Raw genomic sequence first — 72089 nt, forward strand, 5'->3', positions numbered from 1 at the left:
ACCATATTGACATATTCTGAAAAGAGGTAGCTCTTGTTCAGAAGTGATAGTTAAAATGGGAATATGGAAATGTTTTCCATATTGGGAGTTGGATATTAAGAATTTATGAGAAAGATAGAAACTTTTATGCAAGAAGGATGTTCAAAGGAATGTACTTTGAATTTGAGACTTCATTTCCTTGGAATTGTCTTGTAAAAATTTCCAGTGGAATGTATTGTAATATCATTGGTCAAGTCTTTGTGACTCTTGGAGCCTAGACATTACAAAACAATATTGCATAATAGTGTAGAATCTAACACATTTGAGAAGTGACAAAGAGTTTGGAATTCTTTCACTTGCAATAAAGATTTGGGACTGTGAAATGAGCATCATTGGAATCATGTTCAATTGATCTATTTCACAAAGTAAGGATCATAGACAAACATAACTATTGTTTAGAAAACATAGTGTACATGCTTGGAGCATGGGACAACTATTGTTTTAATTCAAGTATGAAGTTGATAAATAGAAACATTATGCAATGAATAATGTGTAATCAAAATGGTGATTAATAAAAGGTTTTTTATTTATATTCACAAGTTCTGAGATCATATTGGATTCGATTATTCTTGTGTTTCGCTTTGCATGTTTTGACTTCCAGAATAACTAGGTTATTCTTTCCGAATGACTAAGTTATTTAAACTCTCCACAGTCAGTCAAATGTTGGAAGTAGGTATGAATCAAGAATGTCATGAATTGGGCTTGTAGATGTCTAAGGTGTTGGACATAGCAAGAGTTGCTACAACATTCATGAGTGCTCATAAGTTATGAGTATTGGATTAAACCCACGCTCACTTGTATCACTTCATGGAATTTATCTCGAGTGATCATGAGACGGTAATATCATATAAGTCTTCAAACCTAGAGATATGAGTTGTTGCCAATGAGTTGGTTGTTCATTGATTGCACGAAAACGCATCAGTAACTTGAAGTTATAAAACGTGCCTTTGTGTATGATTCAACAAGTAGTGCATATGAGTCGAAGTTTATCTGTTCCTTTTAGTCCTTGGAGGATTAGAAGTGATATTTGGGCCCCTCGATGATTTTGTTTTGACCTATGTATCGGGCCCGGTCAGAACCAAATTGATGTGTTCAGTTTAGTTCTATGTCAAACAAATCGGGAAATCGGGAAACAAACTGCTGAACAATAAGTACGACGTTGTTTCATGTATTTGTCCGGCTGATATCTTGAGAACAGAGGATTATATGATCACTTATATAAAATGGAGCTTCATAGTTCAACAGAGTTTATAGAGCTACGATTGTTGGTCGGTTCGTGAAGTCATGCTTGCAACTATAGTTATTAGACTTATCCAAGTGGGAGACTGTTGGATAAGGTGTCTAAGTCCATAACTATATTTGGATGTACTTGACCCGACCCGGCATGGTCCATTTGGGTTGCACTTCACCTTAACAATTTGGATAGTCTTTTGAGAATAGTATAGTTATGATTTGTTAATATATTATAAGTTATAATATATTAATATGAAATCATATTATTAATTAGTATTGATATAGAATTAATTTGGAATTAATTTAGTGATCAAAACTAACTAATTAAATATGGAATCTTATATATATAGAGTGGGCCAATACTTATTTAGAATGGGCTAGGCTTGTATGGAAGTCCATGGAGTTTTAACCCATGGATCTTATGGAAATGGAAGGTCATGGGTATTAGGGTTTACATGAATGTAACCATAATCCATCGCACTATATAAAGAGGTCCTAGGCACATGAAATGACACTAGTATGTGAGAAAACAAGGGTGGGCCGATTTCTAGTGTGCTATACTATTCTCTCAAGTCTTCCAAGGTGTTTTGGTGATTTGTGATTCCACTTGAGGCATCCACATTATTAGTGCTAGGCTCTCAAGACTCCAAGCAATCATCCACAAGAAAAGGTATGTTATCCTACTAAAGTTTTTTATATTACAAGTACCCCATAACATGCTAGTTAGGTTGAGAACCTTGGAAATCAAATTTTCATGTATAATAGAGAAAATATAGATCCAAGGTTTCTAGGGTTGCATGTACACCATAGGAGTGTTAGAATGCTCAAAACCTATCAATTACAGGTGGTTCATTCAGAAATTCTCCAAGATCGCCAAGCCACTCACCGCTCTAACCCAGAAAGGTGTACCTTTCACCTGGAGTGCAAAACAAGAAGCTGCCTTCCAATCCGTGAAACAAGCCCTCTGCAGTGCTCCGGTGTTGTCTCTTCCAGAAGGAATGGAAGATTTCGTGGTATATTGCGACACATCAAATCAGGGGTTAGGCTATGTGCTTATGAAACACGGGAAGGTTATAGCCTATACATCTAGGTAACTGAAAACCCATGAAGTGAACTATACCACTCACGATCTCGAGCTGGGAGCCGTGGTATTCGCTCTAAAGATTTGGAGGCACTACCTCTACAGGACGAAGTGCACCATTTTCACAGACCACAAAAGCCTCCAGCACATCCTGAACCAAAGAGAACTAAACATGAGACAGCAACGATAGGTTGAGTTGCTGAATGACTATGAATGTGAGATCAAGTACCATCCAAGCAAGGCTAATGTGGTGGCCGACGCCTTAAGCAGAAAAGAATACTCAGGTCGCCGAGTGAGAACATTATCGATGACCATCCATTCCCCTTTGTCTTCACAAATCAGGGAGGCTCAGCTAGAAGCCTTGAAACCAGAAAACGTCGCAAGAGAAGTTCGGTGGGTTCAGAGACGTGGTTACGAATGAAGCACAAAAAACGAGGTACTCTGTCCATCCCGACTCTGATAAAATGTACCTGGATCTTAAACAACATTATTGGTGGTCGAATATGAAAGCAGAGATTGCTACCTACGTGAGCAAGTGCCTGACTTACGCAACGGTTAAGGTAGAATATCAGAAGCCCTCGGGTTTATTACAACAGCCAGTGATACCTGAGTGGAAATGGGAATGAATAACAATGGATTTTATAACCAAATTGCCTAAGTCGGCAGACGGCCTGGATGCCATTTGGGTGATTGTCGATCGGTTGACTAAATCCGCCCATTTCCTACCAATAAACGAAACGTATAAAATGGAGAGACTAACACGGATCTACATAAAGGAGGTTGTGAGATTACATTGCATGCCAATATCTATTATCTCGGACAGAGATAGTAGGTTTACCTCTCGGTTTTGGCAATCGCTACAGAAGTCATTGGGAACTCAACTCGATACGAGCACCGCGTACCATCCCTAAACCGATGGACGGAGTGAGAGGACCATCCAAACCTTGGAAGATATGCTCTGATCCTGTGTGATAGACTTCGGTAAAGCATGGGATACCCATTTTCCCCTAATCGAATTCTCGTACAACAACAGTTATCAAACAAGCATCAAGGTAGCTCCCTTTGAGGCCCTTTATGGACGAAAATATCGGTCATCCCTCTGTTGGGCAGAGGTAGGAGACACACAATTGGCAAAGGGGCAGGTACCAAAAGACACTCTCACTGGGCCCGAGATTATCCGGGAAACAACTAAGAAGATCGTTCAGATCAGGGGATGACTCCTGGCATCTCGAGACCGGCAGAAGAGCTACGCTGACCGGCGACGGAAGCCCCTAGAATTCCAAGTCGGTGATCGCATACTGCTTAAGGTCTCTCCATGGAAAGGGATGATATGCCTTGGAAGGCGGGGAAAGTTGAATCCAAGATATAACGGACCCTTCGAGATCCTCGCCAGGATCGGCCCGGTGGCTTACAAACTGCAGTTATCACCAGAACTCAGCAATGTACACCTCGTCTTTCATGTGTCGAACCTAAAGAAATGCTTATCTGATGAAACTCTTGTTGTTCCGCTTGATAAGATCGAAATAAATGAGAACCTTCATTTTGTCGAGGAACCCGTAGAAGTTATGGATAGAGAAGTGAAACGAACGAAACAAAGCCGCATTCCCATTGTGAAAGTTCGGTGGAGCGCCAAAAGGGGACCGGAGTTCACCTGGGAGTGCGAGGACCAACTGATGCAAAAGTATCCACATCTCTTCTCTACTTCATAAATGTTGTTGTATAACAAATTTCGGGACGAAAATCCTTCCAACGGGGGGATGATGTGACAACTGGTAAATTTAGGTCAAACAAAGGCAACAAGTCAACTCAACTTGTACTAATACATTAAGGTTTAAAATTGAGTTTCCTAATGTACATCTTACAATTATAATGCAAAGTATATATCTTTCTCCCATATCTCTTTCTACCTCAAATCTCTCTCAAATATCTCTCTATCTCAAATCTCTCCCAAATCTCTCTATGTATCTCAAATCTCTCCCAAACCTCTCTCAAACTTTTTCATAAGCACCAACATCATACTATCCCTTTCTAAGTTGAAAGTAACCCAAAAAGGGGATTGAAAACCCAAAAGGACCAGCCCAATTCGGAATTAGAAGATTCAATCCGGAACTTTAAAACTGACTTCGGACCTCCTAAGGAACCGGACTAGATCGCACTTCGGACCCCCTTGGGTATCGAAACTCCCTCACTCCGGAACTTTCGCTCTGGAAAGTTTCGCCCCGAAACCTTCAGATTTGCTTCGGATAATCCCGCCTCCGAAGATCTCGAAACGCAAAAGGGCAGCCGATCCGGACCCGCTGACCCCGCACACCGACTCCGGAATTGAGTAAACAACTTCGGAACCTCTTGACCACTTCGGACCCTCGCAAGTTCAAGACTCCACTCCGGATTTTTGCCCATTTCGGACCTTCTCTTCATTTTAAGATATTTTGATGACGGGAATCCCACCAAACTCGTGTTTTTCATAACTTAGACCCCTTAAACCCCTGTTTTAGGCCAAAATTGAATATTAAAACATATTTACATAAAGATAATATCTAGGATTTGTAAATATATTATCTTAAATTATAAAGTGACAAGAGGGTTTGACTTTATGATGTGATGTAATTCCCCATTCTCCATACAATTCGCAGTAACCCATGAATTACCCACCGAATAACAATGTTTTAACCTCCAGATTACCAAGCACATATCCCATCTTCCTTTACTCCTTAACAACAGCAGTAGGCAAAATCACAACCCCCCACCATTTCTCTTGTTCCCCAATTTCTCTCATACTCTCTCTCAAATTTTCCTCTCAAGAACAAGAGTAAGGATTTGCTAAAAGTTTAACTCTTCAAGCTTTCCTTAGAGTTTGTGGTAAGTTATCCCATTAATCTAATATTTTATATCACTTTCATTATAGATTCGTATTATTATACACATAATAATATGTGATAAAAACTCTTAGGACAACATCATTTCCAAGGAAGTTCATTAATTCATCCAAGAATTTAGGCTTGAGATTTTCACTCCATCACTCCAAACAACCCATAAAGCAACTCAAGGTGAGCTTCATACCCCACTCTTTTCAAGTTTTCATTCTTTTTTTTTATGTGTGTGGGGGGGGGATACAAGTCAAGTCTTGTTTGAAATCCTTGGATAGTTGCATGCACTTGTATGTTTATATGTTTATGTGTGTTGAAATGTTGTTATTTCATGCTAATACTCCTTAACTCGAGATTTCACAAAGTCTCAAGTTGTTGGAACAAAGTTATATTGGTGTAAGTTCCACATATTTTGGTATCAAGTTGAAAATGAAACAAGTTGCTAAGTGAAATGGTAAATATGAGAGTTTACACTCAAAAATGGTAAAATTTTGGTTATATAAACTTTTACCACTACCACTTGTAAAATTGTGGAAATATGATTAATTTCAAGGTTTTATGTAATTTTGTGTAAATTGTAACAAGTTCTAGTCACAACAAAAATGGAGTATTTTTGGTGCTACAAAATACTTCAAACAATAACTCTTGAATATTTTACTAAAATATAGTTTTTATTAGTAAAATAATTGTGAAAGGTTGTACTATTTCAAAGGTTAAAACCTAGAGTATTTTGTTACTTTTACGACACAAATTGTAGGTTAACAAGCCATTAGTAATTATTTATAAATATCGTTATAAATAAATTAATATAACCGGTAAGCAAAACAGAGTTTTACGACAGAAATATGCGCGTGTCATAAAACCGCAGTCATGAATTTACCCTATGAACGTCGTATGCATTATTCGATAAATTCGCGTAAATTTTTGTGAGGCTCTTGTGAGATACTCCTTCACCGTACGTACCTAGCGTACACCGTAAGCCCTATAGTTATAACAGAGTCTCCTGGAGGGAAAGCGAGGTAATTGTGTATAGATCTATACGGGGTTGACACCCCCACACCTGAGTTGTTCACTACAGCTAGACGGGCCAGTCTACGGTGACAAATATCTTTTAGAAACCAACGCCTGAAGAACGTCAACACAGGTGCGTTAGTCGTATTAGTATGGTTGTAACGACTCACATAGAGAATAACAGTATTATTTAAATTTACGAATGATATACACTCTACTAGTATTATAAAATACACAACTATGTTTCATCTATTTTGTAAACTAATTTCACCACTCTGGACTTAGGGTTTTAAGACCACAACTCTTTTATATACAAAAAATATATGATATTCTGGGATCACACAATTTTCAAATACAAACAAAGGAAAACAAAGAACATGCATGCAATTATACACTATTTTGGAACAAGACTCACAAACTACTTTTATAGAAAATATTGGATTTTCTTGAGTTTTAAAACTTATTATAAACAAAGATGTTACAAAGTTTTCTTACAAATACGCTTATGAACTCACCAGCATTCTATGTTGACGCTTTTCAAAACGACTTGTATTCTCAGGGATTCAGTGAACAAGTACTCGAGCCTTGTATCTGGATATTCTGCTATCTTTTTGAGACATCATACTTAATGTTATTTTTGTGTAATGAAAGAACAAGTACAATTTGTAAACATTGAATGTTGGTATATTGTAATGTATGATGTTTGGTTGCTATGTATCATTAATATCCAATTGTTATGATATTACAAGATGAAGTCACCCGCCCCCGGAAGTTTCCGCTGTCCCGGTTCGGGTGTGTGACATATTCAGATTGTAACACAAAAGGTTTTGAGCTATTTTCCTTTTAATCGAATAGTTTGTTTGATTAATTGTGTTTCAATTCATATAATTTGATCTTGACGTGGTAGTCAACAAATATTCTCCCCAAAACTCGATTGGTAGATTGGCTTCAAATCTTAAGGCTCTCACAACTTCAAGTAAGTGTCTGTGTTTTTGTTCAACAACCCCATTTTGTTGTGAGGTGTGAACACAAGATGTCTTGAGAATCATACCATTTTCTTCACAAAACTTCATCATGGAGTTAGAGGCGAATTCCATGCCATTATCACTTCTTATTCTCTTAGTTCTTCTTTCGAATTGTGTTTAAACCATGTTGTAGAAGGCAATCAAAATTTCACGAACATCAAACTTGTTATTGATTAAATAACCTCAACTGGATCTACTAAAATCGTCCACAATTGTAAGAAAATAATGTGCACTCAAAAGTGAAGGAACCTTATAACCACCCAATATGTCACAATGTATTAAATCAAAACAAGAAGAAGTTTTAATATTACTATTGGAAAATGGAAGGCGAGTTTATTTTTTCGGTACACAAAAATCACAATTTTCTATGTTAACTAAACTACCAATAGAATCGATTTGATGTACTTTAGAAGAATGACCAAGACGTTCGTGTTATATTTCGGAATCAACTTTGACCGTCATGATTGCAACCCTCTTATCCATCTCTTCCATGTTGTATAGATGATTCTCACATCTACCCATGCCAATCAACTTCCTCATAGGTAAGTCTTGAATGAAACAAAAATCGGGAAATAATATCATAAAGCAATTAAGACTCTTAGTAATCTTACTAACTGACAAGCAGTGACATATCTAGGTTTTTTTAGGGTAGGTCAAACAATTTACAAAATATAAACGAGTAGTAAAATACTCCGAACGATAACAAAATGTAACAATATATGCATTTTAAAAGTAAATTATTAATTTAAGTTGCACACAACACTCTCTTACATTATTAAAATCATCTAAAATGAAGTGTAAACTAAAAATCTTAACGAAAATTAACAACTTAATTTACAAAATGCATACAAATATACGATAAAAGTGTAAAATCAATGCAAACTTCAATGCTAAATTTATATTAATTAAGTCATTTAAAAATTATATAAGATATAAATAAAACAAATAATTGTAATTATAACAATAAAAAAAGAACATTATGAATATAGAATTGTAATTAATATAATAATACAAAACGTCTCATATGAATATAGAATTCACTATAGCAGCCGTAAATTTCCTTTTATTAAATAGACATATATTTAAAATATATATTTAGGTATATAAAGATCATCATCTATCTTGATGTTATAAGCTAAGTTTATATAGGGTGGGCCAAGGCACACTCTTGTATCTCTGTACCTACGCCCCTACGCCGCTGACAAGAGGTTGCATCTGAATTTAGGTATATAAAGAACATCATATATTTTGATGTTATTTGGGAGATTTGCATTACCAACTCCTTGATATGGGACATTATCGTCATTTGGTATTCTAACTAGCACATCATCATTTGAATTTCTTAAATTAAAAAGTGCATCATTATTGCAAGCAACATGTTTAGTAGCTCCTTAATCAATTACCCAAGGAGTATTGAAAATGTACTTACCAACCATGTTTATCTCTTATTTTTGTGTGTCAGTTAGCTGCTTTATCAACTTAGTGTTTTGCTCCAAACTTAGCTCCGATATTGGACTAGCATTGAGTTCAACATTTGTCGCCTTTGGTTTTGGTTATCTTGTTTTCGTTGATCTCCTATTGTCTTCCATTGACGTGTGTCCCACTACTTCGGATAACCGATTTTCTCGAAACACCCATCAGCGGTGTGACCAGTTTTTCGATAGTGTTTGCCAAATTTGTCAGTTTTGGGTGGTTTTATGCATGAGACTATGACTAATAAAGTATGAAAAAAAACAAACACTTGTCAATATTAGTTACAACTAACAACCAACATGATAGTTGCATGTTAATCTGTAACAAACTTCTGTTAGTTTGTTACAACTAACACCCTAACATGCTTAACTTAACTACGGAGTTCTTATGGAATCTGGTTTTTACCTGGGTGGTGTCCTGGACGCCAAAGTTGGTGATTCTGAAGGAGTGCACCGCCCAGTCTAAGTAGAAAGCGTGTTCCGCTTTCCTGAGCGGCAAACCTTCTCTCAAGGCTGCCTCGTCGATCTGGATAACGGTGATTCCGGCTTTCTCAAGATCCTCAACTTCGTCCTTGATGGCCAAAGCAATCTAGTAGCAAGTTTCAAATCTGAAACAAATAAACGAATCATGTTTAGTGGTTTTTTCAAAGGGCAATTACATAATTTTACATCAATTGATTATTATTATTGTTATACCTAGGTTGGTCGTTACGGACGAAGGACCAGTTGAGAATGGTGACTAGACCGGTGAGCATACCCTTCATGGGGCGTTTGGTCATTTCCTGAGCCATGGTTGACCAAAAGACGGTCATGGCCTCGGGGCGGCTGACATCACCGTAGATGATTGGGGGCTTCACGCACCGAGAACCATAGGATTGCACCCATCTGTTTGCAGTGAAGGCAAAACCAGACAATTGCTCCCCAAAGTACTCAACCATATCGTTCCTCTACATCAAACAAAATTGCTTTTTAAGTTTTTGACTCTTTTTCAACATTAAAATAATAATTGATGTTATCATGTATTTTGTATATAATATAATATACCTCGGTTCTCTACGCCAAATTTAAAAGAGATTCCCCAGAAACAATAACAAATGCATGTATGGCCTCTCAAGGGTTCTCTACGCCAAAATCTTATGTCCATATGGTATAAGTTTCCATGGATATAGATGAAGAGGAAAGGTGTTGCACGCTAACAGCCAACGTCATTCGAAAATCTTTCAGAACCTACCATACACACTCTATAAAAAGAACGAGATGTTTCGTTGTTTTTTGCTCATCGTTTTATGAACGTTATACTGAAGATTGAGTTTTGGATGTGCTTATATGGGTATACTCATGCAGACTGGTTGGAATGTGATGTAAGTTATAAAATTATGTGATCATTACGTACTATGCTTCTAATAACAACATTTACTTTGCCGTTAAATTTTTTATTGGCATCACATCATGATGTGGATCTCATTGTTGATAGATATGTAGACGAGATGATGCTTGGTGGACGGTTGTGCCTTCAACTTTTAGCATTTATACATTTGACTGGAGTGACATGGTTGAAGGATCCGTTTACCCGGTTGGTCTGAGTATGATATGGTATAATTATGTTTCAATTACATTACCTAATTAATAGTAATTTATAACATAATGTTATTTGATGGTTGATTAATTTCAGCCTTTTATGTGGCTTTACATCCCTATCAATATACCGCTTGGTTACTAGTTTTTGGGTGTTTTGGATTTGAAAACATTCAAAATTACTATATATGATAGTCACTGAATGAGTGTCTATTGTTCATAAAATTAGTCTTGGTTTATGGCTATGCGAGCCCGAATCCATAAACTTCTAGTGGGTATCAACTACTGAGGTACCAAACCAACCGACGTAATGTCAATTTAGAGTTTCAAAATGACCCTTGAAAAGGCCCAGACGTATCACAACAAGCTGGCGGTAGAAGGGATTGTGGGGTATTTTGTGTTGGTACATAAAGATATTGATCGCGGGGAAATCGTATTCGATATAGGGTGAAAGCGATATATGGGCCATGTCATATCTCAAGCGATTGGCAGAATTTTTTTCAGGGTACGAGGATAAAGTCTATTTGAATATTGTACTATTATTCAAAACAAATTTAAGTTTACATATTTATTACTTTTTTGTAGTTTTTAAAATTGAAAGTTTGTGTATGTATTTATTAAAAATGAAAATGTATTGTTATTTTTGCAATATAGATTTTATAAAATCAAATATTATACAAAAACCAAAAAAATTAACACAAAACACATATTATACAAAAAAAAATGACATTTCCGGAACATTATTCTAGTATCCCGGAGTTCTCTCCGGAATGACCTGTTACGGACAAAATAGTTAAGTTATTTTACAAAAGAAAAGTTGGGTTACTTTTTTAAAAGACTTTATTTATACGGGTTAGATTACTCAATTTTCCTAAAGACAAAATTACAAAAATGGTCCCTGTTGTATGCAAAATTTTGGGGTTTTAGTCCAAACCCCGAGTTTTTTGAATTCATGGTCCTTTTGGAGTGGTTTGTATGTGGAATTGGTCCCTGGACTTAACTTCCGTTAAGTTATTGATGTTAACCCCCTCATGTGCCTCCCACATGAGGGTATATTTGTCTTTTCACTTATAAGAGACCTTTTTTGCAGCTGAAAAAATATATCCCTCTTTTTTTTTAAAAAAAAAGTTTATACCTATTTATTTATTTTAATAATTAAAAAATAAAAGAGGCCTCTCTCTCTCTCTCTCTCTCGTATTTGAGTATGTTTACTGTGTTAACACAAATACACAAATCCATGACAATCCTCCTGCCCCAAATCCACCACAAAGACTTGAACTTGAAACCCACCTTCAATCTCTACCCACCGGAGCATTCTTTGGAGTCGGAGAAGACGACATCAACTCCATCACAAATCTCTTGTAACCTCTGCAAAACCCATCTTCCCACATCAACATCATGCAAGAAACCATGGCTAACCGATAACGAAAAAGAAGAGATGAAATCAAAAGCTATCTAACCACAACTAGAAATCAGAAGCCTAAAGTGATTATTAACCACATATATAAACCATAAATCAGAAGTTTAAATTGATTATTACTATAGGTGGAGATGAAATCAGCTCGACAGCGGGAGGATGATGAGAGGCGAAGGCTTATTCATCTTCTGTCGACGGGATGAAGAGGTGGGAGGTTGTCTTCGGTGCCGTCGGAAACCATTCCTATGTTTCCTCTCTAACTGGATCGATCCGTCATGGGTTATATTTGATTAGGAACTGAAGAATCAATGGAGGAATGTAAAAGGAACAATAACACCTCACGGTATAGCTACTCCTCCTCAGCCACCGCCGTCGTCGTCTGTATTTCTTCATTCTCTTCATTTTCATAACATCTTTCGACTTTAACTGTATAAGGAGTACATTTTTCCTCTTGTTATGTAATCAACCCGTGAAGCTTTTTACTCAAATCTGATTTAGGGTTGCTGACGGAAGGGATTGTAGTGGATCTGTGGGAGCAAAATACATCTTCTGATTCTAATAGAGAGGGGTTCGATGCTTCGAATGGATTTCTATATTCATATGTATATATATAGTACTTGAATTGATACCTCATGTTGTGTTTTATTTTCAATTCGTCTCATATCAAAGGAAAAGAATATGAAAGTGTAATGATGTTTGGTGGTAGCTTCAATGGTGGTCAAGGAGAGGGAGAGAGAGAGAGAGAGAGAGAGAGCTCTCTTTTATTTTTTAATTATAAAAATAAATAAATAGGTATTAATTTTTTTTAAAAAAAGAGGGATATATTTTTTTCAGGTGCACAAATGGTCCCTTAGAAATGAAAAGACAAATATATCCTCATGTGGGAGGCACATGAGGAGGTTAACAACAACAACTTAACGGAAGTTAAGTTCGGGGACCAATTCCACATACAAACCACTCCAAAAGGACCATGAACCCAAAAATTTGCATACCACAGGGACCATTTTTGCAATTTTGTCTTTCCCAAATTATATATAGTACGCGGGATAAACACGAAAGTTAGAAAATAGAGGAGAGAAAATAATATCTTACAAAATTCAAATGAATGAGTTAAAGTGTTTTAAAAGTAAAAGGGTAAAAGTCACAAACTCATAAACATAAAATATATATAAAATTACATAAATGGCCACAAACTCAGTCCATGCTATTTGAAAAGACCGAGTTATCATCACACTAACAGACAAAAACTAACGGTGTTAGCAAAAAGAAACATTCATGTAATTTTTCGAAACTACAAAGACCATATTCATCAAAAAAAAATCAAGAAGAACCGGCTGTGTAACATTTGCTAAATCATATGGACCATTTATATAATTTTGTCTAATATGCTAAATCATATGGACCATTTATATAATTTTGTCTAATAAATAATATACCATAATTATTTTATTTTATTTTAATTACCTGCTTTCAATTCACCCGCCAAAATCAAGTTCGTCCGATATTCATTTCACCGGCTCTCTATCTCCACTGCCACTGGTATAGTATATAAACATATCGACGCCTCTTCTAGGGTTCACCCATATTCACGCCCCTATCTGATCTCCAAGAATCAAATTCACCCTCGTCCATGCCTCCGCCAACGCCTCCCTACTCCCGTCCACCCCTCCACCAGCAGTAAATGCGTGATTTGAGTCAGAAGGAATTAGGCGATCAACAATCAAGTGAGAGCTTATTGAGTTCAACAATCGGGTGAGAGCTTGTTGAGGTATTTCCCCGGAATCGACGAATAATATTAAACATTTACAGTGTGTAGGTGTATAATTCCATTTAAAGTTGTTTAAACAGTTCAAATTTAATGTGTCTCTTCAATGATTCCATATGATCTTGAAATTTTTGAAGAACCAAGCATCTTGATTCCTGATTTGAGAGCACATGCATACCTGTTGTGATTTATAATTTAAAATTAAAAGTTGACTAAAACTGTGATTTTTTTGGTATGACTATTATTGTAACGTACTCTTGTATATAATAGGCCCTAAAACGTAACAGATTGCTTACTTTTTGGATCCTTTTCGACTTGTGTCCTGAATATGAAACCATATCCCCTTCGGCGATTGGCTCTGTCCAAATCAACACCAGAGGTAGTCTCTCTTGTCTTCTCCTTGAGTGATTTATTTTTTAATCTACACAAGCTTATAAAATAAATACTAACCTAGTTTTTACTTTTATATTTTAATCTTATAAACCATAACATGTCTAATGTTATTGCAAATACTATATTCTTTTGGAACAGAAGTCGATGGAGATGGCAGTGAAAAAATCTGAAGATGAAGAGAGAAAGATGAAGGTTGACTGGTTTAAGTTTCTTCCAGATGACATCCTTTTAGAAATCCTTAAAAGGGTTCCTAGATTTTTCCTTCGTTATAAGGTTAAGTATGTGTGTACACAGTGGTTTGATATAATCACCAACAGGATCTTGAAAGACCATGCTTCTCTTATGCTCCTGGATATCTATAAAGTCCGTCCCCTTCAACTTGTGGATATAAGTGAAAAATTAAAGGACATGGACATGATGGGATACAACTGAAAACACACCGTTTGAAGAAGACACCTGACATAGGCTCCATACGCCATTGGTGTAACGAGTTTGTTCTGATGTTAACTGATCCCCAGTTCACATCATTATTGTATGTTTTAAATCTAACTACCAACATAGGATCATATCTTCCACTATGTAAAACACCTTGTTTTGGTCACTTGAATAAGACATGCGGAATGGCACTTTCTTTTGGGGTATATCAAAAACAAAAAAAACATGGTTGTTGTTCACGTGTTTATGGGCCCACCAGTCTATTGTGAAATCTGTGTCGTCGTGGGAAGAGGTATACGTAAAGGTATTGACTTAAAGTGGGAAAAGATCCAATTGCCTTATATGGATATAGGGGAGGATATCAATTATCATGGGTGATGTAGTTTCAGTTGAAGGCAGGTATATGCACTGGAGAATCCAAGATACCAATGACTTGGTTTCTGTGGATATGGTAAAAGTGGAAGTTTACAGAATAAGCCTACCTGGATCCAGTGATCGTTGGAGATATGTCAATTCTATTTTTGAGATGGATAGTTTCCTCACTTTCTTCGATACTAGGAATAAAGTTGAGATATGAGTTCTTAAAGATTTTCATAGGGTGAAGTGGGAAAAGGTGCACTCGATAACTGTCAATAACTCTTACTTTGTAATGCATCCTCCTTGTATGCGTTTTAGATATCGCTTCTGTTGCATGATAAGTAAGAGATATATCATTATGGAATATGGATTGAAACCCACAGCTAGAATCTTTAGTTATGATCTGAAACATGGGGTCGTGAAACATCTAAAAAACATCCCCTTTGACGTTTCCGGGAATCGTTGCGTGGTTCAGTACTCGCATTGGTTTTTTATAATTCATAAGTGGGAGAAGAAGGGTTTATATATATATATATATATATATATATATATATATATTCAGACGATTACACCGTTTCTTCTTATCAAGTTGTTATTGTGTAATTTCTCATGTTATTGATGCTTCTTAATTTCTTATCAAGTTGTTGATTTCTTGATATGTATATGTCTTAATACTTTTTTTTCTCCGTGTCTTTGGTTTGGTTTGTTCCTTTTCTTGCCCATTCAGAAATATCATCTGTCAGTTTTGCTTTATATTATAGCATTTTAGAATGTGAAATTGGCTTATGCTGTTGATCCAAAATAAAAACACATGTGTTGGCTTCAAGTTTGTTATTCATTATTCGTTTTCAATGAAAATATGTTGAGGTATATAGCTTGTGAGCCGAAAAGTGTGTGTATAGTTATGATGTGTAACATGGGGTCATGAAAAACTAGACATCCACCTTGGCTTCTGTGAGAGACTTTGTGTGGTTCATTAATTGACACCATGTTTTTTTTTTTTTTTTAAATTCATGCTGCCAATGGAAGTGGGAGAAGTTTGCATGGGTCGAAGAATGGTTCATATGTTGAGATGATTAAACTGTTTCTTCCGATTCATCATATGAGACTAACAAAATTCTATGAAGGTAGTTTGGGATATGCTTGTTTAAAGTAGCTTTTTTTTTTAATGTAAAAGTATTTATTAACTTATGTCGTTTCAAAATTTATTTTGGAAATAGTGTTTAAACACAATTTATTGCTTAAAACATAAAAAACCTTACCATGCATCGTAGGATCCATAGATTTCAACTGTCAATGGAGTATCTCAACATCTTCCTTGTAACGAAACCACATCAAATCTTCCAAAGAATTCGCATTGGCCGAAGATTGTGGAGCAGAAGGAGGTAAGATCGCTTTTGGAAACAAATCAACGTTTAAACTGAATAATTTAATTATTGAAAGAGAAATTAAATATCCTCATGTATTTTCTTTCTATTATCCTCCTACTCACATTAAATGGTGACAAGTGAATTAAAATATTATCAATTTCATTAAATGGTTCATTAAATGTGACACATGTCAACATTTGATATGATAGGAGGATAAGTAAAAATAAAATACAGGAAGATATTTAATTTCTCTTATTCAAAATACATCTTCTCTTCTCATCTTCTCTTATCCCTATATCCCTATCCCTATACTAATAAAAGAATAGTTTTAATATTCTTTTGACATGTGTCACTCTAATACAACTTCTCATTAATACTATGCCACATGTCAGGAAGATATATTACGCAAATCATTATCACAATTAATGACGATAAGGTTTTAAATAGGGAGATGATTTGTACACAACAAAAATTCTTCATACACAACAATTTGTGCTTTAAAATGTTATATCGTACAACTCTATTAAGCATAAAATGTTGTGTATGGATAAAAATTGTTATGTACGAATCACTTCCCTTTTAAATAATACTCCCTCCGTCCCAAAATTATTGTCCACAGACAAAAAAAAAACACACAGATTAAGGAAACATTAATTACCAATAACTTTATACAATAAAATGATAGTTTTGTCCTTACTTTGCATTTAATGTTCCGTTAAATATGTAGTTGGTTAAGTAATAATGAGGGGGTATTTTGGTAAAAATGTTATTTATTTTTAGAAGTTGACTATTATTTTGAGACAAACCAAAATAGAAAGATAGACTATAATTTTGAGACGGAAGGAGTATAATTTAAACTTTTTATAGAAACATTTACTTTTTTTAATTATATGTTAAATTTGAAGTTAAAAATAACTTTAAAATTTTAGTATATCTCTTAATTAATAATTTTTTATAATTATTTATTTAAAATAATTGATTAATAAGTATGAATTTTTACTATGAAAGTTTAATTAATTTAATAACTGTGGTTTCCACTTATTATAAACTAGTCTTCTAATAAAAGACTTATATATATATATATATATATATATATATATATATATATATATATATATATATATATATATATATATATATATATATATATATGCCACATGTTTTTTTAATCCCTTTCGTTAACACATGTCATCCTCTCCTAACCCGTCTGCTTTTTATTCTCGCCTATTCATTTACCTTTATCTATTCAGTTGAGTTTAAAATCGTTTTCTAATGTCAAAAAATTAGGAACCAGATCTATTTCAAAATTGAATCTTTTAACCGAGATAAAAAAGGATGTTTTGTTTATCAATTAAGAAGAACTAGTGAAGAAGCCCGTGCGTTGCACGGTTAAAAGTTTTTTTTGTTGATGTTTGATGGGTCAGGAAATGCCCATGCTTCACAATAGGGTTGATGCTTTTGTAGTTTCTTTCATTTAATTATAATAGCAACATATTTTTTTTTTCCTATGAAAGCATTCTAGGTTAAAAGTAAAGCGAATTAAAGAAGTATCATCCCATTTACAAAGAATTTTCACTGCTCTAAGTGTGTACATTTAGAAAGTATATTCCTACAATACACTAACATGAAAGAATGTTGATATCAATTACCCTTTAGAATTGAGACTTAATCTGTTGCAAGACCTTCGCGAGTCTAGAAGCAACATCAACACCTTCCCAACCTTTTGGACGGTCCTCGCATCCAGTTAACTTTCTTGTTGTCTGCCATTACACTCAAGGTTGTTGTAAAGCATACATCAATTTACCCATATAAAATTTAACAGAAATTTAATATGCTCGAGGAGCGCTCTCTTTGCCAAATCTGTCTTCAAGATCGTCCCAAATCTCCTTTTTAGTATTAGCATACTTTATGCTATTTTTGATGTCTTTCTCCATGGTTGTCATGAGCCATCCCTTTGTGATGACATCACTTTGTTGACATGGCCTCAATTCCGGTGAGTCGGGAGTCGGTTGAGCAATGGATCCATCGATGAATCAGGCACAGTTTTTGGCAAACAAGAAGTATTTCATCTCTCTAGACCAATCAGAATAGTTGCTTTCGGTGATGTTTTTCGTTAACATGCATTTGTTTTGGATAGTCATTGGGGTGGATGTAATATGGCGAGTTTGGATCGGAGGAAGGATTAGCCGAACTGCCGTTGTTGCCGGGATCGATGACAACACTTTTTGACCATAATGATTTATTTGCAGATCAATAGACTGGCTCTGATACCATAAAGAATTGATATTTGAATTCAAGCTGGAAAATTGTATTCCTGATTCACGTTTTATTAAAGCACAATGGTCAAGGTTTCTAAAGGAAAACTAGCTTGGTAAACAAACAATAAAAAAAAAATAAAAAGACTAGAAATAAGGAAACAATAATCCTAATATATATATATATATATATATATATATATATATATATATATATATATATATATATATATATATATATATATATATATATATATATGACTGACTATCGGATAAGTAAATCCAACAATAAGAGAGCACAGAGCACATGGACCAAAAGAGCACGAAAGCTTCAATTTTGGACCGGCCATGTTAATGAAAAAAAATGGACTCGAAGAGCACTTTTATGATGCCAGGGACCAATTTACAATTTACTCTAAAAAAAATCAAAAAGTGTAGTTACAATTTACTCTAAACAAAAATTTGATGATCCAAAAAAGTGTAGTTTAAGTCTTTCTGTAATTAATGTGAGGGACCAAATATGCACTTGTCGGGATAGCATAGGTACCAAAAGATGCATGAAAGCCATTTTTGCAAATAAAAAATGGGATAATGACTTGAAAGGGTAACATACTTTCGACTTTTTTCACATTTAGTCACTAAACTTTTTTTCGTTATCTATTTGCCACTGAACTATTGAAACTGTTCACATTTTACCCTTATGACCGGTTGTTACCGGTCATAAGGGTAAAATGTGAACAGTTTCAATATTTCAGTGGCAAATAGATAATGAAAAAAAGTTTAGTGACCAAATGTGAACAAAATCAAAAGTTCGTTTCCCTCTAAAAAAGTTCAATGACTAAATGTGAACAAATTTCCTATTGTATTATGTTTTAGCAAATTATTTATTTTTATTAAATTCTAGCACGATTTGTTGATGAAGAAATCTATGAAATAAAAAAAAAAAAAAACAAAACCCCAAAAATATATTAAAAAAAACGAAAAACCGAAACCGAAATAAAAAACCAATGGTTTGGCATTTTCCAAAATTAAAAATCAAAATTTCTAATCTGATTTTGGTTTTACAAAAAAATGAATCATTATCACTGATGTGAATTATGACCATTAGTTTGGCATGCAGAATTAAAGAACACACAACGAACACGGTGATTTGAGTGTTTAAGAGATGCATTCGATTATGAAAGAGAGAGAGATTTAGATATGGAAATCCAAAAGTTGAATTTTTGTAAAACCAAAATCAGATTAGAAAATTGTGATTTTTTATTTTGAAAAATACCAAACCATTGGTTATTTATTTCGGTTTCGGTTTTTCGTTTTTTTCTAATATATTTTTCGGGGTTTTGTTTTTTTTTTTCATAGATTTCTTCATCAACAAATGTTGCTACAATTTAACAAAAATAAATAATTTGTTAAAACATAATACAAGAGGAAGTTTGTTCACATTTAGTCATTGAACTTTTTTAAAGGGAAACGAACTTTCGATTTTGTTCACATTTAATCACTAAACTTTTTTTCGTTATCTATTTGCCACTGAACTATTGAAACTGTTCACATTTTACCCTTATGACCGGTAACAGCCGGTCATAAAGGTAAAATGTGAACAGTTTCAATAGTTCAGTGGCAAATAGATAACGAAAAAAAGTTTAGTGACTAAATGTGAACAAAGTCAAAAGTTCGTTACCCTTTCAAGTCATTATCCCATAAAAAATAGACTAACTCTTTTAGACACAAGAGACCAATTTAAAATCTACAATAACATAAATTTAATAATGATAATATAAAATTAACAACAAACAAACCGATTACAACTTGCAAAACAATTAACCAGGACCATGCTTTAGATGAAGACTTGAACTAAGATATTGGGCAGGGGCAGCGCGAACGCAAGACCCCACTGTCACAAATTATGATGTAGGCTCGACCACTTGGGCCGACCTTAAAGCAGCACCCCTTCAAAGTGCAATGAAGGTCACTACTCTAGGCCATGAGCCATCTTGTCTACCCATCGACCCCATCCAGGTAAGTAATTAAGCCGTCTGCCTAGCTCCCCTTTTATAACACTTCCCCTGCCTTTAATTTTTTCCTTGAAGCGATGTGGGATCCCATTATTGCATCAAAACGTTCTTCATATCTAATAATTTTTTTTTATGAATCTTATATAAGATACGAATTTTTGGAACCGATTAGTGGTATTCGATCTAGTTCTCCTAATTCATTATTTTCATTTTCCAAACAGGTTTACATCCCTGTACATACACAACAAAATCAAACTCAAAACAAAGAAGCACATTTACATTCCATATAATGATTGTGATATAATTTGAATTGTTATGAGAACTTTATTTTATTTTTTACTTTGACAAAAACCGGTACTCATATAGTGATAGTACTCATATAGTGATAAACATAAATACACTTTGATTGCACTCTTTACCTTTTGATGAATGTATATTCAGTTGCTTATAGTAAAAAAAATTAATACAAATTCATAACGTGTTAGTACCTAATTGGAGACAAAGTTGTGTCAATGATAATATTAAAGAGTTGTTACCCTACAACCATTTATCATCATGAAATTGTTATTACAACTAAAAAAATATGAGATTGGACATAAACCCTTTCTTCATAGACGAGGTGTTGGATCAAATGTCTTAAAACCATATTTACAAGTTTGGTAAATACGTTGAATGTCGGAATAATTTCATTTAGAGGTTACCAAATAGCTCGTTACATTCAAGATATAGTTTAAAAGTAAAAAGTATGTTGCTTCTCACTTCCTAAATTATCACCGATCTCGCTATATAATAAAATAATCAATTCTTTGCACATGGCATTTTCTAAGTCCATAAGTTTTCAAAGTTAAATTCCTAAAATACTCAGGAAAAATCAGCCTTTGAATTTATGCAAACCAATATAATTTTACCATCTTATTTCTGTTGCTACAAAAATAATCTATAAAAATTTGAAAACAAAAACTTTGCACTTAGATAATGTTGACTTTGAAAATATAGACGTATTATTTTAGTTAAAAATAAAAAAGTATTTTATACATTTGAAGTGTTCTATGTAGCTCTAACTCCAATATTGTAGGATGAAAATCGATTTTTTTTCATGACAATTTTTTTTCATTGTTTATAAAAGATTGAACTTATATTTTTAGAATTTTTAATTATTTATTGAGAATGAAAAGGTCACAGGAATCAAAGTTAGTGCCTATTACTTCTAATTTCACTTATTTATCTTTATTTTTTAACAATCGGATGAAGGAAAAATGTTCAAAATGATAACCACTGAAGTTATCATGTTCATTTGAGAGACATGTTTTTTGGACAAAATATCTAACCATCTTTAAAAAGATTTGGTTGCAAATATATGATTAATATTAGGTTTTTTTAAATTTCATTTTTTAAGAGATTACAATTATTTTCTTGATTTTTGTGGAAATCTGTTTTTTAAAAAGTTGGGATTCCTAGGTTTGCCTTCATATGGTTTTAGCAATTTACTTTACTATTTTTGTTTTCCCGATTCATTTGAGTGACATGTTTATGAACAAAATATCTAACCATCTTTAAAAAGATCTGGTTGCAAATATATGACTAATATTAGGTTTTCTAAATTTTCATTTTTTTAAGAGATTACAATTATTTGCTTGATTTTTGTGGAAATTTGTTTTTAAAAAAAGTTGGGATTCTTAGGTTTGCCTTTATACGGTTTTAGCAATTTACTTTACTATTTTTGTTGTACGTCAACGAATTATTGAAATTGAAGGTACCAGAAGTATAGGAGGACATCACTATGGACTTCATCGTCTCCCATAGGAAGACAACCATATGGGTCATTGTTGATCATCTAACTAAATTGAGTCACTTCGCCTGACAACCCGATTACATGGCATCGATGCTTGTTCACATGTTCCTCTCCAACATCTATCAACTTTATGGGTTGCATTGTTCAATTATTTCGGGTCTAGACTCATTTCTAGAATGACACCATTTCATGCCCTTTACGCCCACCCTTCGCTGAGTCTACCTGCCTACACGCTTGGGTTATCACCAGTTGCATCTATCGACGACACCTTGCGCACCCATTCCTAAATCCTTGTAACTTTGAAGGAAAATATAGTGACAACAAATGTCATCTCAAGCGGACCAACATCGTAGGAGAAGGTTTTTTAGATTGACAACTAGGTGGGGATCTATGTTCGTCTTTAGGTATATCGTCAACAATTTGTCTGACAAAACAACTCAAAAGAGAATGAAAAGAATCGTTACTTTTTTCATATTTGTTCCAAATTCGAACTACAAAATGTACAAATAACAATTCACTTCATTACATGATTTCCTTTTCATGTAATCCATATTTGATCAATACGACATTTACTTAAAAACTTCAATTTAGGCCACAACCCACCTATCTAATAAAAATATTATGTTGATGGATTATATAGAGCATTTTTTTGCCACATTAGTCCAACTTGTCCACTTAGATAACAGATAGACATACGGTTCAAGTACAGTATCTAAAAAAAAAAAAGCAAAGTTATCCAAACTGAAAGATCTTTTGCGAGTTACTAGAACTTTAATTAGAACGACAGGGAAAAATTAATGAAATGTTAGACAAAAGTAAGCAGTTACAAAATAACAATAGAAGCAAAATCAAAACTAAGAACCATCAGTTGTTAAGTAAAAATTTTGAAGTGATGAATTTGGTAGGGGCTGCGCGAACGCAAGCCCCCACTGGCACAAATTGGAATGACGCAAGCAATGCCGCAAAAAGCCAACATTATTGGATTGTTATTTTTATTAATGTAATTGTTTAAAAGTGTCGGTAGGATAATTATTAAGTGTCGGTTGTATTATTTGTGATGTAACATAAAGTGTTAGTCCCTCAATAGTCTAGGGGGCTATAATGTAAATATATATGTCGTATTGCAATCAAAGGATTGCAATTCAATTATGTAACCGGCTCTCTTGAGCCTATAAATAGGGCCTTTGCCCATATGAAATAAACAAGTTAAGTTTGAGTGTTTAAGACTTGAGTTGATCTCAAAGTTCTTCCTCTGTTGAAATAGTTGTTCTATTTCTGAATAGCAGAGTCCTATCCAAACATATTCATATAATCATCCATATAATTTAAACAATCCATCGTCAATCCATCTCGACGCATCATTCAGGTATAATTCTATCCTAATCTTTTTATTAATTCTGTCATGTCGTTAAATTTGGTATCAGAGCTACGCACTTATTTTTTAAATTTGGTATCAGAGCTACGCACTTATTTTTTAAATTTGGTATCAGAGCTAAGTAACGTTCTTATTATTATTTTGCATATTCAATCTTTCGTTCATAAAAATATATGCATATGCAGCATCATAAACATGATAAAGAATATTCATCGTTTTACATATCTGTATTCAAAAGTCATCGTTATTAAAAATCAATTCACCAACAATTGAAATAATTGTCGTAAGAAGGTTTTAATAAATATGTCTCAAGAAATAGAAAATTCATCAATCATTATTAATAACGAATAAAATGAATCTGGATACATTTTTGATGCTTTAATCAACAAAAATAACATTAATAAAGATGCTATAAAAAAATCAAATTTTAAACTATCAGAAAAACATAATTTTAAAAATAACTCATTAAAAAATTTCTTTTCTAGAAAAAATATTATATATTATGGAAAAATTATAGGAGAAGAAGCAATACTTATAGAATCAACTCAAGGAAATATTATTATACCCACAATAAATAAACAACAAATTAGAAATAGATTATCTAATATTAAAGAAGTAGATAGAATAAAAATTACTTATATTCATATATCAACTATTCAAGTAATTTTAAAAAGTACTTTTAGCGATTTAGATACACCAATAGAATGAGAAATCAGAGATGATCGTATAGTTAATAATCAAGAAAGTATTATTGCAAAAGGAAAAAGTAATTTAATTGAAGGAAAAATAAAATTTGATATTAATATTCAACTAGGATTAAGTCTTAAAGATAAAAATCTAAGTAATAGTATTACTGTACGATATAAATTATTAAGACAAAATTTTATGTTAAAAGGTAATCATCCGTTTACTATTACATATCAAATAAATTATGCATTAACAAATTCTCATCATAGTATTACATTTAAAACAGAAGATATAATTTATATAGATAAATTATTTACCCTTTATTATCACTTGAATCACCAAATATGACTAATAACAGAATATTTAATGAAACTAATTTTCAACCAATAATAACTAATCCGTTAATAAAAAAAAGTCCAATTATAGAACCTCCAATTTCAACTATAACAGTTAGATCCTCCATCTCGGAATGTCAACCTACAACATCTACTGAAAATCAAAATGAAAAATTAGAAGATATTAAAGAAATGATTAGATCATTAAGTTTAAGAATATGACAGAATCATATAGTAATTCTTTAAAATATTTTAAAACACTTGAAGATTCATATCAAAATACAAAACCATGCATACCAGATAAAGAAATGATTATAGAAATACCGTAAAATTTACCACAAGGAACAATATATAATATTGGTCTTAATTCTGAAGAAGATAAATCAATAGGAGATAAATTAAATATAATTAGTCAAAAACTAAATAATATTATAGAAGTAGAAAGTTTACTTGTATTAAAACAAATTCCTGAACTATTACAAAGTTTAACTCAACATAAAATATTACTTGAAAAATATTTAAAAATAAAAACTACTAAAGAAGAACCACTTAATGAAAAACCATTACTTAAAGAAAAACCACTTACTATTAAACGACCATTCACATGGTAAGATAAAAATTATGAGTAATAAAACCCAAGTATACTGTATTTACGATAATAAATATAAAGTTAATCTACTTAAAAAATTATGGAAAGATTTAGAAAACTCTACAAAACATTTAAAAGAAAAAGAATCTGAAATACATAAATTAACCTCTAAAAACAAGAATTATACGGCATATCAATTAGTTAAAATTGGAAGATTAAAAATTGAAATTAATCATTTTAAAATAGTAATAAAAAATATTAACAATTCAATTAATTTTCTTTCAGACGCTTTAATAATTTGTTAAAATGAATTCAAAAGTACAAGTTAATTCTTCAAAAGACAACATGCTTTGGACTAATATATTAAAAAACCATAGGAAAATAAATTTTAATATCTCTAATACCATTCAACATTTAGAAAATGCTTTATCATATGAAGAAAACTATTTATTAAAATTACAATCAGTAAATGAAGAACATAATAATCAATTAAAAAAAATATCCAGATTACAAGAAGGAATTAAGAAATACAAAAAATCACAAAATCGTAATTTAAAAACAATACACAATGTTTCAACCACTCTAACAAACACAACTTGTTGATATGAAAACTTTGCAAGAAAAAATAAAAACACAAATATAGAAATTTATAAACTGACTCTAATGGGTAAAAGAAAAACAAATATTAACCCAAAAAGTACCTTTATTACAACTAAAATACAAGATAAAGAATTAGTTTCGTATATAGATACAGGAGCTACTTTATGTTTTGGAAGAAGAAAAATATTAAAAAATTGGGAAAAATTAGAAAAACCATTAAAAATTACAATTGCTGATAAATCAATTCACAAAATTTGGTTCGTAGGAAGAGACATAGATATAGTAATTAAAAAGGCACCATTTAAAACTCCAACTATATATCAACATGATTCAGGAATAGATTTAGTAATAGGAAATAATTTCCTTAAATTATATCAACCATTTATACAAACAAATGATCATATAAGTCTCAATCATCCGACAAAAGGTATTATGAAAACTGCAATTATCAAACATTATGATCTTATTAAAATAATCAAACAAGAAGTTGGTTTTCAACTACGCATATTACTAACATTTGCTAAAGAAATTGCTGAAAAACAACTTGAAGAAGTATGTAGCGAAAACCCGCTAGATCATTTAAAAAATAGAAATAATCAAGAAATAATAATATTATTAAAACACCCTAATGATGAAGTTAATGTTCCAAATAAAATTTCATATAGTATAAAAGATGTTTCTGAATTCAAACAGGAATGCACTGAACTATTAGAAAAAAGAATCATTCGACCTAGCACGGGTCTTCATTCTGCACCTGCATTCTATGTAGAAAATAATAATGAAATAAAACGAGGCAAACGAAGAATGGTAATTAATTATAAAAAGATGAATGATGCTACTATATGAGATTCATATAAATTACCACGAAAAGAATATATTTTAGAAAAAATAAAATGAAATACATTTTTAGTACATTTGATGCAAAATCCGGATATTGGCAATTACGCTTACATGAAAATACGAAACCACTAACCGCTTTTTCATGTCCTCCTCAGAAGCATTATGAATGGAGAAAATGGTCAATTATCGTTAACAATTGGAGAAAATGGTCAATTATCGTTAACAATTGGATTAGTTTTATCAAAAAAAAAATCAAAACTTTTTCAATCTACAGTTGAATATCTCGGTTTAAAAATTGGAGAAAATGGTCAATTATCGTTAACAGACAATATACGAGAAAAATTAAATATGTTTCCTGATAAACTTGAAAATAGAAAACAAATACAACGATTTCTTGGTTGTTTAAATTATATTGCAGAACAAGGATTTTTGAAAAACTTAGCAAAAGAAAGAAAAGTTTTACAAAAGAAAATATCAGAAAAAATTTCTTGGTCTTGGACCAATACAGATACTATTTTGGTACAAAGTATAAAACAAAAAATTCAAATTCTCCCCACTTTATATAATGCAAAAATCGACGATTTTCTAATTGTGTAGACAGATGCATCACAAGACACTTGGGCAGGATGCCTAAAAACAATTATACGTGGAAAAGTATTATTGAGATTAGATAGTGAGGGAAACCTCATATCTAACTCATCAAAAGTATACAATGATAAAGCATACACTGGTATGAAAATATCATCCGAAGTAAACAATGATAAAGTATACAGTGATATGAAAATATCACCAAAAGCATACACTGATACGGATGTATCCTCTGAAGTATTAAAAACAGATAAATATGAGCAAAAACTATGCAAGTATATATCGGGAACATTTTCCCAAACGGATGATTACCTTTTAACATAAAATTTTGTCTTAATAATTTATATCGTACAGTAATACTATTACTTAGATTTTTATTTTTAAGACTTAATCCTAGTTGAATATTAATATCAAATTTTATTTTTCCTTCAATTAAATTACCTTTTCCTTTTGCCTAAATTACATTTTCCTTTTGCAATAATACTTTCTTGATTATTAACTATCCGATCATCTCTGATTTCTAATTCTATTGGTGTATCTAAATCACTAAAAATACTTTTTAAAATTACTTAAATAGTTGATATATGAATATAAGCAATTTTTATTATATCTACTTCTTTAATATTAGATAATCTATTTCTCATTCCCTTTTTATACAGCTCTCTCTCCCTTTCTATTTCTTCTTTCTTGCGATGTGGGATCACATTAGACTGCATATTTGATATTTCCACTGAAACTCTTTTCCTTCAGCACCTTTGCAGAAACTCTTTTTCTTTCGACACCTTTGCTTTTAAAATGAAAGCATCAATCGAAATGCATTGACAAAATTTTCAAAGATTTCACATATTGGTTCCTTTAAAAAAATATTCTTCATCTCCAATAAACAGGCAAAATCTTCTTTAATGATTATTGTTATAAGCCAGAGAACACAACAAATAAAACTCAGAAACAAAATAATATTTTTACCTGTCAACTATTGACTGTAATGTCATTTTAACTTCTTATTTTTAGATTTATTTTATTTTATTTTTTTCGTTTGACAAAGAGCAGGAATCATCTGGTGATAAGCATTAGCTCATTGTGATTTAAGGAGTTCTTCAGCTCGATCATGATTGATGAGATTTCATAAGAGTTTGATACAACATGTCAATGAATTGATTATCCTTGGAGTAGCTTTCATAAGAGTTTGATACAAATCTATTTGCTTATAGTCAAGAAAATCAATACAAATCCATAACATGTTAGTACCTAATTAGAGACACTTGTGTGAATAATAAAGATTAAAGATTTATTCTCATACAAGCATTTATCATCATGAACTTATTATTACAACTAAAATATATATATATATATATATATATATATATATATATATATATATATATATATATATATATATGAGATCGGACATAAAGATCCACATTCCACATTCTAATCATTTGAGGGTGCTAAAAACCCAACAATTTAACTACTTTTGAACAGGTTAAATGAAATGTAAGAGTTTAAAATTATTTGTGTTACAAGTTCAATAAAAAACCAATGTATTCTAGTTATAAATTCATAATTATACATCAGTATTCTAATCAAATTAGTTAACATATATTATTAACTTGAATCAAGAGAACAAATAATGTAAGCCTTTATAATTGTTACTGATGATTTATGCTATAGATAATTTGATAACATGTAATCGATAAAAATATACAATTTTGGCTCCATTATGGATGTAATTTCCAGCCACGTTCAGCAAGTGCTTTTATCACATGCTCAGCTGCTTTTGATGTGTCTCTTAATGGAGGATAGATCCATGTTTCAGTTATCTGTAAATTGTAACACCATGAAATAAAATACAATTGATCGAGGGTATAGATGTCTTTTTGCCCTTTGCTATTTAAGTGATCATATTGTGTTTCAACTTACGTTCTCTTTCCCAGTGAATGGTCTCACCATCCCTCTTTCTTGCAGACATTTATGAAAATAGGAAAACTTCCATGTACACCTCTCGGTTCCAATTACATAAACAGGCTTCCTGGAATGTAAAAGAAGAAAAAGGAGTAAATTACCATTTTACCCTTCTGTCTACAAGTGATATTGCTTAGGAGTGTAATTGTATTACCGGTTTTCCCTTATGTCTACAAGTGTTGCTGGATTAAAAAAAAAATCATTTTTGGACTGAATGAGAGTAAATGACTATTTTACCCTTCTGTCTACAAGTGATGCTGGACAAAAAAAAATTACATTTTTATACTGAATGAGTAAATGACCATTTTGCCCTTCTGTCTACAAGTGATATTGCTTTGGCGTGTAATTGTATTACCAGTTTCCCTCATGTCTACAAGTGATGCTGGATTAAAAAAAAATCATTTTTGGACTGAATGAGAGTAAATGACCATTTTACCCTTCTGTCTACAAGTGATGCTGGATAAAAAAAATTACATTTTTTTTACTGAATGAGAGTAAATGACCATTTTACCCTTCTTCCCACAAGTGATGCTGCATGAGAGTAAATTACCATTTTACCCTTATGTCTACAAGTGATGTTGCAGGAGTAAATGACCATTTTACCCTTATGTCTACAAGTGATTGCTTAAAAGTGTATAACCAGTTTTCCCATCTGTCTACAATTGATGCTGGATAAAAAAAATTACATTTTTGTAGTGGATGAGTAAATGACCATTTTACCCTTCTGTCTACCAGTAATGCTGGATGAATAAATGACCATTTTACCCTTCTGTCTACAAGTGATATTGCTTAGAAGTATATTACCAGTTTTCCATTATGTCTACAAGTAAATTGACATTTTTGGACTGAATGAGAGTAAATGACCATTTTACCCTTCTGCCTTAATTAAGAGACTTACCCGGTAGTGCAAGCCTCACTTATCATGCTGACTGAATCAGCAGTGATGAGAAAAGCATCAGCCAAAGCTAAATGTCCCATGTGTGGATTTCGATCTACACAAACACAACAAAATATATGAAAAGGGCATTCACGTCTTTTTCACAAAAGAAATATCAAGATTCAAGAGCAAGTCCTTGTCCCACTCCCACCTTTTCCATCCCAGATATAAACCTTAGGATGGTTACAAAATTCCTTTACCAACATCTCAGACACCTGTAATTTGGTAAAAAATTATTCATACATATATAAAAAATAAAAAATTAGTATATTATATGATTAAAAAATATATATACATAAAAATATACCTGGTGTGGGGTTCTTCTAGAAAATGAAATTCTAACACTCCCACAACTTGGAAGAACATTCATTAATGATGTTGTTAACTCTCTAGCAAGGTCACCACCATATCTGCAGTGACCTATAATAAAACAATAAATTAATTTTTTTTACAAAAAATAAAAAGATTAAAACTCACGAATAGGTCCTCCAATGTTGACCACAAGCAAGGGTTTTGACAATAAAGCCAGCTCATCATGAAAAGTTGAAGCTGCATGTTGTAATGCAGCTGAATCAACTTGATGAAGGGCTCCAAGTGTTAGCATCTAGGATTGCATTTGCATATAAAAATAATATTTGGAATTAAAATTTAAGTTATTATTTATTAAATTATTATGCATGAGGATGAGGATTTCAAGAAAAAATGTTACTCACCACATTTTTTCCTTGATTGGGAGTAATTAATCCATGAAGAAACCATGGAATATGTTTCTTTCCTTCAGGAGTGAGTGGATAATAATCATGATGAGGTGTAATTATCAAATCAAATCTATTTAGATTTGATCTTGGGTGTTGTATCTATAACAATAATAGAATCATAGATGTGGTATTTTTCAATTTTGGTCCCAAAAAGTTTTCTCTTTTGCAATTTTGATACTTATTTGAGGTTTTTGTAACGTTTTTTGTCCCTGTTTAAGTGGGGAGCAAAATTGCATAAACTAACTATACGTTTTACTTGGAACAGGGACCAAAAACGTTACAAGATTCTAAATTAAGGACCAAAATTGTAAAAAAAAGTAATTTACTTTACAATTTACAAATAAAAGATGCACAATCAAACCTGTATAGTGAAAACATGGTCTGGAGCTAACCGTTTAATTGAAGTTGCAACAGAGATTGTATCACGCCCAGATGCAACAACCAATAATGGACCATTTCTATCAAAAAAGAAACAAATTGGATGTTAAAAACATGATTTTAAATTTAATAATGATGATATATTTTGATATGACCTCAAAGAAGAAAGAAAGAAAGAAAGAATACTTTTCAAAAGTCTCTATAGCATTGGTTGCAATTAGGTCAGCATCAGCTTCCAAGATTTCTGATTGATCTATAAACATTAGGATCATAAGACATTTGTTCCCTAAAATATCATCTACAGAAACGTATTGATATGAAAGAAAATGATTTCCGATCTGATGAATCTGTTATTTATTGTAATTTATAGACATATAACAAAATCTAGAGTGTGCTACCTGTTCTTGCAACTGATTTCTTCCCATGACTAGAAATAATCGACTGTGGATCAAAGATTTGGCTTTTTAATCGATCTAATCTTTTGTGGGTAGAAACAGGGAGGAAATTAAGCCACTTATTGATCCCATTTTTTGGCCTATGAACACGCTGTTCAAACAATGAGAACAAATCGGCGTACAAAGTGTTAACGATTTCTTGTAATGATGTCAAATAACAACGAGAAATAGGTTATGAAATGTGCCAATTCGATGTTTAATATGTTCAAACTCATTTGATGCGAATGCATATCGACAAAATGGCTTGACAAATGTAATGATCTCGATGATGCAGAAGCTTGTATTAACATGAGAAGTCGAAATTGATAATTTTTTCCGTTTTTTGGGGCTCAAAACAGAAGTAATGAAGCATACGAATGATAAACGCTTACATACAAAGAAAGCCGATGAGATAGACCCAATGCTCGAACCAATCCAAAACACTGATTCTCAGCTCCGGCGAAACCATTTCCGATTATAACAGCTCGTCTAACAGTTCTGTGCATATTTTAGTGTGTATGTAATGGAGGGAGTTGAGGTTTTGCTAGGGTTTTAGTTACAGCAGGTTCCTCCATCGGGAGGACGATCGGATCCGGGTGGATACGACCCTTTTAGAGTCGGGTGGGTTTTTGGATTTAGTATAAAAGATTAAAAGTTTATATAGTTATATCATACTAAATAACTAATCACGCTTTGATTATATTTAGGGGTATTAATTATCGACACCCGCATAACATGAATCCGACAAGAATATAAACTGGTTTGGATTGAATTTTCTTGAACCGTCAACCTATTTATTATGTGACCGTGTTCGGGTTTGCAAATAATTCTACAGGACAACTTGTTTATAACTTATTTTTATTCTTTCAAAAAATGTTTATTAAGTTATGCATGATATTAAAATTGAGTTTATGAAAATATAAAATGATTCAATTAACTTATATGATACCATACAATAAGTGATAAGTTGATTTTTAGTTTTTAAAATGTTTGGTTATACAATGTAAAACGAAGTTTTGCAAAAAAAAAAACTAAAATGTTCATGAACTAATTTTTGTGCATGGTATAAACTTAATGCAATTTTTCCATTTAGATCACTTTGTGAAAGTGAAGGGGTAAATCGGTTTCTTTGAATATATGTAATCTGGCTTTGAGAAAGTCAAAGGTTTTGCTTAAGTGTATGCTTATGGGTACAATGAAAGGTTAAGTATGCCCTTTCGCTTCGTGTTCTCGTCTTCTACTGCACTTAAGAGCTTGAACTAGAATCCTAATCGATCACTTTGCCTTTCCTTGCACGAACCTTAATCAATCACTTTCTCAAACCCTAATTTATCTAAAAATATGATACGTGAGAGACCAATCGGCAATAGAGTTTAGATATCAAGCAATGAAGTAGGCTTCAAAGAAATTTACTACCAAGCAAACAACATCTCCCGTTTTCACCAATGTCTAACTTGTGCAGTAAACCTTATTCCTGAAGTATGGTTGTGTGTTACATCGAGAGTTTGTGTTGGTCAACCCAATCAAATCGATTCCTCCACAAATTATGATGGCTAAGTTTTCTACCGGAGATATCGTGGATGCAAACTACAAGGATGGTGTGAGTGAGGAAAACTCTTCGGAAAATAGGACAAAAATACAGTCTGTTTCCAACATCCAATTGAAGATTTTTTTTTTCTCCCTTTGGAGATGCTAAGGCTCCATCAAGAATGAGACAATGACATTTGGGTTTATTTCAAAAAATAGTTTGTGTTATTGCTTACATTTTGCTATTAATAATGGTTGGATTTTGTTAAGTTTGATAAGTTTATGTGGACTAAAAGAGCATGTGTTAAGTTATATAGAAATTTGCTAATGTAATTGGATTTTGATAAGTTATCTTGAATTTGATTATTCTATCTTTGATTTGTATAAGTTATGTGCGGACTAAAAGATCATATGTTAATAATGTCATTAATTCAAGCTTGATATGTATTAGTAATGTAATTGATTCGAAATGATTATGTTAAGCTTGATAAGCTACATCTATTAGTAATGTGATTGTCTGCATTTGAGTATGATTGTTTGAATTTGAGTAATGTGAAGGTCTGAATTAAGTCAATCAAATTGATTGGATTATGGTCCCAATAGAGTAAATGAAAGAATCCTACCTATTGGTGAATGAGTTTTAGTGGTATGTTATTTTAGTGTCAAAATATTATTGTTCATGAAGTGTTCATGGGTATTTATTGATCTTGAAATCAAATGAAAGAATCCAATCACAATTGATATGAATTTATTATATTAACCTTGATAAGTTACATATATGTTAAATTACAATTGCTCTAAATTGATTTTGTTAAGCTTGATATGTATTAGTAATGTAACTGATTATAATTCATTATGTTGACTGTCTGAGTTTGAGTAATGTGATAATCCTATCACAATTGTTCTAAAATGGTTTTGTTCAAGAAAGAAAATTGGATGTGGGAAAGGTCGATGGAATTTACTGATAGGGTGGTTGTCAGGAAAAGGATTAAGGTGATGTTTTCATTATTTTATAATAGCTCTGAATTGGGGTTTATTCAAGAAAGAAAAAATGGATGTGTGACAAGGTTGCCAAAAATTACTAATAGGATGGTTGTCTGAAGAAAGGAGATGGAGGTTGCAAAAATTTACTTGAGTTGCATGGTGAATGGTGGTGGTGACTCGGAATATATGGACGCTGATGTTAGAATAAAACAATTTATAAAATACTATTTATGTAATTCAATAAATATTTTTGTTTTATTTAATAATTAATACAAACAATAAAAAAAATATTATCGGCATCAAACTCCAATCGACTATGTATTTACAACATTTTTAAACTTAAAAATTATATTGCTTTTTGACAAATTAGTACTTTTTAAATTTTTATTTAAATTCTCATACTATCCACAAATTCTTCTTGTTACAATGATGTGAAGAAACATGCTCAACAGGCATAAAAAAACTTATCACCTCAAAGCTAACCTATTTAAATATTTTTATAAGGCATAAAAAACTTCACTAAAAACAAAAACATTTGGACTATGATATTTGGCAGGGGCTGCGCGAACGCAAGCCCCCACTGGCACAAATTATGATGTAGGCTCGACCACTTGGGCCGACCTTAAGTTAGCACCCATCCGAAGTGCAATGGAAGTCACTAACCTAGGCCATGGTCCATCTTGACCAACCATTGACCCCATCCAGGTAAGTAAGTAATCCGTTTGCCTCGTGCTTATTTTATACAGCTAACTCTCCCTTTCTTTTTCTTATTACTGGCGATGTGGGATTACATTAAAGCTCATATTCCATTCCAAATACAACTCTGACCTCTCGTAATCTTTCACACCTTTTACTTTGAAGACATCATTTTTGTTTAATGAATAAATGATTATTATCCTGTGTGAAACAAAACAAAAGATTAAATTAATACAGGCTTATATAAGCCAGAATAAAAATATATGAATAACATCAAGCTGAAAACGAAGACATACATTTAAATGTCTACTCCTGAGTCCTGACTCCTGACTATAATACATATTTTTTGCTTTCTTTAAATGAGAACTTTACTTTATGGAAAAGCATTAATAGTTGTCTAATAGGGGTGAGCATGGTACGGTTTGGTGCTGTTTTAAGGCCAAACCGAACCGCAAACCGTATGGTGCGGTTTTTGCATTCTTAAAACCGTTGGGTGCGGTTTTGCAACGGTTCGATTTTACGGTTTTTAAATGCGGTTTCGGTTTGTATCGGTGTGGTTTCGGTTTTAAGCCGTGTCTAAACTTTGGTGCAGATTTTTATGTTTATTGGTACAGTTTTTTAAAAACGTAAGAACATGTGACTACTCTCACAAAAATACATAATCAAAACTTGTAACTGAATTAAAATACAACATGTGACTACTCTCACAAACTAATTAATAATTGAAGGTTGGTTAACTTTGTCTTAATTTGTTACAATCTTATTACACATATCGATTAGTACGTTTGGCTAACAATAGAAAATTTCTTTTGCACCCCATATAATCTTACACAAAAGCAAAGTAAACATATAACAAATATATTATCGTTTATAAGTATTTTAAATAGCATGCATATAATATATACTAATTGAATTATTAATATACATGCTTGCGGTGCGGTTCGGTTTTGGTGGACCGGTTTTTTGGATAAAAACCGCACCGCGCCGTTGACCTTCGGTTTTTGCAAAAATTAAATCCGCACCATTGGTTTTTGCATCGGTTTCGGTTTTCGGTTGCGGTTTTGCCGGTTTTTCTTTAGTCGGTTCGGTTTTTGCTCACCTCTATTGTCTAATGATAAACATGAACACTATTTGATTTCAACCACAATTGAACTTCTATCTTTATCAAAACTAGATGTTGAATTTGTGTCAGACTTCTTGAACTTTGATAATTTATCAACAAGAGGTTGTGATTACAGCTAAAACACATTGAACCATTTGAGTTTACTAATAACACAAGAATGTCAAATACTTTTGAATAAGACAAAAGACAAATGAAATGCAAAGGTTTGATCACTAAAAAAATTGAAAACCTTGATTGATAAATGGTGAAAGTACGTTGTGTTTTTATGTATTTTTCTCTAGCCTAAATAGATAACATCATGCATGTGATTGCCATCGATGCTCGGCTACCGTAGTTGTGTCCTGTAATGGAGGATGCATCCATGTTTCACTTATCTGTAAACAATAACACACCAAACACACAATTTTAAATTAAATACAATTTGTCGAGGGTATTAGTGTCTTTTCCCATTGCTATCGAAGTGTTAGGGAGGTTTTAAGTTATCATATCGTGTTTCTTTGTACACTTACATTCCCTTTACTCTTGTAGGCATTTACGAAAGTATGCAAACATCCATATACACTTTTTTGCTCCAGTCACATAAACTATAGGTTTTTGGAACATGAAAAAGTAAGAAAGGAAAGAAAAAAAAACACGGTAAATGACTGTTTTACTCTTTTCTCTACGGTGTATAGTATGTTGAATAATAGTAAATTACCACTTTACCCTTCTGTTTGCAAATGATGATATATAAAAAATGATTTTATCGTTGGACTGAATAAGAAAAATATCATTTTACCCTTGTGTCTACAAGTGTTGCTAAATAAAAGTAAACGATTATTTTACCCTTCTGTCAACAATGTAAAAAACTATTTTTTTTGGCCGAATGCAGCGTCTAAATTTAATCTAAATAAAAGTAAATTACCATTTTTGTCAACAAGTGATGTTGAATAAATTATTGTCGCTAATTTGAGATACATTATAAATTAAAATTGTTAAGATGTTGAAGAGCAGAAGAGGTTTGAGACACAATAGAGCAAGCCTCATTCAGTGATGACAAAAGCATTCGGTAATGATTGTATTATTAAAGCCGTGAAAAGTCATCATCATACAAGAAAACAAGTGAAAACTGTAGATTTAGCTTTACGTTTTCAGAAAGAAAAAATAAAATATTGAAAACCCGTAATAAAAAAAAATATTACGGTTTGTTTTAAGACCTAAACGTCATAAACATATGGGAAAACCTAAGGGGGTGTTTGGCTAAGCTTATTTAAGACTTATTTTCCGAGCTTATTTCTTATAAACTAATTTTTTTTTAACTTATTTTTCAACTTCTAAGCTTATTATGACTTATACTAAGAAAATAAGCCGAACTTATGAAAAATAAGTTAGAAAAAATGACATTATAAAAAATAAGCTCGGAAAATAAACCATAAATAAGCTTAGCCAAACACCCCATAAGTAATTAGCTAATCACAGGAGTAGGCTTTGTATGAAAACTTCAATTAACTAATCACAGGAGTAGGCAAAAATTGAATTCATGAATTGGGGAGGGGCTGCGCGAACGCAAGCCCCCACTGGCACAAATTATGATGTAGGCTCGACCACTTGGGCGGACCTTAAGTTAGCACCCATCCAAAGTGCAATGGAAGTCACTAACCCAGGCCATGGTCCATCTTGACCAACCATTGACCCCATCCAGGTAAGTATCTAATCCATAAGCCTCATTCAATTTTTATACACCTCGTCCCTCTATTACTTTCTATCCTCTGCCGATGTGGGATCACATAAAAAAAATTCATGTTCACTATTCTAGTCTCGTTTCTTTTTCCGCCTCCTTCTCCTCTAAACATCAAATTCAAAACTAACGCATATGCATTTTCTTTTCAATCAAGGCTTATATAAACTACAATTAAAACAAAAGCCAAAAAAGAAGAAATACATTTACGTGTATATTAATGATTGATCAACAAAAAATGTAATCATGAACACACTTTGATTTCTATATATCGTTAGAATTTTAAAAAATAAATAATAATAATAATAATAATAATAATAATAATAAACATTGAACTCGTAGTGTATTCTCTCACGTATATTGTATTGAATGTGCATGGATTATGAAGCAAAACTTGTATCATAAACTCTTTGATATTTGACATAGTATATATGTAGTTGAATCAAAGTGTCATATGACATATGGCACCGCAACTAGGTATGTTGAAAATAACCGATACATGATTCCCCAGCCCGACCCATTTTTAATTCGTGTAAATTGGGTATCGGGTTCATAAAATCGGATAGCCCGAGTATCGGGACTGTTTAAAAAAATTTTGGCATACTCGAATACCCGATTAAAAAAAACCTAATTTTCTTAACGTATCAATCCATATGGATTTATTAATTTATATAGTTATTGTTCCTTCTAGTTTAAACCAAATACGACATGGATTTATTATTTATAAAGTAAAGAGTAAAAACTAAATGATGAAACTAAAATGCACCCATAAAATTCAAGTCAATTTAAAACATTTTAACCCATTCAAAAACAATTAAGTTATTATAACTTGTTTTCAAAATAGTTTAAACATCAGAGTATCCCCAGAACCGAATCACAAAATCATGAAATATGAGGAGCGGTACGATCACGCATTTGCCTTGCCACAATCACCTGATGTACCTGAAACAATAAACTGAAAACCGTAAGCTCGAAAGCTTAGTGAGTTCCCCCAAAATACTCGTACACACACAACCATACACATACAACAATGAACAACATACTATGGGTCCAATCAACCATCGGGTTGGAATACCCCAGGCCCTCAACCGTCGGGTTGGAATGCCACCATACTACGAGTCCAATCATCCTCGGGATGGAATACTCTCGGCCCACAACCATCGGGTTGGAATGCCCACACACCTATACATACAATAACTACTATGGGTCCAATCATCCCTCGGGATGGAATACCCCAGGCCCTCAACCATCAGGTTGGAATGCCCACCTACTATGAGTCCAATCATCCTACCGGGATGGAATACTCCTGGCCCTCAACCATCGGGTTGGAATGCCCACCTACTATACATACACTAACTACTATGGGTCCAATCATCCCTCGGGATGGAATACCCCAGGCCCTCAACCATCAGGTTGGAATGCCCACCTACTATGAGTCCAATCATCCTACCGGGATGGAATACTCCTAGCCCTCAACCATCGGGTTGGAATGCCCACCTACTATGAGTCCAATCATCCTACCAGGATGGAATACTCCTGGCCCTCAACCATCGGGTTGGAATGCCCACCTACTAGCAACCATGTACACTTATCAAATAACCATATAACAGTCTACAAGACAACATACTAGGGCCCTATCATCCTACCGGGATGGAATACCCTCTACTACTGCTCAACACGTGCACATATAACATGTAATCTCCTACCAGCATACAGACAGTCAGACCAACTACAGGTCACTAAGCATAGCCTTATCCAATCTACCAGAATATCGATCTAACAGAGCATACCATCATATAGCCATCCTATCTACCAGGATGCCAACTAACAGAACATACCATCATAAAGTCATCCTATCTACCAGGATACCAACTAACATATCAAAGTAGTAACTAACTCAAATAACAAATCAAAGGGCCGGCCTTGGTGCCTTAGACCCTTGGGTATAGTGCGGATAACTCACCTTGCAACTGCCGAACCGAACCACGAAAGCACAATCCCGAAGCACTGCTCTAAACTCCAGCACCTATAGCCATCAATGATCCATTGACATAAATATCCAAATTACCATAATACCTTTGAAGGTCAAACTGGTCAAAGTCAACGTCCTGGCCAAGGTCAACTTTCCTGATTGACCCTACTCGCCGAGTCAACCCGCTGACTCGCCGAGTTCCCAACTTCAGAAAACTCTTATATCACAACTCGACTCGCCGAGTCACTCCATGACTCGTCGAGTTCAACAATCTCTGAGTCCTAATGTCCAACTCACTGAGTCACCACTCAACTCGCTGATCTGAGTCTTAACCAGAAGAGGTTGGGGTTTTGCGTTCTGACTCGCCGAGTCCAAGAACAGACTCGTCGAGTCCACGGCAATCTTCAACAGACTCGCCGAGTTGTTCCTCCAACTCGTCGAGTTCATGCCTATCTTCAACTAACTCGTCGAATCCCTTCAGTCCTTTATTCATACAGAGGCTTTTCGAGTCATGCAGGGGCTCCAAACTGTAGATCCACTCTTCTAGAGCATGACTCTCACGTAAAGTTGCAAACTTTACGTGGAAACAAGGAGCTATAAGCCCAAATCACTCTAGGGCTAAGGTTTAAGACAAGGATGCTTCACCAACAAACCAAGGGCTGATACTTTGTGAGTTTCTGGACCAAGACAAGTCTAGATCTAAAGTAGCAACCTCGGATCTAGACCCCTAACCCGAAGTAGATCCTTAACATGCCAAAATGGCCCCAAATCTCATTCTTGAATAAATATAAATGCAATAGAGTCAAGGTAACAACTTGTTACTTCCAAAATGTGCCCAAGCCGAAGTAGATTCTGGATCTACACCAATCTTTGATGCTAGCCTCTTAATCTTCAAGCTCCCTTCTCAAAATTCCTTCTCCAAAGCTCAAATCTCTTTAAAAATGGAAGCTCACACGATTTTAGGGTTTACTGACTCTCAAGGGCAATAAGGAGGCTGAAGGGAGGACATATGGTCCTTTAAATAAAGTGCAACCCTTAAGATTAGGGTTTTCTCTTTTCGGCACCAACTCGTCGAGTCTGGCTGCCGACTCGGCGAGTTGGTCACTTAACTCGCTACCAGAACCCGCTCCGACTCGACGAGTAAGCGTACCTACTCGTCGAGTACCTTATTCAATTTACACTTAAGTCCTTCAATCATACTTCTAAATTTTGGGATGTTACACTTTATGACTCTTAGGCATATTTGGTGAATGGATATGAAGTTTGGGCTTAAGTGCTTAAGCCATTAAGCACTTATTAGGGTTTTGGCAAAACCTCGCGTACGTCCCGAGTAGTTTCTGTACGCCCCACATACTGAGTCAACCACCCCGATGGTGGTCAACGCAAAATGGAAGTACGCCCAGCGTACCAGAGGAGTACGCCCCGCGTACGCTCTCTGTTGGACTTTTGATAAATTGGGCTTCGAGGTTGGGCCGCTTTTGGAGTAATTGGACTTGGGCCTTGCTGGGCTCTCTGAATAGTTGAGGATTGGGCTAGTTTTGATAAGGGGTCCTATGATAAGGCCCATGTAACATCCCAAATTTTCAAGCCAATTTTTTTTTGTTTTAAAGTGAGTAACTTATAAAATCATTTGCCAACACACAGTCGATAACATATCAATCTATAAAACCATAATAGTCATGTCTCAAAATCATATGATCAAGTAGTAATAAAATCATAGTACAATCCCATGAATCACGTAATACGGAAATCTGATGTGCGTGTGGTGTGCAGCTACCGCGCCAGCTCTTATAAAATCATTTGATCGTCCGACGCTGCAGCTAACACATGCCCTACTATACTCAATTAGGGTGTATCCTGGTCCTTGACCATCTTAGTCCCTACTGACGACCTGTTCAAGCTATACCTTTACCTCGCGGGACTTCCGTCCCGAATCCCGGGTTTGAATGCCCACCTACTATGAGTCCAATCATCCTACCGGGATGGAATACTCCTGGCCCTCAACCATCGGGTTGGAATGCCCACCTACTATACACACACTAACTACTATGGGTCCAATCATCCCTCGGGATGGAATACCCCAGGCCCTCAACCATCAGGTTGGAATGCCCACCTACTGTGAGTCCAATCATCCTACCGGGATGGAATACTCCTGGCCCTCAACCATCGGGTTGGAATGTCCACCTACTATGAGTCCAATCATTCTACCAGGATGGAATACTCCTGGCCCTCAACCATCGGGTTGGAATTCCCACCTACTAGCAACCATGTACGCCTATCAAATAACCATATAATAGTTTACAAGACAACATACTAGGGCCCTATCATCCTACCGGGATGGAATACCCTCTACTACTGCTCAACACGTGCACATATAACATGTAATCTCCTACCAGCATACAGACAGTCAGACCAACTACAGGTCACTAAGCATAGCCTCATCCAATCTACCAGAATATCGATATAACAGAGCATACCATCATATAGCCATCATATCTACCAGGATGCCAACTAACAGAACATACCATCATAAAGCCATCCTATCTACCAGGATGCCAACTAACAGAACATACCATCACTGAGTCACCACTCAACTCGCTGATCTGAGTCTTAACCAGAAGAGGTTGGGGTTTTGCGTTCTAACTCGCCGAGTCCAAGAACAGACTCGTCGAGTCCACGATAATATTCAACATACTCGTCGAGTTGTTCCTCCAACTCGTCGAGTTCATGCCTATCTTTAACAGACTCGCCGAGTCTATTCAGTCCTTTATTCATATAGAGGCTTTTCGAGTCATGCAGGGGCTCCAAACTATAGATCCACTATTCTAGGGCATGGCTCTCACATAAAGTTGCAAACTTTACGTGGAAACAAGGAGCTATAAGCCCAAATCACTCTAGGGCTAAGGTTTAAGACAAGGATGCTTCACCAACAAACCAAGGGCTGATACTTTGTGAGTTTCTGGACCAAGACAAGTCTAGATCTAAAGTAGCAACCTCGGATCTAGACCCCTAACCCGAAGTAGATCCTTAACATGCCAAAATGGCCCCAAATCTCATTCTTGAATAAATATAAATGCAATAGAGTCAAGGTAACAGCTTGTTACCTCCAAAATGTGCCCAAGCTGAAGTAGATTCTGGATCTACACCAATCCTTTGATGCTAGCCTCTTAATCTTCAAGCTCCCTTCTCAAAATTCCTCCTCCAAAGCTCAAATCTCTTTAAAAACGGAAGCTCACACGATTTTAGGGTTTACTGACTCTCAAGGGAAATAAGGAGGTTGAAGGGAGGACATATGGTCCTTTAAATAGGGTGCAACCCTTAAGATTAGGGTTTTCTCTTTTCAGCACCAACTCGTCGAGTCCGGCTGCCGATTCGGCGAGTTGGTCCCTTAACTCGCGACCACAACCCGCACCGACTCGACGAGTAAGCGTACCTACTCGTCAGGTACCTTCTTCAATTTACACTTAAGTCCTTCAATCATACTTCTAAATTTTGGGATGTTACACTTTATAATTCTTAGGCATATTTGGTCAATGGATTTGAAGTTTGGGCTTAAGTGCTTAAGCCATTAAGCACTTATTAGGGTTTTGGCAAAACCTCGCGTACGTCCCGCGTAGTTTCTGTACGCCCCACATACTGAGTCAACCACCCCGATGGTGGTCAACGCAAAATGGAAGTACGCCCATCGTACCAGAGGAGTACGCCCCGCGTACGCTCTCTGTTGGACTTTTGACAAATTGGGCTTCGAGGTTGGGCCGCTTTTGGAGTAATTGGACTTGTGCCTTACTGGGCTCTCTGAATAGTAAAGGATTGGGCTAGTTTTGATAAGGGATCCTATGATAAGGCCCATGTAACATCCCAAATTTTCAAGCCAAAATTTTTTGTTTTAAAGTGAGTAACTTATAAAATCATTTGCCAACACACAGTCGATAACATATCAATCCATAAAACCATAATAGTCATGTCTCAAAATCATATCATCAAGTAGTAATAAAATCAGAGTACAATCCCATGAATCACGTAATGCGGAAATCTGATGTGTGTGTGGTGTGCAGCTACCGCGCCAGCGCTTTCCCCTTCACTGAAGAGGTACCTGAAACAAAACTGAAAACTGTAAGCACAATGCTTAGTGAGTTCCCCCATCATACCACATACCACATAATGTCTGTCCCTCGGTATCTTTCAACCGGTATCTGTCTGGCATAATTGGGAGCTGGGCTCCCATTCGGTATCTTTCAACCGGTAACCGGGTGCTAACCTCCCCTTTGGTATCTTTCAACCGGTAACCGGGAGCTAACCGCTCATTCGGTATCTTTCAACCGGTAACCGGGGACTATTTCAGCCACACCACAACCACATAAGAACATATCATAAACATTTACTAGACATGCGTGGGTTCTGACGACCCCTTCAGTATCTTTCAACCGGTAACCGGTACTAATCCCCCTACTACCACTATCACATATATCATATCATGCTAATCACATAAAACATATCAGGTAGTAACAAACCTAGATAATTATCACAAAGACAATCATCTATCAAACAACTCCTACTAGTGGGTCGGCATTGTGGCCGTAGACCCACTCCTACTGGAAGGTAACTCACCTCGATGTCGTGTAGTATCTGCACAGTCCTCGGTACGGAAATCCACTCGTCTCAACTCCTCAATCCCTACACAACAAACCTTTATCAATTACTAATTCATACTCACAACCCTCCCTTACAAGGGTCAACTCACGTCCAGGTCAAGGCCAACGTCAAACCCTAATCAAGGTCAACTTTGGTCAAAGTCAACACTCAGTTGACTCGACTCGCCGAGTTGGTCCGCCAACTCATCGAGTCCCACGTCCACGAAAAGCTACAACCTCGTCCCTGCTCATCGAGTCTAGCAAGAGCTCGACGGGTTCTCCTTCAACCAAACATCAGGACCTTCTTCCACTGACTCGTCGAGTTCTTCCTTGAACTCGTCGAGACCGTCTTCATCCGTATGAATGTGTTCAGTCTATGACTTGCCGAGTTCTCCTCGAACTCGTCGAGTCCACCTTCATGTGGTTGGGACATTGCCTTGAACTCGCCAAGCCCATTCTTGAATTCGTCAAGTCCTTTGATCTTCAAGTCCAATACAAACCCTCTAACATGCTGGGTGTTCCCTCCACTCGACCAAAAACCAATTCTAGAAGACATTGGGGAAAAATGCGACCCGACTCGCCGAGTCACCCAAGGGACTCGTCGGGTACCCCCATGACCAAAACTATACAATCAATTATAATGTGTCTTAATGCATCAAAACCATAGATATGATCTCCTAAGGTCCATTTCATACGTAAAGCTATGAACTTGATGTCCATGCATGGGGTTTTTGGCTCAAAAGGCTATAAAATGGGGTTTATAAGATGCATGGGCTTCCCATGGCCATAAAGTTGGCACCTTTATGCCATGGGAACCCTCAATGGTTCCAGATCTGAAGCTAACACTCCACAAAATGATCCAAACCCAAAGGTGGTTTAGAAATATCCCAAAAATGGCAAGATCCATTTCTCAAAGAAGACTCAAGAACACTCAATAAATGGCTAGGGTTTCGAGTTAGGGTCTTCTGGAAATGAGAGGGACGATGGAGCCTGGGTTGGGACGAGATAAGTTACTTAAATAGGGTTCAAACCCTAAATATTAGGGTTTCATCCAAACAGCTCCTACTCGTCGAGTCGGTCCCCCGACCCGTCGAGCAGGTGACTAAAACCCCCGCATAATGCTGAGTCTACTCGACGAGTTGGGCCTCCAACTCGCCGAGTCCCAGTGTAAAATACATAAGTACTTGAATTTAAATACGTACCAGGAATCGTGTGTTACAAATCTCCCCCACTTATTTTAGACTTCGTCCTCGAAGTCTGCTGCTGAATCCTGAAAGAGCTCGGGGTAGTGCTCCATAATCTCGTCCTCCAGCTCCCAAGTCCATTCTGAGCCCCTGTGGTGCTGCCATTGCACCTTCACCAGCTCCACCCTCTTGTTCCTTAGATCCTTCGGCTTCCTGTCGAGGATCGCCACAGGCCGCTCAATGTAGTTCAGGCTGTCATCCATCTGAATATCCTCCAAAGGCACCACTGCCGAATCGTCCACCAGACACTTCCGTAACTGGGAGACGTGAAAAGTGCTATGAATCTGAATGAGTTCGGCTGGCAGGTCCAGCCTATACGCCACCTTGCCCACCCGGGCGACAACCCTGAAAGGTCCAATGTACTTGGGGCCCAACTTGCCCTGCTTCCTGAACCGAATGACGCCTTTCCAAGGCGACACCTTCAGGAGCACCATATCCCCGACCTGGAACTCCAGGTCCGATCGACGCTTGTCGGCAGAACTTTTCTGCCGACTCTGAGCCGTCTTAAGCCTACTCCGAACATGTTGGATCATCTCTGTAGTCTTGAGTACCACTTCGGTACTCCCCATGACCCTCTAGCCAACCTCGCCCCAGCATATCGGGGTCCTACACTTCCTCCCGTACAACATCTCGAAGGGAGGACGGTCGATACTCGTATGATAGCTGTTATTATAGGAAAACTCAGCCAAGGGAAGGTAAGTATCCCAACTACCTCCGAAGTCTAAAACATACGCCCGCAGCATATCCTCCAGAGTCTGTATGGTCCGCTCGCTCTGACCATTCGTCTGCGGGTGAAAAGCGGTGCTAAAGTACAGACGAGTACCCAACTCGTCGTGGAATTTCTTCCAGAATCTGGAAGTGAACCGCACATCTCTGTCAGAAATCACGGACACTGGCACTCCGTGTCGAGCTACAATATCTCAGATGTATATATCGGCCAACATCTCGGCCAAAATGCTCTCCTGGATCGGTATGAAATGTGCACTCTTGGTCAACCGATCCACGATGACCCATATGGAATCCACTCCCTGCGCGGTCCTGGGAAGTTTGGTGATGGAATCTATGGTAATATCTTCCCATTTCCACATGGGAATATCTAGCGGCTGCATCTTGCCGTGTGGCCTCTGGTGTTCGGCCTTGACCTTCCTGCAGATCAAGCACCGCTCTACGTACCAGGCGATGTCCCGTTTCATGCGAGGCCACCAGTAATCGGGTCGAAGATCTCTGTACATCTTCGTTGCCCCGGGGTGAATAGAAAACCTGGATTTGTGTGCTTCCTCCATCAGAACATGGTGCACACCCCCATGATAGGGAACCCACACCCTACGATGTAGTGTCAACAACCCACGGTTATCGTAGTCGAAGGAGGAAACCTGTCCCACAATACGCTCGCTCTTCCGGTGTTCCTCCTTCATAGCCTCCTGCTGAGCCTCCTGGATCTGCTCCAGAAGCGGAGTCACCACTGTCATCCGCAAACAAACATCTCTGATCGGGGCAGCCTTGCGGCTAAAAGCATCGGCCACCACATTTGCCTTCCCCAGGTGATAGAGGATCTCACAATCGTAATCCTTCACGACATCTAGCCACTGATGCTGCCTCATGTTCATATTTGGCTGATCCATGAGGTACCTTAGACTCTTGTGGTCCGTGTAAATAGTACAACGGACCCCGTAGAGGTAATGTCGCCAAATCTTGAGGGCGAAGACGACCGCCCTCAACTCCAAATCATGCGTCGGGTAGTTCACTTCATGAGGCTTCAGCTGCCCCGAAGCGTAAGCGATAACATGTCCTCTCTGCATCAATATAGCGCCCAACCCTGAGATGGACGCATCACAATACACCACAAAATCCTCCACGCCCTCAGGCAGGGCGAGGATCGGCACCTCGCATAGTCTCTGTCTCAATGTCTCAAACGCCGCCTGCTACTCAGACCCTCAACGAAAGACAACGACTTTCTTCGTCAGTCGGGTCAGGGGTACGACTATCTTGGAGAAATCCTGAATGAATCTTCGGTAATAGCCCGCCAATCCCAGGAAACTCCGAATCTCAGATGCAGACTTCAGAACCTCCCATCTCATCACCGCCTCCACTTTGGCAGGGTTGACCAGAATACCGTTCTGGTTGACAAGGTGCCCAAGAAACTGCACCTCGTGTAAACAGAACTCGCACTTGGAGAACTTGGCGAACAAGCTCTCCCTCCTCATGGTATCTAAAACCTCTCGCAGATGCTCCTCGTGCTGCTCCTGCTTCTTGGAGTAAACCAAGATATCATCAATGAAAACTATCACATACCAATCCAACATCGGTCTGCATACGCGGTTCATGAGATCCATGAACGCGTCAGGAGCATTGGTGAGCCCGAAAGGCATCACCACGAACTCGTAGTGGCCATAGCGAGTCCGGAATGCAGTCTTCTATACATCATCATCTCTGACACTCATCTGATGGTAGCCTTACCGTAAGTCAATATTGGAGAACCAAGATGCTCCTTGAAGCTGGTCGAATAAGTCATTTATCCTCGGGAGTGGGTAACGGTTCTTCACCGTTACCTTGTTCAGCTCCCGGTAATCTATGCACATGCGATGCGACCCATCATTCTTCTTGACAAACAGGATCGGGGCTCCCCAAGGCGAACTACTCGGCCTGATATATCACTTGTCTAGCAGCTTCTGCAGCTGCGTAGACAACTCCTGCATCTCGGGAGGATCCAACCGATATGGTGCCTTGGCTATCGGAGCAGCACCAGGGACTAGGTTGATCCTGAACTCCACCTGTCGCTCCGGAGGTATCCCAGGAAAATCCTCCTGGAATACATCTGCATACTCTCGCACTACTCGTACATCGCTCACCGATGCCTTACCCGCCTCCCGGGTATCCATAACATAGGCGATATACCCGGCGCAACCCTGCTGGAGGTAGCGCCTAGCCCTCGCTGCTGAACATAAAGTTGGTCCGTGCTGTGGTCTCTAGCCCCGAATCACCAGCTCTCCCCCACTTGGGGTACTGACACGCACCAACTGTTGTGGACAGTCAATCACAGCCCCATTAGGGCTCAACCAATCCATACCGATGATGACCTTGTTCCCACGCAAAGGTATGGGAACCAAGTCTACCAAGTAACGCTCCTCAAACAGTCTCAAAACACAATCTTTGTAAACCTCTGATGCTCGTACTGATCGATCGTCAGCAATCTCGACCTCTAGCGGGCAATCCAACATGCCTGAAGACTAAGGGAACCTCGTGCTAAGTGCAAGAGAGACAAATGATCGGGTAGCACCCGAATCGAACAACACCTGCACTGAAATGTCGTTCACATGGAACAATCCTAAACAAGACACATACTACAGCACATAAATATCATAAACAACAAATAACAAAAAGCTAGGGAGAAGAAATCATACCCGTCACCACATCGGGTGCGGCACGTGCCTCTTCGGTAGTCAACTGGAAGGCTCGACTCCTCACCACTGGAGCCTCTGTCTTGCCCTGCCGGCCATTAGTGAGCCGTAGGGTCGCTGGAGCTGGCGCCGCCACTGGCGTTGCTGTTGCTATCAATCTCGGGCAGTTGGCCTTTTTATGGCTCCTCCGATTGCAATGGAAGCAAATCAGGTCTGATGTCTGAAAGGTGGGGGCAGGGGCAGTACAATCCCTACCAAAGTGCCCAGTCTTGTCGCACTTATAGCAGCTTGATCCCGGTCCAGTGCGGCAAATCCCTCATGTGATCTGCCATATTTTCCACAGCGGCCCCGGCCCTGCTGGCCCTTCGACCTAGAGTCGAATCCCTTGGGCTTCTTCCCCGAAGCCCCAGTAACTTGTCCCTTATCCGCCTTCCTCTTCCTGATGTGCTCCAAGTCTATCTCCCTCTCCCTGGCAATCATGGAATCCAGGGTCGGGCATGACGAGTAACTGACATGCTCTCGGATATCTGCCCTCAACATATCATGATAGCGGGTTTTCCGAATCTCCTCGTCTCCCACATACTGGGGCACCAACAATGCCCTCTCCCGAAACTTGGTGGTAATCTCCGCCACTGACTCAATCGTTTGTCTCATATCAAGAAACTCCCTAGCCAGCTGCTGAAGCTCCACAACTGGCGCAAACTCAGACCTGAACCTGGTCACAAAGTCCGACCAGGTCATAGCCTCTACGACTGAGGCTCCCAAGGAATCACCAACTGACTCCCACCAATCCCTAGCTTTATCCCTCAAACATCCTGCAACATATCTTACCTTCGACCCCTCAGGGCAGAGGCTTGTCAATTGTGCAGACTCGATGTCTGCAATCCACCTCCTGGTCGCAATAGGGTCCTTCGCCCCATGGAAATCCGGTGCACCACTCCCCCTGAAGTCCTTAAAGGACAGTGTGTGCGACCTTGACTGGATAGCCGCCTAGTCACTCCTAAACGCTTTGAGGCGATCCTCCATCAGCTCAACGATCCCTTCCTTGATCGACCCGAAAATCACCGGGGTCGAATCAAGGTTGCCTCTAGTGATCTCAGAAGCAATAAACTCACGTAGCCCCTCATCAACTTGCTCGACACCTGATCCCGAACCTGATCCTCCTCTGTGACGCGTAATCATCACCATTCTGAAACAAAACAAATAACTGTCAGGGTCATACATAACCTCGGGAGGTCTCACATACTACAAGTTCCCTGGTTCCATCTCGGCCCTCCTTGACTCGAGTACGAATCCTCTGTTTTCAGTAGTACGGGCACATACTACCTTCCACATCTATCCGTACTTTCCACGAGGACTACCTTGACTTCACCAAGTCCCTTCTACTACGGCTGCTCTCAACACTAATTCTCTTCCTAGGCTTGCCCTAGGGTAATCTCCCCGACCTACTCTCCGCCATCAGCTGCATAAGGAATCCCTGTTACCTTTATCTAATTAGCTCGCGAATACCATTACATATCACTAAGACCAGATAATTCTTCGAATGAGAGGTCCTACCCTACAACGGTTGGACTCAGACAATAGCTGCACAATAGGGCTAGACCTAACCTTCTGAAATTATTTAGTCCTCGCAATATGTAACTTAACGTATTCGTTTACTAGTTAGCTAAAGTTAACTAGAACTCCTAAAGCACAAAGCCAGCGACATCTTCCTAGATCCTTAGCCCTAATCTAGCATGCAGTTCTCATGTACAACAATAGGCATATAAGGCATCATTCATAGATCCTTAGCCCTAATCTAGCATGTAATTCTCATATACAAATCATATCGTAACATAACATGTATGGGTATATTGGGGAAAACTTACTTGAGTTCGGCCGGTTGCACACATCACACACATTGTTCTTTCTTAAAACCATTTCCATTTTGATTTTAGAAAATGATTTTCTTGTAAAAATCTTTCAAACCCTCGATTTGAGTCCAGACACCCCCCGAAGGTGTGTCCAAATCCCTCAAACCAAGGCTCTGATACCAACTTGTAACATCCCAAATTTTCAAGCCAAAATTTTTTTGTTTTAAAGTGAGTAACTTATAAAATCATTTGCCAACACACAGTCGATAACATATCAATCCATAAAACCATAATAGTCATGTCTCAAAATCATATCATCAAGTAGTAATAAAATCAAAGTACAATCCCATGAATCACGTAATGCGAAAATCTGATGTGCGTGTGATGTGCAGCTACCGCGCCGGCTCTTTCCCCTTCGCTGAAGAGATACCTGAAACAAAACTGAAAACCGTAAGCACAAAGCTTAGTGAGTTCCCCCATCATACCACATACCACATAATGACTGTCCCTCGGTATCTTTCAACCGATATCTGTCTGGCATAACTGGGAGATGGGCTCCCCTTCGGTATCTTTCAACCGGTAACTGGGAACTAACCTCCCCTTCGGTATATTTCAACCGGTAACCGGGTGCTAACCTCCCTCGCGGTATCTTTCAACAAGCAACCGAGAGCTAACCTCCCATTCGGTATCTTTCAACCGGTAACCGGGGACTATTTCACCCATACCACTACCACGTAAGAACATATCATAAACATTTACTAGACATGCGTGGTATCTGACGACCCCTTCGGTATCTTTCAACCGATAACTGGGACTAATCCCCCTACTACCACTATCACATATATCATATCATGCTAATCACATAAAACATATCAAGTAGTAGCAAACCTAGATAATTATCAAAAAGACAATCATCTATCAAACAACTCCTACTAGTGGGCCGGCATTGTGGTCGTAGACCCACTCCTACTAGAAGGTAACTCACCTCGATGTCGTGTAGTGTCTGCACAGTCCTCGGTACGGAATTCCACTCGTCTCAACTCCTCAATCCCTACACAACAAACCTTTCTCAATTACTAATTCATACTCACAACCCTCCCTTACAAGGGTCAACTCAAGCCCAGATCAAGGCCAAAGTCAAACCCTAATCAAGGTCAACTTTGGTCAAAGTCAACATTCAGTTGACTCGACTCGCCGAGTTGGTCCGCCAACTCGTCGAGTCCCACGTCCACGAAAAGCTACAACCTCGTCCCTGCTCATCGAGTCTAGCAAGAGCTCGACGGGTTCTCCTTCAACCAAACATCGGGACCTTCTTCCACTGACTCGCCGAGTTCTTCCTTGAACTCGCCGAGTCCGTCTTCATCCGTATGAATGTGTTCAGTCTATGACTCGTCGAGTTCTCCTCGAACTCGTCGAATCCACCTTCATGTGGTTGGGACATTGCCTTGAACTCGCCGAGTCCATTCTTGAACTCGTCGAGTCCTTTGATCTTCAAGTCCAACATAAACCCCCTAACAGGCTGGGTGTTCCCTCCACTCGACCAAAAAATAATTCCAGAAGACATTGGGGAAAAATGCGACCGACTCGCCGAGTCACCAAAGGGACTCGTCGAGTACCCCCATGACCAAAACTATACAGTCGATTATAATGTGTCTTAATGCATCAAAACCATAGATATGACCTCCTAAGGTCCATTTCATACGTAAAGCTATGAACTTGATGTCCATGCATGGGGTTTTTGGCTCAAAAGGCTATAAAATGGGGTTTATAAGATGCATGGGATTCCCATGGCCATAAAGTTGGCACCTTTATGCCATGGGAACCCTCAATGGTTCCAGATCTGAAGCTAACACTCCACAAAATTATCCAAACCCAAAGGTGGCTTAGAAATGTCCCAAAAATGGCAAGATCCATGTCTCAAAGAAGATCTATCAAATGATAAGTCAAGGTTCAAGCTTTTTACCTTGAATAAGCTGGAAATGGGGCGAAATCTCTGGATCCACTTGCTTCTTCAAGTACCCCAAGCTTCCTTCTCCTTCACCAACTTCAAATGCACACGAAAGGCACCACCAAGCTCAAGAACACTCAATAAATGGCTAGGGTTTCGAGTTAGGGTCTTCTGGAAATGAGAGGGACGATGGAGGCTGGGTTGGGATGAGATAAGTTGCTTAAATAAGGTGCAAAATCTAAATATTAGGGTTTCATCCAAACAGCTCCTACTCATTATCATACCATATACGAGCTGAGGACCGAGTGGTATGCGAGACTCGTACTGAGGGCTTGAGGGTATTGGAGCATTCCAGTTGTGAGCTGAGGGCCAGGGGAGCATGCCAGACTCGCACTGAGGGCTGGTCAGTTATATTTAAGTCTTAAGATTAAAGGGGGGGCAAGCCAGTCATAAGCTGTGGGCTCAAAAGCAAACCATACTTATGATGTGGGCTCGGAGGTAAGCCAGATGTGAGCTGTGGGCCCGAAAGACAAGCCAGACTCACACTCTATGCACAGGGGGTAATCCAGTTTGTAGAGATGTGGACCCATTACATGCTGTTATTATGTGTATTATTTGTTAGGTATCGGTATATTGGGGGAACTCACTAAGCTTCGGGCTTACAGTTTAAGTTTTTGTTTCAGGTACCTCACATGATCGCGGGAAGGCAAAAGCGTGATCATATAGCTCCTCACATTTTATGACTATGTTTATGGGATACTCTGATATAGAACTGTTTTGAAAACAAATTTGTAATAACTGTTGGTTTCTAAATGTTTTAAAAAGTTTAAATTTGGCATGATTTTTATGGATGTTACAAAGGCCATGAGCGATCCATTCGAGCTAGTATGTCCGGCGTACACCATGCACGTCCAGCGTACTAGGCTTGGCCCAAAAACCTCCTAACTTCTGAAGGCTATAACTTCTTCGATCTAGGTATGATTTCGTCGATCCTTATATCCACAAAAAGGTAATGATAAGCTCTAAAATCATATCAACTCTCCTTTGATTTAGAACTTTATGAACTTAAATCCAACATTCATAAAAGCCCCAAACTATCACTTTACAATTATACCCTTGGGCTCCAAAGCACAAACCGAACTCCCGAATCTCCTAATCTACGTTATCCATATCCAAAGGGGTCTAAATATCTCCTAATCCAAAATTCTTCCATAACATTTATGTTATTTGGGCATTTCATTAAACATCTCATATGCATTTTTAGGCATTTAGTCCATTTGAAAAAAAAGACAATGGACATACCAAGGGTTCTAATTTAGGCATTAAACATATCATATACATTTTAGGCTTACATTTAGGCGTTATTTTAATACATTTTAAGCTATATTTTGGTTGAATGCGTATATATATATATATATATATATATATATATATATATATATATATATATATATATATATATATATATATATATATATATATATATAGGGAAAAGTGAAATATCCTTAAGGGTATATAAGCTTATGTACCCAAACTTCCCATACTACGTCGTTTTATATCATATATATACATTGTAATTGTCCAATGTTCTTATAATTCAATTTCTAACTTGATTTACTTCCAAGATTTTAATAAATTTCACATTTATCTTCCTCTTACATAATTTTCATTTTCAACTATAATACAGATAGCCTATTAGGTGTTCGGCAAAAAGATGTGATGTAAGAAGAAAATAATAGTGAAATCTCGAAAATCTTGAAAATAAATCAAGTCAGGGGTTGAAGTTTAATAACATTATAATGAATATATCAAATAAAACGACGTATTATGGTGGGTTTGGGTACCTAAGCTTATATACCCTTAAGGGTATATTCACTTTTTCCATATATATATATATATATATATATATATATATATATATATATATATATATATATATATATATATATATATATATATATATAATTTTTTTAGACGATATGTTTTTTTTACAAAAATATTATGTTCCAAAGATAGTACATTTATAAGACAATAGAATCCAATTTTGGCATTATTTGTGACATGATACATTAGATAATCAATAAAAAGAAGCAGTTCAAGGCGGCACAAAATATGAAATATTTTAGCCATTCAAACAAAAATAATAGAATTATATAAGAATACACAAAATATGAAACTGTGTAATAACTAGGGATGAGCATCGGAACCGGGTACCCGCTTTTGGAATCGGAACCGCCTCGGAACTGCCGGTTTTGGAACTGGAACTGCCTTAAGCGATTCCGGTTCTGGATCCTAAAGTTATGGAACCGCCTTAAGCGGTTCCGGTTCTCGTTTTTTCGGAACCGCTACCCGTTGGGTACCCGCCGGAATATATATATATATATATATATATATATATATATATATATATATATATATATTATTTCATATAAATATGTGTGTTACTTAGACCGGTTTAGAATATATATTGGTCCAATTTTGTCCGTCTTTGGTCTGAATTGATTTGATTCGGATCGAACTAAATTGCGGTTTTATCGATAAAAGTTAACAAAATTAATGTAACCGGGTTACCCGCTCCCGGAACCGGAACCGCCGGTTCCGGGACTGGTTCCAAACATTTAAGAACTGCCTAGAGCGGTTCCGGTTCCGGTTCTAACTTTCTAGGAACCGCCGGTTCCGGTTCTCGCCAAATGAGGGGGGTTCCCGCCTATGCTCATCCCTAGTAATAACGTATGACTGGTTATATATTATTAATCGTGCAACACTTGTTTATAAACCAAATTTGTTGTATAGACTCCATCACCTTTTGAAATTTTCTTTAGGCTTTCTTATTTAAATCTTAGAGTAGGCACTAGTAGAGCCAATGCAGGGGCATGTCGGTTCTTTGCCACCCCCCCCCCCCCAACAGTTTCAATTTATATAGTTGTAAAGCCTGATAGCCCTAACTGAATAGTCTACATTGATTGGTTTTGGTTGTTAATTCATTTAAGCCCATTGCCACCCTTAACACTTTGAATTATTATTGGAGATTTTTTTATATGATTATTTTATATATTAAATAGTTATGCATTCTCTACATATAAAACTTACATGCCCCTTTTGTGGTTGAAGAATGGATACGCCTCCCTTCTTTCAAAATCATTTTTTTAACAAATTACAAATAACAAAAAATAATATACAATTATCGATTTTTTAAGGCTCTCATTTTATTCAAAAATTTATCACAAAAGATAATCTGAAATTAAAATTCAAAGTCTCAAAAATCATAATTACAAATTTAACTCTACCAAAAATTTAAAATACTTATGTTCAAGAAAACACACAACGTTTTTGTAAACCCACAAAATGTTAAATAAGAAAAATCTCAAATTAAAAAATATAAACCCTAACAACACTATGTCATTTCTGTATCGGTCATCAATCTCTCGTGACACTGATAATAATTCGCCGTATGTAAATCGTTGCTCTCCGTAAACGTTGTCTCGTTGTCTTGATATCTCATCGGTTTCCATCTTGAGCTCTCGACCTCTCGTTGTATGTAATTCTCTATTTCTTTCTCACTTGCAAAATCTCTCTCTCTCTCTCTCTCTCTCTCTCTCTCACACACACACACACACACACAAACACACACACGCTCATACACACACCTTGGCTCTCTAGCTTTATATTTGAGTATGTTTCTAAGTAACGTTTATGCTTTTAATTAATTGTTCTTGAGTTTTTTGGGTTGTTGGTTTTATATATCTATTCCGATATATGACTTGATTATTAACTTACTTGTTTATATTATTGTCTTTAACTTAGAATTGTTAATTCTGATATTGCCAAAGAAAATATAGATGTAAGACCCCCTTATATGAAAATCCTGGCTCCGCCCCTGAGAGTAGGTTTCACGAGGTTAAAAGTAAAATAAGTTTTTGTATATTTGGTAAAATAAAATTACGTTTTCGGTTAACAAAATATATGCTATATTCAAATAACATGTACTGAAACTGGAACATTTTGTCATATTTCAACAAATAACACATGAAGAGGTCGGCGATTTGTTGCATTTTGACTATTACTTTAATTTCGTGGTGGCAATTTGTTTTTCTTAGAGTATATTACACGAGTGGTCCCTATGGTTTGGGGTAATTTGCGCGCTTGATTCCTAACTTATTTTTTTGATTCGGAAGGTCCCTACTATTTATTTTTGTTACGCGCTTGGTCCCTACTGTTTGTTTTTGTTACGCGTTTGGTCTCTGTCTTACTTAAAAAGACTATTATTTAAATAAGGAAAAATGGTGGGGTAGGTAAGGTGAGGTGAGGGGTGGGACTGGGGGTGTGTTTATTTTAATAAATTAAAAATCAAGTGCAAAATAGTCTTTTTAGGTAAGACAGGTGAAAGACCCTAACTTTCGTACTACAGACAATTGTTACTCCAAAACATGGTACATGCATATTTATAAATAATATTTTACATTGATAACGTGATTACAAAAGACTGGATACAAACCGACTAAGTTTTAGTATATTACATAACTACCCAGGATATTGTAATTTTATACATACGTAAACCGAAGTACAAAAGTAATAGTAAAAACTATTCTACATCTTCCGACAGTATATAACCATACTGGTTACTTATCTCCTGCAATTTGTTAAACACTGAGAGGGGTAAGCGGTGACGCTTAGTGAGTTCAATAATAGATACAATATAACGTTATGCCATATATATACTTCAATATGGCAGAAGCAAAGAGGAACAAGGAACAACAAAGGCATATGCGAATCATGTGACAAACTTTCCACATCAATCAATGATTTGATACAAAGATATACGATCAATAAAGCTTCAGCCCAAATGGCACAGAAGACATACACTTTCAGATTTAAACATTTCGGTAGATTTCAGGCTTATAACCCTGTCTAACCATCTGCCAATGTCATAGAATAGAAGTCATTCTCTTACGGAGACATGCTCTACATGTCCAGAGGCTACGTACCAGTACCATCGTGAATCTAAGTCCTTTCACTGATCACATGGTCAAAGGTATAACTTTGCTATCATAAATAGCAGGGATAAAAATAACATGGGAAAATAACCCGGAATAATAACACTGAGAAACACATAACACATATAACACATAACATACAATTGTTCCTATATATTAAACTCACCATGAAATAACTGGGGGTTAAAATAGTAATTTGGGCAGCACTTCGTTACTATAGTTAGCTTTCTTCGTTGAAAACTGGGATTTTTCTTGAAAACCGGGCCCAGCGAGGATCGGACACCTGCTGGCTCGGCTCGGACGGCGACACGCGTTGCACCTCGGACGCGCCACGACTTCGGAAGCGAGGAGTCACTGTACACACGTCGTGTAACGCCCCGTTCCTAGTACGTATTAATTTATTAAATGTTTTTTTTATAAAGAGCTACTCGGCGAGTAGTAGCCCTAACTCGTCGAGTGGATGCCAGGTTGGACGCGGGTTTTAAGTGATCTACTCGGCGAGTCCGCGCCTGGACTCGACGAGTAGGCCAGTCTGGAGGAAACCCTAATCCTTAGGGTTTGTACCATATTTAAACGTCCTTATAGCCCCCATCCCAGCCTCCAGCACCCTTAGAGCGTTCCCCGTCAAAACCCTAGCCTCCATTGGTGAGCTTGAGTGAGTCCTTTTTGATTTTGAGTGTTTTGGTGTGTTCTTGGAAGTGTAGAAGAGAAGGAAAGAGAGAATGTGCAAAGGAGAAGAAGGAGATCCAGAAGCTAGCTTCCATTTGCTACTTCATCTAGTAATAAAGTCTCTACCTTGTTCGTTTTCCTAGTAGATCTTCATATATGCTTGTTTTGCCACTTTTGGGACATTTCAAGGTCCAAACTCGATATTGGAGCTCCCTTAGGGTAGTGAGCTATAGATCTGGACATCATTGAGCCCCAGGATGTCACACCCCGATCCTTGTCGGAATCGATCGAGGCGTGATATATTGTTCAAAGTCTCATGACAACTATGTTATAATATGATTAGATTCAATTAAGTACTAAGTATGCAAACAAGATCCACAACATACAAATACAAATCCAAATATGAACAACATTTATTACATCAAATTTAAATAGTCTTGTGGATTTCTAAGGCACAACCTATTTTTCATCAACTTCATTCTTCAAATCTGCATCATGGGTAAAAACAGGTCAACTACGAGAGTTGGTGAGTAATCTAATTTTAGTAGAGAAAATTGTGAAGTTGAAACCTTTATAATTGGAAATTTGTTTTCTTTTGAAGTCGGCAAACAATTGTATTTGAGATAACGGTTTATAAATCAAAAATTGATTAACAAATGATAACAACAACAATAAGTCCTCACCCTATATATACATATGTATATATATATATATATATATATATAGGATGGAGCATCTAATCATCATACACACTCAACCACGTGCGATCAATCACCTTAGCGTCCCAAGGCGGGGTGGTCAACCCAATAGCGCTATTATTGTCCATAACGTACCTCAAGAATACGGGCATAGTCATGGAGATTAGACTAAAAATGATAATGCACTACAAGTACATGTAGCGTAAACAAACAATAGTTATACAATTAATGACTCACGTATAAATGTCCCAACAATGTCTCAATTGTGATAAAACAATAAAATGAAGTTGGAATATATTAGAACCACATGATACACCCCAAAAGTATTGAAAATTATAAAGTATGGGGTAGATTACTCACTTTAGTCCCAAAACGAAATGCGTGTGTCGTACGATAGACGATTCGGGTCAAAATGGCGTAGAACCTAATATAATTAATAGTTTTGGTTTAGGAACTGCTAAACAAGAATGGAGTATTAATACAAATAATTAGACACGTATTCTTATATTAGATGAATTAACAATAATTCATTTTGATTATAATATTAAGGTATTTATTTGTTAAATGAATTTTAAATTGAATTACTTACTTTGCATAATTAATTTATATTTTCAATTTAGGCCAGATTTTAATAATTTCTTATTAAAATAATAACTTGCCCAATTATAATTATTTACAGATTTTAACAATTATTTATATGAAATAATCATTAAAATGCATTTTTACATGCTTAAATACTTAGGAAAATAGTTTTAAATAGTAAACAGTATTGAAAAATTATGAAATTATTAGGAAATCATTATTTCATACAATATGAATTACTGTAAAATTTGTATATTTTTCTGAACTGTTTTGGTATTTATTTAATATTTTAATGATTAAACAACACAAAATTCGGGAAAAATAGTAAATGATTCTCAAAAAAATATGCAAAATTAACCATAGTTTTATAACATGATGTAGAGCCCAGTGTATAAGTTTCAGATATTTGTGACTATGGGAAGTATTTTTTATATATTTCATTATTAATTAATCAATAAAATCATAAATAATAGTAAACAGTAATATAAATGCATGAAACTTCATATATCATGTTTAATCAGTATACAGGTCATCCCAGAATTTTCTCAGAATTTATTGAATGCAAAAAGTATTTTATGTGAATTATTGCCCTACTTTATTGCAATAATTATAGTAATTCAATAAAAATAAGTTATTTTCTGAAAATTTCCAGAACTTCTTATTTTATTGATGGGATTCTGAGAAAAATCAGGTTTATGCATAAAATGAGTTTTAGATATTTTGGTGGATTTAATTTGTTTCTTGTATGAATATGAAACTTTTAACAACATACCTTGATGAATGCTTCAAGAGGGATGAAGATTTGAGTATAATAGATTGTTCTTGGCTGGAATATGAGTATTTCTTGGATGAATTTCGAGATTGAGAGTGAGAGAAAGAATAGACAATGTTTAAGTGGTGAAGAGAATAATGTGTTGGGAGAAAAATGAAAGGAAAGTGGATGGGAGGTGTGAGTGGGAGACCATGGGAATAATCTTTTTGCTTTTGGTGGTCTTCATAATTTCCCACTAACACAAGCATCTTTTACATAATTAATATAAGAGTTTTATAAAATTTAATGTAAAGTTTATAAAAATAGAGTTTTATAAAATTTAATGTAAAGTTTATAAAAATGGAGTTTTATAAAAGATGAGTTATTATTTGATTATAACAATCTACTTTGATTTGAAGTTTAATTATAGCATTCAAGTTTGATTCTTTAAAATTTAATTAGAGCATTATACTTTGATTTGATTTTAATATGGTATCATAATTTAATTTGATTATAGCTATAACGTTGTACTATACTATGTTGCTATTAACGTCAATTTATATCGTAGTGTATGAGTTTTGATCCTATTAGCGTCAAGTAATATTGAGTAGGGTTTGAATGAGATTGAGAGAGGTTTCGTTTGTGATCTTTTTGAGTGTCCGGCTTCGCAACGCAAGGTCCATAGACCCCGTTAAGCCATGATTTAGTGTCCTACACAATCCCGATGATTGTGCAATAGTGTTTTATCTCTTTGGTTCATTGTTTAGCACTGTTAAGGCTAAGGAAAATCAAACACATGAACTTTCCAAATGATGTTTTCTCATTAAGATAGCGAATTATACAGTGATTACATAACGTAAACCCTATCATACAAGGGTTAATGGAGTTGACCGGTTTGACTAGTTGACTTTGTTTGACTTTGACTTGACCGAAATTTGATGGTTGTCACATCATCCCCCCGTTAGAGGGAATTTCGTCCCGAAATTTGCATTTTGATTGGGACTTCAAGAGTTTGGAAAAAGATGTGGAAAACTTTTCGTAGTACAAGAAATTGATTATGGTGAGGAACAACCCTCCTGATGTCACATGACGACCTTGGAAATTTCTTATTGTAACTTGAACTGAGTCAATTTAAAAGGAGTTTATTGTTTTGGGATGATAGAGTATTCTATGTGTGCTTTTATACTCCCTGTTTTATCCTTGGTATTACCACTATGAATATTTTATAACGTAGTTAGCGAGTTCCATCATTACGAATGTTTCAACAAATTTTGACGAAATTTGCATTATAAGTCCTACAAGTTCTTTTATAGTCGATTGACGTAAACTAGTCGTATATCATTAAGATTGCAAGGGCATTTTGGATGGGTGACCCTGCCTTAAGCCCACAACTAAACAAGGAACAGGGAATGAGGCGTAATCACACATTTTAAGTCCATAGAATCTTAATGATATATGACCATAATGTTTACACTAGCCCTCATAGATTCTAGGGGAGTAGTATTATTGGGCTAGAAGTAGGAATTGTAGTTTAAAATAAAATAGTTATAAGCCTGCTATCTTCAAACTTGGGCTTTGGCCCCTCCCGATTCCTAATCAGAATGGTCCAATACTCCCAATTCTCCAAGCGACCAAGCGGTATCAAGAAATCAAAATCGATTCATCCCCATTTTCCCAATTCGCTGCCTATCTCGCCTGCTTTTCGTTTATCGCTGTCTCGCCAAGTCAGTCGCTTGGTCTCACTCTCGCCAATCACCATCGCCAAGTGCCTAAGTCCCCATTCACACTTCACAGAAATCAGGTATGTAATCCCGAGACCCAAATCCTGTTCAGATGTTCTTTCTTTTCTGATTGTAAGATTGTTGATTGTTGGTGTTGGCGTATTGCACTGCTGCTGCTGTTTTCTGTCAATTTGTTGCCTATTTATGCGTTACTACTGTCTTACTGACTTTCCTTTTAATTTGGCTGTCATTTGCGATTTGGCGATTTGCCAATTTGATTTATAAGTTATGAACTTATAGATTTGGTTATGCTTAACAGCTTGTCAGCTTCAAACAAAACTGAAAAGTGACAACAAAGATTGATTTGGTTATTGTTAAATGAGTTATGGTTATTGTTCTAATTTTGATTTTGATTTTTTTTTGTTAATTTCAGTTTATAATATTTTCGGCCCCCCTCCCCCAAGTTAATTGTTCAAGCTCCGCTACTGATAGATTCACTGGTAAAAACCCTGAGTTTTTACATAGATGATAAGACTTATTTGGGTTTTGCCGTGTTCCCAAGATTCATGGTTTATAGACTTGAATAGATGCTAGTTTTAATAATAAAAAGAAATTTAGAATTTAAATGTCGATGTTAGATGCTTGTACTGATACTTAAGGGGTTAAAAAAAATAAAGTTTTATTAGTTACCTATAGCGACACTCAAGTCATAATTTGCATGTGTGAAGACTTGGAGTACTTTCTAATGAAAAGTGTGCTACTGGGGAAATTCGAAACTGGTACGTAGCTTCAAAGTCAAGAATATGCAGTAGGCATGTGATGCATTAAATACATGAGGCACAAAAGTCCTAATTTGCAGCAACATATACGTATATGTGTGTGAATTGAAGAAGAAGGTTACGGCTCAAAGACCATTCATTTCCTCTTTATTTTTTTATTTATTACTCCTCCCACTTACCTTATATAAATCATCACAGAATAAGGTTACGGCTCAAAGACCATTCATTTCCTCTTTATTTGTTATTCGTTACTTCTCCCACTTCCCTTATATAAATCAGCACATTCTTACCGCGACTCTTTAACTTCTCCCTCACAAATGGATCCGCCTGCAGATCATCAAAACCCCATAGATGACCTCGATCGGTTTCAGTACTTTGATCATCAGGATCTGTTCAGGTATATATAAATGTCACTCATTACACCATCTTTCGCACAGAAAAGTGATTTTGTTTATATTGATCAAAACATGGTTTGATTTTTTTGCAGTGGTGACCTGCTCAACCATCAGGATTTCGCGTTGTCGGAAAAATCGCATGAAGTGCTCGATCAGAATGTTTCCACAGTACTTAACAAAGATCAAAACATCATTTCTAGAAATGAGTTTCATGATCTTGATCCCCTTGAAGACCCCCTTGAAGATATCAGCTTATGGGATTGTTGGGAGGATGGTAATTTACCATTGGTTAGTTTTAGTGAAGATTGTAAATCCGGTGGTGAGGCTATAGGTAGTTCTAGTGCTGCCACCACTGATCACGGTGACCGGAAGGTGGCAAATAGATTGAGACCATTGGAGTTTGAAGAGATAGCGAAGTACTTTGAGATGCCGATAATCATGGCAGCAAATGAACTAGGGATAGGGTCAACATTGTTGAAGAAAAGATGCAGAGAGCTAAACATAAACAGATGGCCTCATAGAAAACTTAAGAGCCTTCAATCCCTCATTCAAAATGCCAAGGTAAACTACGATAATAACCTTCTATACATTACTCATGCATGTATGCATGCACTTGGTACCCAAAGTAGTTTTGGTATTTTCTAAAATTTTAATTATTAGTTTCTTTATAACATAAACATAGGCCCTAGGCATATGCCACATCGAATCAATTGTAATACTACGATTTCTGATTTATATTTACATAAACTTAACTCATTGTAAATTTTATGAACTCACACGAAAAATATATTGCATCTACCTAAAAAAAAAACTAGGAGTTGGGATTAAAGGAGGAGGTAGAGACGTTAGCAGGGTACAAGAAGATGATGGAGAAATTGCCAGGTATGGAATTGACAGAAAGAACAAAGAAGCTTAGGCAAGCTTGCTTCAAAGCTATTTATAAGAAGAGAGAACTTAACAATCCTTAGTCCTTACCTTTTCTTTTAGCCATTTTGTTATAATTAGTGGATTTTAATCTACATTGTATGTGTTTTTCTCTTGATAGATTGATACCCTTTTTAGTTTCATTGTGTTTGTCTATTGATTTTTTATGCAGAAAATTTTGTATAATTTGGGTAGTATAGTTTGTATTATGTATTTAGCTATATTCTAGATTGCCGACATGACTACGCTGACGACTCTATACCAGAGGTCTATACAAATAGACTTATGAATTTAGTAGGAATAACTTGATTATAATCTTGTGATTTGTTCCATGTCTGATCCACTCCTAAGATTCACTCGACATGCCCCCAGTTATGTGTAATTAAAATTTTATTAGACTGTTGATCCTAATGAGTCTACCCTAAGTCCACAACCAAACAAGGAACATGTCAACTATGAGAAACACGCATATGGACTTGTGAGTTATTTGTAAATTGATTATGGAAATAAAGTTTTTTTTTTAGACATTGTTGGGTAAAATAATTGTAAAACACTTGTTGGGCCATTGTTAGGAGTGTTGGGCACCTTTTGGGCTTTCCATGGTTACTAAATGTGAAACATGTAGCACTTGCGTGGGCCCCCACAAAACTAAGTTTTCACATTTCTTTCCCACTTCTAGGCCCATTAGGGAACTTAATAGTCCAATGAGTTGGCCATTTTGGAGTGTATCCTTTCGGATACGTTTGATAAGGTCGGGTATTTTGATGGCTCAAGAGTAATGTGAATGACGCGCTTTGGCCTATAGGTTTGGGAACTCTCGCCTTTGGTCCCCAGATAAGCAAACTAGTCCCTCGGTTGATTGGGATGTATACGAATGCTTGCCTAGTCAGGACTTTCGGGCTACCGGCACCTCCCCCTTCGAGTTACTACGCGTCCATTACTATGATCCTACCCAACTAGAGTGGATGACTTTGAATTTCCTATGAGCTTTAAGGAATATATATGTATATAAAAATTTTTTTACCACTTGAATATGTGTGTGATTTTTCAGAGAAAGAGGAGAATATTCACCAGTGTATGCACACATATAAGTGTCAGGAGTAATACGTATGCACTTAAGGGAGCAATTAACACACAAAGGTATTCCTAGGATTTTCTAAGTGTGAATTGCATGCAGTGTGTGTGCATTTTATAAACTAGCATACGAGAGGACCCTAGAGGCTATAGACTAGGTCAAGGCAATTAACCTAATTCCCTATAGTCAAGGGCTCTGATACCAATTTGTCACACCCCGATCCTTGTCGGAATCGATCGAGGCGTGATATATTGTTCAAAGTCTCATGACAACTATGTTATAATATGATTAGATTCAATTAAGTACTAAGTATGCAAACAAGATCCACAACATACAAATACAAATCCAAATATGAACAACATTTATTACATCAAATTTAAATAGTCTTGTGGATTTCTAAGGCACAACCTATTTTTCATCAACTTCATTCTTCAAATCTGCATCATGGGTAAAAACAGGTCAACTACGAGAGTTGGTGAGTAATCTAATTTTAGTAGAGAAAATTGTGAAGTTGAAACCTTTATAATTGGAAATTTGTTTTCTTTTGAAGTCGGCAAACAATTGTATTTGAGATAACGGTTTATAAATCAAAAATTGATTAACAAATGATAACAACAACAATAAGTCCTCACCCTATATATACATATGTATATATATATATATATATATATATATATATATATATATATATATATATATATATATATATAGGATGGAGCATCTAATCATCATACACACTCAACCACGTGCGATCAATCACCTTAGCGTCCCAAGGCGGGGTGGTCAACCCAATAGCGCTATTATTGTCCATAACGTACCTCAAGAATACGGGCATAGTCATGGAGATTAGACTAAAAATGATAATGCACTACAAGTACATGTAGCGTAAACAAACAATAGTTATACAATTAATGACTCACGTATAAATGTCCCAACAATGTCTCAATTGTGATAAAACAATAAAATGAAGTTGGAATATATTAGAACCACATGATACACCCCAAAAGTATTGAAAATTATAAAGTATGGGGTAGATTACTCACTTTAGTCCCAAAACGAAATGCGTGTGTCGTACGATAGACGATTCGGGTCAAAATGGCGTAGAACCTAATATAATTAATAGTTTTGGTTTAGAAACTGCTAAACAAGAATGGAGTATTAATACAAATAATTAGACACGTATTCTTATATTAGATGAATTAACAATAATTCATTTTGATTATAATATTAAGGTATTTATTTGTTAAATGAATTTTAAATTGAATTACTTACTTTGCATAATTAATTTATATTTTCAATTTAGGCCAGATTTTAATAATTTCTTATTAAAATAATAACTTGCCCAATTATAATTATTTACAGATTTTAACAATTATTTATATGAAATAATCATTAAAATGCATTTTTACATGCTTAAATACTTAGGAAAATAGTTTTAAATAGTAAACAGTATTGAAAAATTATGAAATTATTAGGAAATCATTATTTCATACAATATGAATTACTGTAAAATTTGTATATTTTTCTGAACTGTTTTAGTATTTATTTAATATTTTAATGATTAAACAACACAAAATTCGGGAAAAATAGTAAATGATTCTCAAAAAAATATGCAAAATTAACCATAGTTTTATAACATGATGTAGAGCCCAGTGTATAAGTTTCAGATATTTGTGACTATGGGAAGTATTTTTTATATATTTCATTATTAATTAATCAATAAAATCATAAATAATAGTAAACAGTAATATAAATGCATGAAACTTCATATATCATGTTTAATCAGTATACAGGTCATCCCAGAATTTTCTCAGAATTTATTGAATGCAAAAAGTATTTTATGTGAATTATTGCCCTACTTTATTGCAATAATTATAGTAATTCAATAAAAATAAGTTATTTTCTGAAAATTTCCAGAACTTCTTATTTTATTGATGGGATTCTGAGAAAAATCAGGTTTATGCATAAAATGAGTTTTAGATATTTTGGTGGATTTAATTTGTTTCTTGTATGAATATGAAACTTTTAACAACATACCTTGATGAATGCTTCAAGAGGGATGAAGATTTGAGTATAATAGATTGTTCTTGGCTGGAATATGAGTATTTCTTGGATGAATTTCGAGATTGAGAGTGAGAGAAAGAATAGACAATGTTTAAGTGGTGAAGAGAATAATGTGTTGGGAGAAAAATGAAAGGAAAGTGGATGGGAGGTGTGAGTGGGAGACCATGGGAATAATCTTTTTGCTTTTGGTGGTCTTCATAATTTCCCACTAACACAAGCATCTTTTACATAATTAATATAAGAGTTTTATAAAATTTAATGTAAAGTTTATAAAAATAGAGTTTTATAAAATTTAATGTAAAGTTTATAAAAATGGAGTTTTATAAAAGATGAGTTATTATTTGATTATAACAATCTACTTTGATTTGAAGTTTAATTATAGCATTCAAGTTTGATTCTTTAAAATTTAATTAGAGCATTATACTTTGATTTGATTTTAATATGGTATCATAATTTAATTTGATTATAGCTATAACGTTGTACTATACTATGTTGCTATTAACGTCAATTTATATCGTAGTGTATGAGTTTTGATCCTATTAGCGTCAAGTAATATTGAGTAGGGTTTGAATGAGATTGAGAGAGGTTTCGTTTGTGATCTTTTTGAGTGTCCGGCTTCGCAACGCAAGGTCCATAGACCCCGTTAAGCCATGATTTAGTGTCCTACACAATCCCGATGATTGTGCAATAGTGTTTTATCTCTTTGGTTCATTGTTTAGCACTGTTAAGGCTAAGGAAAATCAAACACATGAACTTTCCAAATGATGTTTTCTCATTAAGATAGCGAATTATACAGTGATTACATAACGTAAACCCTATCATACAAGGGTTAATGGAGTTGACCGGTTTGACTAGTTGACTTTGTTTGACTTTGACTTGACCGAAATTTGATGGTTGTCACACAGGAGCTCAAAGTAGCTACCTTTATGCAAAGCAAGGCCTTGTTCCAAACCCTAGGTTCCCATTTCTAGCTTATTTTGGTGTTTTAGCTTCACACCTCTATGCATGTACGTAAAGTTGGCAACTTTACGTGTTATATCGGCCCTAGAAGCTCATATCTATGAATTGGATGCACTGGAATCGATTAGAATCAACTGTTTAGTGAGGACATGCATAGGACTCGACGAGTTGTTCTTGGACTCGGCGAGTCGGAGCGCAAACTCCTGATTTCTCCGATTTTAGAGTTGTGAGTTGAATCAGCGAGTGGAAGAGGACTCAGTGAGTTAGAACAAGGATCTGGAAGTAGAGGGACTCGGCGAGTCTACGTCCCGACTCGGCGAGTCGAGTCGCGAGTTAGAGAAGTGTGAGTCCGGGAACTCGGCGAGTTCATAGTAGGACTCGGCGAGTAGAGTCAACCAGGAAGTTGAATTTGACCAGGAAGTTGACTTTGACCAGGGGTAAAATAGTCATTTTACCCTGAGATTAGCTATAAGTATTTTGATTTAGTGTTTATGGGATTTGTAGCCGGGGAGTTCCGGAGCAGCAGTCAGACAGTCTCAGATTTAGCACCTTAGCAGCCAGCGTTACGAGGTTTGTTTCCTTCCAGTAGGAACGGGTCTACGGCCACAATGCCGACCCTTTTAGTTAGCAGTAGTTCCGGACTTCGGTCTGATGTAGTAGTTCAGTGTGCTTGATGTCTTTGTGATTCAAGCATGTCTTTGTGTTATGTGTTCCAGACTTCGGTCTGATGTTGTATGCAGTATATGTGGTATGTTAGTAGTTATGATTATGCTATGATATGTTCAGTCAGTTCCGGACTTCGGTCCGATGCAGAGGGCAAGGCCCTGGTTAGTTTCGGACTTCGGTCCGATGCAGAGGGCAAGGCCCTGGTTAGTTTCGGACTTCGGTCCGATGCAGTTTCCGGACTTCGGTCTGATGCAGAGGGCAAGGCCCTGGTTAGTTCCGGACTTCGGTCCGATGCTTTATATGTTATTGTATGGTATGTGGTAGTTTGGGGGAGCTCACTAAGCTTTGTGCTTACAGTTTCAGTTTTTGGTTTCAGGTACTTCCGCTAGTAAGGGGAAGAGCTTGGGATGATGGCATGGCATACACCACAGCTTCAGTTTATCCTGGGAGTTTTATTCGGATATTTTGATATGTTTTGACATCAGATGATTTGATAAATTTATTATGATATTTTGAGACGCATGATCCATGGATTTATCTTTTAATATTTGATATTATGGTTTAGTAAAGTTTTCAAACGAAAATTTTTGGGTTGTATTTTTGGGATGTTACACGTCGGCTGCTGCTTCCGGATGAGTCACGACGTCGGACACGGGGCGCCAGCTAGGACCCGATGACGTGGCCGGTCTTATCTAAGCGAAATTCCTCGGAAATTGAGCCAAAATCTTCTAAAATCCACAACTTTCGCATACGAGCTCTGTTTTTGACGTTCTTTATATGCACGCGTAGGCGGGAATATATTCTACAACTTTTGTTTAGACTTCGTCGGATAATTTTGAATTTATTTTTAATATTATTATTTTTAACAGACCGGGACAAAAAAATCCGTTAAAAATTCATAGCTTCTTCATCTGACGTCCGTTTTCGTCTGTCTTTTTACCGTTGTACTACTATTGACGAGACCTTCGATTCTCGTTTAGGCTGTGTCGGCTAACAATCACTCGATCTAAAATTCAAGTTTTTAGCTGTCTACTGTTAAGCTGAAACTTAGAAAAATCATAACTTCCTCATACGAAGTCAGATTTTGGCGTTCTTTTTATCAAAATTATCGGTTTAACAAATACTACGACTTTCATTTAGATCACCAAGACTAAAAAGTATTTTATCAAAAACTCACTTTTTACGTCATTCGGTGTCGTGCCGGTTTTGTCGCGGATCTTCGATTGGTCATAACTTCTTCGTTATAACTTGGATTTCGACGAGGTTTTCGCCTAAATGTTTCCAACGAGATTCTTTACAACTTTCAATAATAAAATTTTACTTATTTCAATTTTTATATTTTCGTTAAATTTCGATATTTGTCTTTTAATTGGAATCTCATAAGACTTCCAATATTTTCCGATTGATTCCAAACATAGTTTTACTTCATTTCTAGTAAAAACTATCCGTTAGAACTCAATACTCATAATTATATAATATTTCATAATATGATTCACTTTTAAAATTACATAACACGATAACTGAACGTGTATGTTACAACAGGGACCAAACGCGTAACAAAAACAAACAATAAGGACCTTTCGAGTTGAAAAAATTAGTTAGAGACCAAACGCACAAATTATCGTAAACCATAGGGACCATTCGTGTAATTTACTCTTTTTCCTATGATGATTTGTTTTAAAAATGTCATATTTTAAATAACGCGAAATACATCGACCAATTATGAGTCAATATGAAAGGGATGTTGTTTAAGGTTAAAAATTAAAGTTAGGTTGTTTTTTATTAAAAAAAACATTGTTGTTTTGGGCTGAATCAATTTATGTTAATGTTTTTCGGTAAAAAAATATAAATATGATTAAGTTTTGTGTTACACGTTCTAATCAATTTGATGTTAATCTAAAATTATATATTAAGTTACGTTTTGGAAAACATAATGGCTTGTATGACTCGATAAGTTATTAAAATTTCTAAATTATTAATGATTAAATAAAAAGTTGGTTGCGATTAAAAACATCAAACACTAAATTATAATGTGTTAACTTCCTACAATTATAGAAGTTAAAGGGCTTACATACAAAAAAAATACAAAAGTTGTTATTATTTTCTAATTTAGCCGCTCTTGCATAATATTAGAGACAATTGCAAGCTTCTTCTCCATGCATGGTACCTGGATGATGGCACACTTATTGGAGATTCTGAGGAGGTGGCCAAAGCCTTAGACATCATTAAGGCTATTGGCCAAAAATTGGGCCTTCAGTTGAATATCAAGAAAACCGAGCTCTTTTGGCCCTCGTGTGATGGAAGGAAGCTGCGTGAGGGGCTATTCCCGGTTGGCATCGGAAGGCCGCCTTTGGGGGTGAAACTTCTCGGGGGAGCTGTTAGTAGAGATGCTAGTTTCATTAGCAACTTAGCCATTAAGAGAGCTAAAGCCGCTGTGAATCTGATGCACCTTCTTCCACAATTGTCTGACCCGCAGACTGAGCTCCTTCTACTTCGGTCTTGTATGTGTATTGTTAAACTTTTCTTTGGTCTGAGGACGTGTCAACCCGTTCACATGGAGGAGGCGACGTTGTTCTTCGATAATGGATTACGCGGGCGATTGAGGACATTGTGGTTTGTGGTGGACCCTTCTTTGGCGACTTGTTTCCCTACCCATTCGGTTTGGTGGTTTGGGTTTATACTCGGCAGTAGAGGCTACCTCATATGCTTTTGTTGCCTCAAGGGCCCAATCTTGGGTATTGCAAGACCACATATTACGGGATAACGGTATTTATGGTATGGATTCTGATTATGCTTGTGCCTTAGATTCTCTTCGTAACAAGCTTTCGGACATTAACCTTAGCAGTTTTACTACTAAGGACACCGCCCCCCCTAAATCCCAGAATACACTGGCGAGTGCCCTTTTTAGTAAAATTATCCAAGATATGGAGGTGAATTTTAATATGACGGCTCGGTAGAAAGCAGTTTTCCAGTGTTTACGTGCACCACATGCTCAAGATTTTCTTCTAGCTATCCCTATAGATGGGCTTGGCCAACATATGTCTCCGGTGAAGTATCGTACCATCCTCAGATATCGACTCATGATTCCAATATTCCAAGTCGATGGGATATGTCCGGTGTGCCGCAAGGCATG

At 36.0% G+C, this 72089-nt stretch overlaps 1 protein-coding gene and 3 non-coding genes across 6 annotated transcripts; all 4 read right to left on the reverse strand.

Moving 5' to 3' along the window:
* Positions 1-20161: 20161 nt before the first annotated feature.
* On the reverse strand, positions 20162-20322 carry LOC145161874 (U1 spliceosomal RNA). Its single transcript, XR_013738737.1, has one exon. It is a non-coding gene; the product is annotated as a U1 spliceosomal RNA (small nuclear RNA).
* An 8323-nt stretch (positions 20323-28645) lies between these two features.
* LOC145159699 (mitochondrial fission protein ELM1-like) lies at positions 28646-32220 on the reverse strand. Of its 3 annotated transcripts, none has more exons than XM_079078721.1 (11): positions 31978-32220; positions 31550-31697; positions 31338-31395; positions 31135-31231; positions 30729-30872; positions 30493-30619; positions 30323-30435; positions 30167-30230; positions 29977-30070; positions 29037-29145; positions 28646-28936 (listed from the first exon to the last, which is right to left on the reverse strand). In XM_079078721.1, the coding sequence occupies exons 1-11, from the start codon at positions 32089-32091 to the stop codon at positions 28835-28837; spliced, it is 1170 nt and encodes a 389-aa protein (XP_078934847.1). In that variant the 5' UTR covers positions 32092-32220; the 3' UTR covers positions 28646-28834. The 3 variants fall into 3 exon arrangements, with proteins under 3 accessions (XP_078934847.1, XP_078934845.1, XP_078934846.1); XM_079078719.1 differs by having other exon boundaries at positions 31338-31449; XM_079078720.1 differs by having other exon boundaries at positions 31338-31404; positions 31978-32219.
* Positions 32221-34648: 2428 nt separating this feature from the next.
* Positions 34649-34809, reverse strand: LOC145161862 (U1 spliceosomal RNA). Its single transcript, XR_013738726.1, has one exon. It is a non-coding gene; the product is annotated as a U1 spliceosomal RNA (small nuclear RNA).
* Positions 34810-37443: 2634 nt separating this feature from the next.
* On the reverse strand, positions 37444-37604 carry LOC145161866 (U1 spliceosomal RNA). The gene has a single exon (XR_013738730.1). It is a non-coding gene; the product is annotated as a U1 spliceosomal RNA (small nuclear RNA).
* Between the last annotated feature and the right edge of the window lie 34485 nt (positions 37605-72089).

The sequence above is a fragment of the Lactuca virosa genome, chromosome 2, assembly GCF_052849685.1.
Source record: "Lactuca virosa cultivar CGN04683 chromosome 2, Lactuca_virosa_CGN04683_v6, whole genome shotgun sequence".
In the NCBI taxonomy this organism is placed as follows: domain Eukaryota; kingdom Viridiplantae; phylum Streptophyta; class Magnoliopsida; order Asterales; family Asteraceae; genus Lactuca; species Lactuca virosa.

Excerpts from the sequence above, each read along its gene's own strand:
- LOC145159699 (XM_079078719.1), bottom strand. The coding sequence starts at position 32,091 with ATGCACAGAACTGTTAGACGAGCTGTTATAATCGGAAATGGTTTCGCC. Across the intron at positions 30,231-30,322 it reads CTAGAAGAACCCCACACCAG|GTGTCTGAGATGTTGGTAAA; the intron begins GTATATTTTTAT and ends ACCAAATTACAG. Across the intron at positions 29,146-29,976 it reads AGTGAGGCTTGCACTACCGG|GAAGCCTGTTTATGTAATTG; the intron begins GTAAGTCTCTTA and ends TTTACATTCCAG.